This window comes from Thunnus maccoyii, chromosome 13, assembly GCF_910596095.1.
Source record: "Thunnus maccoyii chromosome 13, fThuMac1.1, whole genome shotgun sequence".
NCBI lineage: Eukaryota > Metazoa > Chordata > Actinopteri > Scombriformes > Scombridae > Thunnus > Thunnus maccoyii.
The window spans coordinates 1,885,389-1,956,898 of NC_056545.1; the positions used below are offsets into that span (position 1 = coordinate 1,885,389).

Genomic DNA, 71,510 nt, shown 5'->3' on the forward strand with positions numbered 1-71,510 from the left:
CCAGCTGTTACAGCACTTACAGTCCGTGTGGTGTGAAAACTCATGTTTAACTCTCAACATTAAACAAACTGTCGCTTTTTTTCCCTGTCAGAACTTAGTATGCTAAATTCAAAAGTAAAATATCAAAAGAGTTGTTAAAGAGTTGTTTGTTGTTCAGTTTGTTGGTTGAATGAGGAGCTTCTGGATGTCATAATCAGTGACAAAAGATCACTAGTAGTCTTTGATAGAACTCTGTTTACATGTAAGTGATCTACCCATAGACTGTATAAAAATATGGACGTAGTTACCGTGACGTCAGCCGTTGGTTTCTGAAGAGCGGTTTTGAAGCTCAAAGTGAGCCGCTCCGGCCGTCGCCATCTTGGCAGTATGTGACGCTATGTAACTCCCAGCCAATCAAAAATGAGTAAAGAGGCGGGCTGAATGGCCGAAACAAGCCACCTAGCGGCTGGCGGACCTGTCACTCAAAGCAGCCATGTCCTTCATTATGCATAACTTTACTGTTTAATAAAATTTAAACGGGTGAGTTATAAAAAAATTCACCCCCCGTACAGTTGTCATGAAAGACGAAATTAGCTACAGAGACCAAAACCGTTGTTTGTACCAGGCTGTAAACATGTTTATTTCTGCTGTAAAGTTGGACATTTTAACATGGGGGTCTATGGGGATTGACTCGCTTTTGGAGCCTCAAGTGGCCGTTCAAGGCACTGCAGTTTTTGGCACTTCCACATTGGCTTCGTTTTACAGCCCCGGAGGTTGCTGCTTGGATCTACCAGAAACATGTTGTAGAGCAGGTTTGTGTACAATATAGTTATATACTGTATGTATACGGTGGAGCTATTTAATCAGTTTTTAACCAGCTGTTGCAGCACTTACAGTCCGTGTGGTTTGAAAACTCATGTTTAACTCTCAACATTAAACAAACTGTTGCTTTTTTTCCTTGTCAGAACATAATACGCTAAATTCAGAAGTAAAATATCTCGACCCTCGGTTAGAGTTCCACCTAAAATTTGAGAAACATAAATTGTTGAGCAAGTTTGCAAAAGCAAACTTAAAGTTGTAATCATTTCAATAAATTTGCTAATATTAAACTCATCTATAAATGCCAAAGTGCTTTACTCTCAGGTTTTCTGGATCAATGACCATGCCAGTGGTAGGCAAACAGCGGCCCGTGGGCCAAATCTGGCCCTCCAGCAAACATTTTGAGCCGTCTTATGAAAGCTGAAGTTTTTACTTTCATAATTTACATCAAAACTTTTACTCTACTGGAGATGACAAAACAAACTAAAGGTTTGTGTGCAACCCAATGAATATAACCTGAATATACAGCTAATATCGCCCCCACACCAGGAGAGACATTAAAACCATGATGTTTGAACAGTGCATGGTGAGGAAATTAAGTCTAATAAACTGACCAGAAATGACATTTTAATGTGTGAATTCTTTATTCCTTCAGCCTATTGAACCAGAACAGATGTTCTTCACAAACACAAATAGATGGCGATCTAATAGAAATGGTGTGTTGATGCCATTTCCTTCTAACTATAAAACTTTTAATCCACCATAAATTAATCAGTCTGCTGTAGTCATGAGTGATCTGGGTTGAGTTTTATGGTCATTTTATTGCATCAATCTTTGTGTTTGGTCATTTTTTGTATGTATTTTCTTGTTTGGTTCTGTGTTTTGTGAGTTGTGTGTAATTGAAGGTAGGGCTGGGCAATATGGATAAAATCTAATATCACAATATTTTTTGACAAAATACCTCAATATTGCGACAATATTGTAGGGATGACTGTTGGTGCTTTCACAAAATATTTACACAATGAGATTTTTTATAAATAATCATCAGTAATGTGGATATAATGACTAGGTGGGTAAAGGCAAATAATAAAACAGCTGGAACAGTCTGGTCAGTTCACTTTACTGTAATGCATCCATTAAAACCACGAAAATACAACACTTATGCCGTATCACGATATTACGATATCTAAAATCTAAGACAATATCTTAACTTATATCACAATATTGATATAATATTGATGTGTTGCCCAGCCCTAATTGAAAAGCCCTTCTAGGGACGGGTGGTACAAACTATCTTAGGCTATAAATGCTGTGGTTTGTGCTATTAGTATGCTGTAAGAAATTAAACTTGATGCCCTCCTCCCTGCTTAGCTGTAAACTACTGAGTGATTCTCAGTGTATTTCTCAACATGTCCTGACTCTTGACTGTAAATGTTTATCTGTGTTTGCAGATTCAAAGTGCGCCCATCCAGAATGTGACAATTGAGATTATAGGAATCATAAAAGCCAATATGATGGAGACTCAACTGGAAGCAAGCTTCAACGACCAGGTGGAAACGCTTGTTGTGTCTTCTAAACATCTGGCAAAGGCGTTTGGTGTCAGACTGGACGGTGATTTTAAAAATAGGCTAATTGAAAAAAACTCTCTCTATGCAAAAGTAGAAATACAAGGAAGTACAATCATAAGAATCACTGCAGCTGAAGAGATGTGAAGTAAGGAAAAGGTCATCTAAATACCTTCACATTAAGCTGGTTTAAGTCCTATTTATCAGACCGATTTCAGTTTGTACATGTTAATGATGAATCCTCCGTGAAGGCAAAAGTTAGACACAGAGTTCCACAAGGTTTAAGTACTTGGACCAAATCTATTTACCTTGTATATGCTTCCTTTAGGTAATATTATTAGGAAACACTCCATAAATTTTCATTGTTATGCAGATGATACCCAATTATATTTATCAATGAAGCCTAATGAAACCAATCAGTTACACAAACTCCAAGCATGCCTTAAGGACATAAAGACCTGGATGACCTGCAATTTTCTACTACTAACCTCAGATAAAACTGAAGTTATTGTGTTTGGCCCTAAACACCTTAGAAACACATTATCTAATGATATAGCTATTCTGGATGGCATTACCCTGGCCTCCCTCTTTCTTTCTCTCTCTCAACCCAACTGGTCAAAGCAGATGACCGCCCACCTAGAGCCGGGTTCTGCTTGAAGTTTCTTCCCATTAAAGGGGAGTTTTTCCTTACCGCTGTCGCCAAGTGCTGCTCATGGGGGAATTGTTGGGTCTCTGTAAATTAAAGAGTATGGTCTTGACCTGCTCTATGTGAAAAGTGCCCTGAGATGACTTTTGTTGTGATAAAACTTGATAAAAATTGATAACTGATTGATTGACATAAATTCCTTGCATTGTAATTGTTTGACTTTTATACATGTTTTTTTTTAATGTATTGTTGGGCCTCAAACCATGAGGTCACACAGAGAAGGCCTACATGTGACCTGTGAGGCCTGACCACGAGTTGCTTTTTCCTGTGTTTCCTCCGAGACAAAGGAATAACACCAAAATGCTGCATACAGACAATGGGAGTCCATTGCAAACTCCATTTCCAAAGATGCTTTGCGATTTTCACACCTCAGCAGGGAACAGTCAACATACAGTCTCATTGGCAGAGACGCTCCTGCACAGCGGAGCGTCCTGATGACGCAGCCATGACATCACCACCCCTTTAAAAACTGAACGTGCCCTGAAGCACATGCCTTTCCCATGTCACTGAGCTAGGGGTAACTTGTGTTCCTCTGTGAGTCAGCTTGACTAAGGGGGTACCCCACGCACGTGTTTTCCCCTCATTGAAGACTCCCCTTGCCGGACGAGACGAGACTTCGCCCGTGTTCATCTGAACACATTCCTGGATCTGAGCGAGACTGCTGCTGCAACCAGCGTCCTCAAATTCCCTCGAGAAGGAAGAAACAAAGTTTCTTCAGGAAGACGTGGAACTTCTCCGCCCCACTCTTCTTCACCGAGTCGACTCTGCTGTTCTCTCCGCCATGCCGCTGAGAGCCAGCTGCCATACTTTTCACCAACCGTGCGAGAACGGCCACCGTCTGCATCCGAGCCGAGAACAGCCGGACAGAAAGACGGACTACACACACACCCTGCTCGCTCTGGGTAGAGGCAGTGTTAGTTGTGTGTTCTTATCAGCATCAGTTGCTGTTGTTTAGCATTTAGCTCTTAGCTTTTGCTATTGTTTGTTGGGTTGTTGACGGACCGCCGAGTCCATTTTTCTCTGCTTTACTCTGAGGAGTATTTTAAGTTTGCTGCCTGTGTAGTTGTGTTCACCACGCTAGACTGTTTTGTGTTTGTCCTGCTCGGGACTACTGCTGTGTTTGTGCCATCGTGAGTGAGAAAGTAAGTTGCTTTGTCGATCAGAAACCAGAAAACGTGCGTTACAGACTGCTGTCCGTACGCACGCTGTCTGTGGACAAAGGAACCGCTTCTCTTCCTCTCACGATCGCTTTCTTTCCTTCTTTCCTCTCTTGCAACTAACACACACGCGCACGCACCAACATCTTTTTGCACATCTGATGGTCAGATAACGTCGGACAAAGCCTCGCTTTGTCTTTCCTTATCCGCCATTAGACACGTGTGTTTTTCACAGAATTGGGTGAGTGCAAGACGCCGACCACCATGCAGCGCCATCTTGCTTTTGTCTAACCAAGACACCGCCATACACCGGTTTCTGGGTGGCGCCCCGCATTTGTTAATTCATATTAATAATTCTATTAATTGTTATAATTAGTTAATTATCTTTGATAATTGATAATTATTGCAAATAATCAATGTGTTCTTCACAGATCCAACAGTTGGTGCCCGAATTATTGATTAAGGTTAACAATATCTTGATTTCATAATTCATAATTATCTATGATAATTATGAATTATTGGTAATAACTAAACACACTACTGCCCGTCCCAACAGTATTTTATGTTTGTTGTTGTCTTCGTTTCCTGATTTTGAATCTTGAATCTTTTTTTATTGTAAAAAATTCAGTTACAAACCTTTCTGGTATATTTAAATAATGAAAAGTGTACATTTTCGTTGAAATAGTATTTAAGGCAAGTGTGAAATTTTAAGAAGTTAACTAAGAGTGAGGGTCCTTTTCAAGCAGCATAAACAAGTCCAATAAAGAAAAATGTTTCAGGGTGTTTCTGTCCGTCATGCATTGAAGAGATCTTGTAACTAACTTGAGTTTATTCTTCCATCTATTGATTTGGGACTTTACCTTTAAATATTCAAATCTATGAATAAAGCGTTTAACCAATAAAATCCAGCTGTTTACCAGAAAATCCAATTTTTTCTCCTTCATAAGAACTCCAGTTTTAATCAACATCACATTTGAAGGCTGCAGCAATATATTCTGAAGCTAATGTGCTTCAGTGTTTCCACTAAATACTTTCAACAGCAGCAACTTTGAATGCTGTATTTTTACAAACAGCAAGACAGACAGACAAATCCTGCATAGTAAGCCTTAAAAAAAGAGCCATAAACAGCAAAAACAGTGAGTGATTTTCTGGGTAAAAATTTACCCATCAACTTATTTAAATGATGCAAACTGATTAATTATTTTTCCTTCATGAGATATAGAACATTTTCCAAACATCAGTTTTGTAATTTGTGCAGGATATTGCACACAAATAACTCCTCATGTTGTCATGTCCATAACTCTTGTGCCTCGCTTTAAAATACTATCAATTCAGCATATTAGGAACATAAAGGTAAAAAGTTACTTATCAAAAACTGCCATAAAAATATTATATATAATATTTTTTCACTGATTTGAATTTTGTTAACAAACTTCAATTCATAACTACCAAATATAAATTTATTTTCAGAATTTTAACCCTTTAAATGCCAGTTTTTGTGATGATACCACAAATTTTTATAAAAGAAAACACAAAAATTGAAATATTTTCAATATACTAAAGGCTGGGTTAAAAAGTTTTTTGATTATCATAGTCACATCAACAACTCAAGTAAAACATGATCTTAGCTGGAAAATAGTAAAAACTACCATTTTGAAGCCAGGGCTTCAGTTTGAAAGTCTTATAAAGTAGAATGCATGACTTTATGCTATGATGGCCATGGGATCAAACTATACAGTTTTTATGGCTTTACATTTGGCCGTTTTTTTCCGTAAGGATTTGAGTGTCTGTATTTTGGCTACATACACACATATACTACATTTAGACATCCCTAGCTAAACATACAACTCATTTAAGCTGTAATATACTTGGCTGCAATATTCGTAATAGAGGATTTGTTCCATGCATTTGGAACAAAGGGTTAAAAAAGACAAAATGGCTCAATCAGCTGGAAAACAGTAAAAACTACAGTTTTGAAGACAGGGCTTCAGTTTGAAAGTCTTATAAAACAGAGTGCATGAATGTATGCTGTAGCAAAAAAAATAAAATGTTAAAGGTCCTTTCAGGTCCCTTGTGAGGCATAGGATAAGCTCTAATTCATATTTTGTTGTTGTTGTTGTTTGCCCAGTGTCTGTGAGCTGATCTCATGATGAAGTCACTCATAGTTATTGACTTTGAATAGAAACATGATCTAAATATCATATATCTATAGCTGTTAAGTTATTCCTACTTGAAGTATAGTTTTTAATGTGTTTTTGATGTGTTTGGGGTAAGGGTGGGGCTGGGTGATATGCTGCCCCCTGTTTGTTTGCATTAGATCGCCAATTGTTACACATTGAACCTTTAAATTTGCTGACATAACTTTGATTTGCTCAGGAAAATGTTTATTAAGATGTCTGGGACCAGGTTGATAAGTGGATCAAGAGTGATTTATGTCCTGACTCTCACTGTGTTTATTCATACCTCTGCTACCTGACCGCCAATTGTGTTTCTGTAATTGATACTCACACCATCACATGTTCAAACACACACACAGTGCTTTGTCATGCAGCTCTTTGCCTGTGTGTGTGTGTGTGTGTGTGTGTTCAAACCCAGTATTTACTGTATGAACCTGAGGTGATGATGTTGAAGATGGAGGGAAGAGAACAGGAGGGTTCGTAGAGGAGGAAGGAGGAGCTGCTGTGTTTAAAGGATTCACTTTGCTTTAATTAGAGCCTCAGATAACGAGAGGCAGAGAGAGGAGGAGAAAGTGAGACATTTAAAGCTTCAGCAGCTTCTCTGGAGGAAAAGGTGAGTGATCTAATACCTCTGCTGCTCTAACAAAAACAGCTTTATTTAGCTTTTCGTCTCAATTACCCTGATCTATATCATACAGCAGCTATTGATTAAAGGCATCTACATATCAGAATATTGTTGATTCAGAAAGTAAATGATATATAACGTTAATTCCAGTACTGTATTTACAAAAATGTTTTCTACCATGTTTCACAAACTGTGACTTACCGTGGTTTGTCATTTGTTCTCAGCTGATTCAGAATTCATTCAGTTTTGTTGTTTGTTGTTTGATTTTTCTTTTTAAATATAAGGAAAATACTGTAAACCTTTGATGTTTTGGTTTCTCATTGAAAATCATTTGTATTTTTGTACCTATTCTGTTTTGAATATAGAAAGCTTACGTGATTATTTTGTCAAAACAGATGAGAGCTTTTATTAATCTATTGTCTTTAGCAGGGACCATGTATAGGACAATCCAACGCAACTGGAGCAGAGTTAGCTTGAAGCTAATTTGCATCTACAGTTACCAATCAGGATACACAAACAATATTGAAATATTACAGTATTTAAATTCCAATTAACTAAAAGTTTGTTTGAGAAATATTTAGCTGCAGTGAAATTTAAATATAAAAGACAACGTTGTGGTATTTAGAATGTGTTAGCATTTATAAGCAAAGGCTTTACCTCTCTAAGATGAAGTGTGTTTTTACATTTTTAAAACCTCAGTTGCTAAAAAGTTGCCAGTGTGCCCTACTAAAAGCCAGCAGTTCAGAGCTGCACTGTGAGCGCCTCCTCCTCCTCCTCTGCAGTCCCTGTATTGAGTTTCATTCCTGCACTTCTGACTGAATGAACACTGATCAATTATTTACAGAGATGCTGAAGGTCAGGGGAGAAACCCCGAGAGACCCTTCGGCCCTGAAACAGACACTTCTGAGCCACAACGCTGCCCAAGAAACCGGATGAGACGAGGACAGCTGAAGGTAAGACGAACTCCTTACAACTTTTACATCCTCCTCTGATCCAGATCACACTGGTGTTTGTGACATAAGTTCAGATTTCGTTATAACGGTCGGCTCCAGTTTTTAATGCTGCAAACTGGTCTGATTGAATAGATTGATCATATTTCATACAAGTGATGAGAACCAATCCAGCAGTTCATGTCTTCTTTGGTGTAACAAAAATAGTAGCGTTGAAACAATCCAATGATTGATTAATTACTTAACAATAATTTTGATAATGAAGTAATAGTTCAAGTCATTTTTCAAGCAGAAGTGCCAATCATTCTCTGGTTTCCAATTTCTCCAATGTGAGGATTTGTTGCTTTTCTCCATTTTCTGTGATGTAATATCTTTGGGTTTTAGAGCCAAAGATATTGGTTGTTGTTGGTTGGACAAAACAAGACATTTGAAGATGTCAACTTGGGAACTATTGGAAACTGTAATGAACTATTTTCTGATATTTTAAAGACCAAATGATTAATAAAGAAACTACAGAGGCCCAAAGTCAAGTTTCTAATTGCTAAGTACATTTTAGTAATTCACATTTTTATGTAAATTTGATTGTAAAACATTTTATTTCTCAGGTTTTACACACATTGGTGAAAAGGCACTTTTAATCTTAATTGTATGGTAGAGGCTTGTAAATTAGAAAAACTGGTTAGCTGAAAAGAGATTCCGTTTTTTGTTGTAAGTGCCCAAAGGAACTATCCATTGCTTTTTAAGGAATTATTGGTTGATGGGTTAAATTATAACATGTAAACTACACTTCAGGCCTCCGAAATCCCAGAAAAAAAACATAGAAAAACATGACCTGTGTGACTCTAAGGGAACGACTATATTCTCTGATAAAACCCAAAAACGTGAAGTAAAGCTCACGCTGGACAATCTGCAGCACTGTTTTCTACTCTACATTAATGTGTGACAGCAAGACAGTTTTGTTCAGGCCACTTTCTAACTCCAATTCTGAAGCCATAAATGAATCTCAACTCAAGTTGAACCAGTTGTTATGACATTATTTGAAACTGTTGTTCCAAAACACAGGCTTGAATTTAAACCCTAACCCGAACACTTCAACAGCTGGAACAGACCACCTAACCTGATGTACAGAGAGGCTACATGAATGGAGAGAGGTTTCCAGAAAGCTTTGTTAATGATTGACGGGCTAATTGAGCGAAACATAGTCTTCATCAGCAAAACGCCGGTAGTACATTCTGAAAGAACATTTCCAAACTAATGACGGTGTGTTTTCTTCCCCCTCTCTCACAGAAACGCCTTCTACATACCAAAGACATGAGTCAGTTGATGATGAATAGACATTAGATAGATAAAGCAGAGGAAGGACAAATGAAGGAAAACTCAGTGAACGAGAAGACTTGATAATATTGAAGGAGCTGAGATGATGACAGAGGAACCTGAACTGATCCAGCTCTGCCAGAAATAACCTGCAGAGGTTCATTATGGGATTGAGCCAAGCCTCTAACGTCACTCCAGACATCAGTTTGGCAGTGGCAGCGGTGGCGAACAACCATGCCAACACCACTGGCACCTTGCCCACCTCGTCCCTCCCTCCTTCATCCTGCAGCATTGATGAATCCTACAAGTACGTCTTCCTGCCTGTCTGCTACTCGCTCACCTTCCTCTTCAGCCTCACCCTTAACTCCGTGGTGCTGCTGCGTTCCTGTTGCCACCATGGAGGTTGCTGCGGTGGTGGCGGCAGCAGGCGACGCTGGAACACCTCACTGATCTACATGGTGAACCTGGCCACCACCGACCTGATGTACGGCCTGTCGTTGCCCTTCCTGGTGGCGAGCTACATGCTGAGAGACCACTGGGTGTTCGGAGACTTCATGTGCCGCCTCGTCCGGTTCCTCTTCTACTTCAACCTCTACTGTTCCATCTTCTTCCTCACCTGCATCTCTGTGCACAGGTAAGACGTTTTGGAAAGATGTACACCTTTTGGAATATACTGTTACCCAGCACTCTGGTCTTGGTTTACCTGGTCATAACCTATGCAACCAGTGACGATGACTCAAAAATAGACATCACTTTATTTTAAAGGGTCTGGATGTATAAAAAAGTTGAGAGGCACTATCCTACATTTTTGTACTTTGGACATTCATTCATGTGAATATACAGAGCTACAAATAATTCTATAAATCCTTAAAGCCGTAGAATCTGAGAGTCTATTTATTTCATCCAGTGTTTTGATAAACAAACAGATCAATGTGATGGATTATAAAATAAAATGTCTGCCTACAGGTACCTGGGTATCTGCCATCCGATGAGGACCATCACTCTGGAGAGCAAGCGGGTAGTGAAGGGGACCTGTGCGTTGGTATGGGTGGTTGTCTTCATCCTGACCTGCCCCATCTTCAGGTTTGCGCAGACAGGTTATGTCCAGCGAGGAGGCGCCAGGGTTGGTGGGCCTGGAGGTGCGAGGGACGGTGGGAACAGGACTGGATTTCAGGGGGAGGACGGGGAGGGGTACATGAACTGCTGGGACGACGCCATTGATAATGAGTTTGCTGTCTACGTCCCATACGGCATCGTCCTCCACCTGCTGGGCTTCTTTGTGCCGTTTGTCATCATAGCCTGGTGCTACTCGCAGGTGGTCAGGACAATATTTCAGACCCTGCGCTCCCCGCCTAGTTCGATAGAGGGCGGTGAGGATGGTCCAGTGGGAGATGGGACGCCAGAAGGAGTTAGAGGGCGAGAGAGAACCTCGGTCTCCATCTCTGGCTCGCAGTACTCACACTACATCCGGCGGCGGCGGAAATCCATCAAAACCATTGTAACCATCACGCTGCTGTTTGCGCTCTGCTTCCTGCCCTTCCACGTGACCCGGACAGTGTTCCTGCTCCTGCGGCGAGGGCAGCTTGGCGGCTGCAATGCCATGAAGACTGTCTCCATCTGCTACAAGGTCACCCGGCCGCTGGCCTCCTGCAACGCTTGGCTCAATGCCCTCCTCTACTTCCTGACAGGGGATAAGGGCGCCCCCTGCTGCTGGCAGGTAGAGCCCACCGTCCGCAGAGACCGCCGGAGTGGCTCCCTCTGGTGGCCGCTGAAGATCCTGAAGAAGGACGGAGTCGGAGAGGACGACCAAGAGGCAGCCGAGAAGATTGAAAGGGAGGTGCACATGGAGAACGAGTCCAAGTCTTCAAGGGTCATCTTCTAAGGACGCTTCAGTGCTGATTTCTTTATAAAAGACTTAAAACAGCACAAAATGCACCTGGAAAAAATCCAGTAGCAGTAGTGTCGGGTATTGTTTGGTTTTCTCAATACTTGTGCCGATACGATGCCTGACTTTTGTTACTGATACCAAAACAATACTTGATAAATGTCTAAACACAAGCTGCCGTACAAGAACTTCTCCCTGTCTAAATAAAATTAATCTTAACTCTAAAATTGGCAAAACTATCTGATCGCAGAAAAGTGAACATTTTGAATCTGAGTGGACATTCAAGGCCAGATTTTGGTCCTTGATCAGTACTGAAAAAAGGATTGAATACTCAGCACTACTGTTTAGATGTTTGACTCAAGTCAAGTAATGTCAGTATGAATCATCTCTTTGTCTTAATTTAGTAATTTGTACCCTTAAATTACTCCCTTTGTGTCATCTGAATACTAAATTGTGCCCTCGACTGAATTAATTTCTTGAAATTAAACTTAATTTGTCCTCTCAACACTCACATTATGGACCACTTGGATTTAATGCAATTTAATTTTGATCTTGGCCCAAGGGCCATGGATATACTTTTAGTTTTGGCTTTTAAAGAGACAAACTGTGTGCCAAATCCAGACTACTACACACTAATTCTAGGCAAGTTTTGACTGTGTTCACACAGAAAAACGACTAAATGACCAAGTTGAAAGTGACTGAGTCTGAGAATATGAAAAGTAGCTGGAGAATTTTAAATAAGCTGTGTGGTGGTGAAACAAAGCTTCACAAACATAAAAACATAAAAATAAGTATTAAATCTTACATTTAAAGTAACATTTTGTTTTCTCTCTGAGAAGTTAAATTGGCTGTGACATTTCAAAGTTTGACGTCACACGTATTGTATCATATCCTGTCAGTATACAATGGTAAAGTATGATGATTTTTTAATATATACTAACTGCTTAAAAACACAATGACGGCTAATATGTAGTACATACTAGAGCGCAATGATTAGTCGATTATTTGATAAGTCAGTCCACAGATGTTTAATCTGCAACCATTTTGATACTCGATTAATTGTTTTAATTACTCTTCAAGCAAACGCCAAATATTTTACTGGTCGCAGCTTCTCACATGTGATGATTTGCTGCTGTTTTCCGTCACATCTGATAGTAAACTGAATATCTTTGGACTGTTGATCCGGTACAACAAGCAATTTGAAGACATCACATTGAGCTGTGGGAAGTGATAACGGACATTTTTCACTGTTATCTGACATTTATTCAAAGGATTCATCGCTTAGTTAAGAAAATCTGCAGATTAACCAATAATGAAAAGAATACATGCTGTTATAAATTAGTATGTAGTATGGATTTGGGACAAGTTGAATGTTGGTTGAAAAACAATTCTTTATCTTAATCTTTATGATCAATTAATCTGTCAATTTTTTTTTTGATTATATGCTTAATCTGTCAGTGTATAAAATGCCAAAAAACTAGTGGAAAATGTTTCAAAATGTCTTATTTTGTCCAAACCAACAGTCCAAAACCCAAAGACATTCATTCTGTAATGATATAAAACTGGGAAAAGCAGAAAATACTCACATTGGAGAGTGACTGGCATTTTTATTTGATAAATGACTTAAACGATTGTCCCATTAACCCAACAAATTGTTGCTCAACTCATCGATTCATCCATTTATCTCGTCAGCACTAGTTTTCTTTATCCTCCCGAGGTGACGGTGTGTTTCTGCGCTCCTGTTGACAGAAGGAAAGGGGCAGATAACGCATGTTTTAGGGCACAAGTTATTATTTTGAGGGAAGAATTTTGAGGATTTCTACCTGTGAGGCTCTGTAGCAAAAAATGAAATAACAACTCACTTCTTCCAACGTGAAATTAGGGGATTACACCCATTTTAAAGACTCCTTTCAGTCAGGACTTGTGAACACACTAGAGCTGCAACAACTAATTGATCAGCTGATTGATACAAAATTATTCACTTATGTAAATTTTCAGGTAAAAAATCCAAATGTAGTCTTGTTTAAATTTGAAGAATTGCTTTTGGATCGTTGGTCGGGCAAAACAACATATGTGATGACTTCGCCTTGGGCTCTAGGAAATCATGATAAGCATTTAACAGCTTCTGGTGTTTAATCAAAAAAATAATTGGCAAAAAAATCAGTTATGAAAATAACTGTTAGCTGCAGATCCTGTCGTTTGCCAGGAACTAGCACTGACCTTTGACCCTGTGACATAAAATCTGACCCTGTTCTGTTAAGGATCAACAGGTTGCTGACTTTGTTGTTTTTATGTCACATTAGTAAAGACAAACATTCACCGAATCAGTCCTGGAACATGTAATCAATATATTTGATTCTTAAAATAGGTGGAATTCCCCTTTAAATGTCCTATAAAACACTGTATGGCAGCCAAGTTACTGACCTGCGCTGGTGTCTGAATGTATTTTCTTCAAAGATCAACACTGCATGATGGACGTTCCTGCTTCATGTGATGTTGTTATTGTTTTTTTGAGCTCAGGTCAGTCTGTGATCAGACTTCTTTTTTTGTGTGTGTGTATTTTGATGTTTTGTGGCGCAATATCTGGATTAAAGTCTGTTGTTGACATCAGCTCTCTGTGTCTCCGACCTCGTTCATGGTTAACTGGTGGATCCGTTCGGTCACGGCGGAGGTCTCGGGAATCATTAGCCAGCTGAACGCTCATCTCCGACACATCCGCTGAGCCTCTGACACTGCAGATTAAACTAAAACACAAAGAAGCAAGTATTGCAGTAAAAGTACATAAGTATTATGAGCTTGATGTAGTTTAAGTATTGCAGTAAAAGTACATAAGTATTATGAGCTTGATGTAGTTTAAGTATTGCAGTAAAAGTACATAAGTATTATGAGCTTGATGTAGTTTAAGTATTGCAGTAAAAGTACATAAGTATTATGAGCTTGATGTAGTTAAAGTATTGCAGTAAAAGTTGTCAGGGCTCAGGAGATGCAGGAGTGGACCCAAACGCAGAGACCGGAATGCAGATATGATGACAAACTCTTTAATAGTGGACGGTCACGGACAGGTAAATAGGGCTGAACAGAACTCGCAGAAGGAACGGCACAAAACGATCCAACAAAGACTGAACAGAAAACCAGAACTTAAAGAAACTGAACTAACAAGGAGATGAGGTGCAGGTGGGGAGATGGGTGGAGAACTCGAGAGGGGAATGAACATACAGGGAGCTGATTGGCTGAGGACAGAGCGGGGCAGGGCTGACGAGGCTAACACAGGGCAGGTGTGGGGAAGACAGCAGGGCAGGGCTAACGAGTCCAAATGCAGGGCAGGTGTGGAGGAGTACATGAACACACAAATGAAACAGAACAAAAACCCAGAAAACAAACTGAATGCCATCTACACTAACCCATCCAAAACCACCCACAAACACAAACCCAAGCACACAACCCAACAAACCAATGATGCAGTGATGAACCGAGGGACTAAACAAACGTGCAAAACCAGGAGACCATACAGAACACAACATAACACCAAAAAAACACCTTAAGTCCAGGCAAGATGTGACAAAAAGTAGTGGTTTGGTCCCTCTGACTGATATATTATTATATATGACATCATTAGATTATTAATAGTGAAGCATCAGTGTTAGAGCAGCATGTTACTGTTGTAGCTGCTGGAGGTGGAGCTAGTTTACACTACTTTATATACAGTTAGCTAGTTTAGTCCAGTGGTTCCCAACCTAGGGGTGGGGCCCCTCCAAAGGGTCAGCAGATAAATCTGAGGGGTGGTGAGATGATTAATGGGAGAGGAAAGAAGAAAAAACAAAGTTCTGATACACAAATCTGTTTTCAGTTTTTGGACTTTTTCTCTAATCTTTGATTTTTGCTGAAATATTGGATCATTTGAACATTTATTGAAATGAAAGCATGTGAGAAGTTTAGAGGGAAAAATCACTATTTGGTGGAGCTGTTAACAACTCATAGACATGTGAAATGTGACCCCGACTACACACTGCTTTTTGTAAGACGTCAAAAGCCAAAAAGGTTGGAAACCACTGGTTTCATCTTTAACAATGTGTTGTATTTTAAAAGCTTGTTATATTATCCATTGTGTCAAATCTTCATCTGAAAAGTAACTAAAGCTGTCAAATAAATGTAGTGGAGTAGAAAGTACAATATTTCCCTCTGAAATGTAGAAAGTAGCATCACATGGAAATACAAACGCGGTGCCATCGATGGAGTCATGGAAAAAAGTATTATCAGCTTTTCAAAACCCGCGATTGTGTAACTTTAAATTGTAGAAAGTAAACTGCACCTCAGGTCACTAAAGTACAATAAAAAAGTTAAGAGGACATGTCCTCAGTGGACTGTGTGTGAAAATGAAAACATTTTTAAGAGAAAGTCAGAAAGTTTATGTAATCTCATGTCGTTCTACATAAATATGTGATACAAAAAGGTAAATAACTGATTGGATGACCACAGTCGCTACAACATACCTGTACGACTGATGGTGACGACTGATTGGCTCTTGGTTTGATGGTAGTAAGTTCACAATGTTGCACAACTGGTCAGTAAATAATTTGTAATAAAGAAACTTTATTGAAATTAATGAGGTAGTTTTGAATGTACAACGTTAATTGGAGGCTGCAGTGTTCATCATAAACATGTAAAGTTTGTCCTGACGGTGGCGCTAAAGGAAAAGAAGGTTCATCTAAAGCAGTGGTTCTCAATGTTTTTGGTGTCAAGGACCCCCAAACTGATACACATCAGAACGTATTTGATAAAATGTATTCTCAGGGATCCCCATCAGATAATATTTAGTTATTAAACTGTCTATACTGTAGATTAGCAGATTAACAGTGAAGAGTGTGAAACATATGAACAGAATAGTCATTCATATACATTCTCTCATTGGGCTAACTTATAGTCAATGAAATAATGGTGAATTTAAAATACAATATATATAATATATATTAAAATATTTTCTGGGGACCCCTGGATCCCACTCAGGGACCCCTGGACGTCCCCGGATCCCTGGTTGAGAACCACTGAAGGATTGATCGTCTGGGAAGCAGGAAAGTGATCAGAACCTCCTCTGGAGATCATGAATACGATTATTATCTCTGATCCAAGAAAGTCATGATGGGTTTAAAGTCAAAAGTTTAAAGCAGTGGTTGTGACATTAAAAAAAAAAAAATCCACCGTTTTACAGCCGCTCCTTTTCCCATGATTGTGTCATGTGGTCAGCAGAGCGTCTTGCATGGCTGCCATCGCTTTGGGTAAAAAGCTATTTACAATTTTTACAGTCTCCATGTGGTATCTCTGTTGCTGCTGTAGTGTTGTTTTGTTTTTTTTTTGCAGATGAGCATGGCAGCTACATGCTACGCTACACATTCTACAGCCATGCTAGCAGCTCTGAACCTCTGCACTTTGGCCCAGCGCTGGTTTGAGCTACATGCTAACATCAGCATCAGAAATTCACCACCTTAGTTTAGCATGGTAATTAGCACGAAACACAAACAGCTGAGTCAAACGGGAATGTCATTAGTTTTGCAGGTTTTTGGTCATAAAACAAAGTACTGGACCAAATAAAATGGCAATACTTTAACTCCCCATATTTATCATTTATAATCAGTATATAAACAGTTAATAAAAGGCTTAAAGCTCAATATAATGCAGCTTTCAGCAGATATAAGTGTTTATTAATGTATTAGACAACAATTATTACTCCTCTTGTGGATATAAAAACAGATAATGAATGAAAATATAGTAAAACACAGTTGTAATACTATAAAATATGTCTTCATATGAGAAGTTATGATTGTTGACAAATACTGTCTTGGAATGTCCTTATATCTGCTTATAACTGCATTATGGTGTATTATAAACCATTTATTAAATGTTTGTTTGTAAAAAGCTTTTTAATGCTAATATGGTGAAACATTTTGACCTGAAGATGGCGCTGGATGAAACATTAAGGGATCACATAATTTTCAGAAATTCATCCTAAAGAGAACTTGAATATGTGAACCAAAGTTCACGGCAACTCATCTGATAGTTGATGAGATATTTCAGTTTGAATCAAAACATTTGAGCTTCACAGTCAGCAGGATTCATCCTCTGAGGGACATGAATGTCTGTTCCGGTTGTTGATGTATTTCTGGACCGACCGACTATCCGCCAACATACGACACATGACGTATAAACTGTGGTGTTTTTGTGCAGCGGCTGTAAAACGTTCCATCAGTCCATCAGCTCCCACTGTGTGTCGCTGATCAGTCTGTATTTGTTGTTCCGGTAGTTTTCGGGGTGAATCCGTCGCTGTCGCCACACCTCCTCGTACAGGCTGCGTACGACCGGACGCAGCGGAGGGAAGCCGGCGGAGCGAGCGAGCGCCTGGCAGTACTCCCACTGATCCCGGTCCATTATCAGCAGGTGGCGCTGCAGGACTCCTCGCGCCACTTTTTCCTGCAGCTCTCGCCGGACGTCGTCCTCCATTTGAGCCCGAGACGGTAACGTGACCGAGCCGTCCAACACGGCCAGAGAGAACTGGACCTGCAGAGACAAGACCAGATTATAAACCTCTGAGATCTCGTCAGTCTGACGCTCTACAGTCCAGCAGCTGTTTCACCACCTGTTGACACCTGCTGCTCACCTGGCAGTCGAAGTTTGGGAAGGGGCAGATGATCTTGCAGATGCCGATGAAGAAGAGCGAGGGGAAGGCGGGGGGCATTATGAAGCGGTACAGAGGAGCCACCATGTGGTCCTGGATCTCCAGACCCAGCTGAGCCGCATCCAGGAACGGATACCTGAAGTTGTATCCGGTGCAGAACAGCAGGACGTCAGCGCTGCCCACCGAGCCGTCCTGCAACACATCACAGTTTCACAGCGTCCAACACGAGTCAGTACGTTAGATCTGAACCACAGACTGTACAAAATATGGACGTGGTCACTGTGACGTCACTCATTGGTTTGCAAACTGCTGTTTTGAAGCGATTTGATCATCGCCATCTTGGATTTGGCCGTCGCCATGTTTGATTTTTGGAGCCAGAAGTGACCATATTTGGACGAGAGGGTTGAGCTGATCATAGCGCTAGCTGCTAGCTTGGTTAGCACAGTGCATTTACAATCTATGGTTAACAGTGATAATGCTAATGCTAATTTTTGCTAGCAAAAAACAGGCCTAAAACTGTTAAAACAAAATGTACTCACCGAAAAAAATGATCATCCGACTCATGTGTTTTATTACAACTAAATGCTGAACAAGACTAACTTTAGTGAACACATTGAAATGGCAGCAGCTACGCCCATACACCATGGTTATGTAACGTAAGCAACATTGTCGCTGTGGTAGCGACTTGACAGTCACAACGTAGCCACATCTTAAAGCATACGCTGCTTTATCATCTATTTTACTCTAAATGGGACCATCATTTACAAAATGAACATCATGCTGTATTGAAGAAGACTTGAAACTAGCGATTGAGACCACAAACTCATTAGGAAACAGTTTACTGAAGTAATATATCAAGAGAGAAGTAGGGTCATTTTCTCATAGACTTCCATACAGTCAGACTTCTTTTTGCAGCCAGTAGAGTCGCCCCCTGGTGGCCGTTAGAGAGAATGCAGGTTTTTGGCACTTCCGCATTGGGAGGTTGCCGCCTGATCTGAACAGCAGGTGTGAAGAGTCAACAGGTGGACTTAACTGCTGCTCTGAACCTCTGAAGCCTCATTTATACTCCAGCAGGTGTTGCAGGTTATAAATTAATAATCTGATAATTATTTTTAACATCCTGATGATTTTACAGATTGTTAGGAAACCATTTGTTTCATATTACTGACATTTCTGAGTGTTCTTCTACAGAGGTGCATCTCATCATTACAAGAAAAGATCTCGTTATTATGAGAAAAGTTAAAGGTGATTATAAATCATCATTTGAGAAGGAGGCATGATGACGCTGCCTGACTTGAGACACTGGGATATATTCATGTCACTGAATAATATGGATGATGGGATTATTATGAGTTTAATCAGATGTCCTGAGGTTGATATGCAGACGGATGTGAAATACAGCGGCAGGAGAGAGCGAGTCTGTGTGTATTTAAAAGCAGAATTAGACAGAAATCTGAACTTTTCATTATAGAAAAACATCCTACAGGTAAAATCGGTGTAAAAAAGCAGTATGGAAGTATATGTGGAGGGCAGAAGACGGCTGCGGGACACCGACGAAGACTAAAACCAGAATGTGGCAGCAATGCAACACCAAGGATGCCAACTCCTGGAGAACACCACAGAAGAAGAAGAAAGCAGTAGTAGATACCTGCATGTCATTACCGGAGGGATAAACAGTGACACAAAGAAGGACAATAAACACTAAATATAGTAAATCAAAGTCGCATCTTCGTCCAGGAGCTGCTGCGAGATGAACATCAGCGACGCCTCCAAGCTACTGTGGAAACATTCGGTAGAGTTTGATAAAACAATCTCGTAATTATGAGATACTCGCATCATAATGACGAGATGATGAGGTATAAACACACGACAGAAACAAAGCAGTGTCGAGCGTCAGCGTGAAGTTTATTCACCTGAAAGCGAAAGCTGCCGTCGTCCTCGACCGCGACCACCGGACTGGACTGTTGAATCCCAGGAGGAAGAGGAAAGGTGAAACGAGGACGACCGTGACTCAGAGTCACCTGCAGAGAGAGAGAGAGAGAGAGAGAGAGAGAGAGAGAGAGAGAGAGAGAGAGAGAGAGAGAGAGAGAGACATAAATGACCAACATTCACCAACAAATTTAAATCACATGTCATCTCTCAGAAAGTCTGCAGATCGATGCAACTGAAACTCAGTGGTTCAAACTTTGACTCACTTGAAACGTACAATACAAACAACTTTATTAATCCTTGTTTGGAAGCAGCTTGTTGTTCACACAACACAATCACATACAAACAAATAAATAATATATATACACAACACATGAAAGGAACAGAAGCTGTGCATGGAGTAAAAAAAAAAATCCATAAATAAGATAAATAAGCTTGATAAATACAATAAAAAAGATCAGATAAAAACAACAGTGACGATGCTGACAGAGTATTCAGCAGCTAATTTAATTCCAACTGTAATTATAACTTAATAGTGATGTAATAATTACAGCATTAATCGATTAGTAAATCGACTAAAATTAATAGAAAACAATTTTGATAATTGATAAATAAAAAAATGGGGATGTTCCTGCTTTTCAAATGTGAGAATTGGCTGATTTTCCCTGATGTTTTATATTATAATTGATTAAATATCTTTGGTTTTTGGACTGTTTGTTGCGATTTATTCACAATTGTAGGATGTTTTACAGACAAAATGTTTAATCCAAAAAAATAATTAAAATAATAAAAAAACTCACTTGATAAGTCATAATTATGAGGAAGTCATGTATTTTTATCTTCTATTTTTTCATATACTTATTCATTTATTTCCTGGGCAGGAATGAGCTTCCATAAAGACAAAGACGTAATTTTCCCGTATTTAAAAAGCTGATGATTGTGGAGTCAGTCTCTGACTCAGGTGAAGAAGTGATGACGTGTTTGTTACCTGAACTCCAGCTTTAGCCAGTTCCATGCTGATGTCCAGTCCTGAAGCTTTGGCTCCCAGAACCACCACCGACTGACCCGAGAACGTCTCCGCACACCTGTACGCGTGACTGTGAAGCACTTTTCCTACAGACAGACACACACAACAGCGTCTCAGTGAGTCCAGTACGGAGCTGCAAACATTAATCCATCAGCTGTCAACTGTTCAATTAATCACCAACTATTCTGATAATCCATTAATTGTCCTTTTAAAGACCAAATTTGAAAGATTCCAGCTTCTTAAATGTGAATATGTTCTGGTTTCTTTAGTCTCTGTGACAGTAAATCAGTGATCAACAACAACTAATCAAGAAAATAAACGACAGATTAATCGATAATGAAAATAATGGTTTAGTCCAGTAGTGGAACACGTGTGGAGGACTGGAAGCAGCTCTGTGAGGCTGCACTTTGACTCAGACGACGTTAACATGTTGATGTTTAATGTTTCATGTTTAATGTTCACCATCTACGTCTCAAACATTTGCTAATTAGCAGTAAACAGGAAGTACAGCTGTGAGGCTGACGGGAACGTCTTCGGTTTGGCAGATTTTTGGTCATAAATCAAAGTATCGAGTCAAACTCAGCAGGATTCATAAAGGAAACTTTCATAATAATCCATCTTATAGTTGTTGAGATATTTCAGTCTGATTTACATTTTTAATCCTTTATGTTGACAAATAAACTGCTGCTGCTCAGCACTTCAGTCAAATTTTATCTCCATTTTTCTTTTTTTTGTTTTAGAAAAAACTTCATAAAAAAGATCTGACAGTTAAATCAACTCCTTTTTTCATTCATGGTAAAATATTATTGATTAATCTGCTGATTATATCCTCGATTAATCAATTATTGTCAGAAAATAATCATTTATGGTTCCTATAATGTCTTCAAATGTCTTGTTGTGTCAAGAAATATTCAGGTGACACTGATAGAAAACAGAGAAAAGCAGCAAATTCTCACAACTTAGAGGCTGAAACTAGATAATATCTGGTATTTCAAACGATTAATCAATTATTAAGACGGTTTTCTGTCTTCTGTTTCATTTTATCGACATCTCATGTTCATTATGAACTATTTTTTCTGTCTTAAACCAACAGTCAGGAGCTCAAATAAACATTAAAGCTGTTTTTTCTTGCTGTAATCATTCCTCCTGTTCATACTGACCATTAGAAGATCTCTTCATAATGACCTTACAATGGAAGTGATGGAGGACAAAATCCACAGTCCAAAAGTTGATCTGAAGCTAATATGAAGCTTCAGCGTCCAAATGAGTCAAATCAAGTAGATATCTTTCAACGTTACAGTCTTTTTAGTGCCAAAGTTCCTCTTTTTGTTACTATACTTCCACCTTCTTCTAACACAGTCTTACAGTCGTGGGTGTAAAGACGTAAACATTAACTTTGACTGTACCTTTAAAGTTCTTTATCCCTGGTATGTCTGGGATGTGAGGGTCAGAGTAATGCCTTCAAGAGAAGCAAAAAAACAAACATATTTAAACCCTGAAAATGCAGCATCGTAGTTGAAGTTAAAGTACTGCGTTACTGCGCAGTAATACTGCAGTACTCATCTCACCCCGAGCAGACGAAGACCGAGTCGAACGTCTCCGTTTTCTGACAACCCGACGAATCAGATGACGTCACTTCCCATGTTGTTTTCTTCTCCTTGTCGCCTGTTGTCACGACGACGGGCTTCACGTTTTCCACCACGGTGTTGAACTGAAGCACAAAGAGTCACATTGAGGAATAATAACGGCTGAAACTAACCATGATTTTCATTACGGATTCACAGTTTGGTCCTTAAAATATCAGAAAATAGCGTAAAAACACTTCCTGTTGTTTATTAAAGCCAAAGTGACGACTGATAAACACAACAAAACTCAAAGATATTCAGTTCATTATCAAAGAAAACAAAGAAAAACAGAAAATAAGTGATATTTTTATTTGTAAAATGACATTTCATTAAATCTCAAGATTGTTGCCAGTTAATTATCTGTTGATTGACTAATCAATTAATCAATTAATTCTCTTCATTCTTTTTCACTGATTAGTTTGAAGTAATTACAGATTTTATTTCTTGCTAAATATAAATTAAATTATTTTATTCAATGTAATTATGTTTGTGTTGTGTCCCGCTTCTCCTGCACAACAGTTTGTTTATTTTAAATTGATGCACAGCCGAGTGTACGGAGGTTAAAGTGTGCAGATATTACAACACCTTGTTCATATTTTATCTATTTATTTAACTTTATTTATTTAACTGCTGCCAACACAACAGCTTCTCTTCTTGAAAAAAGAGAAAAAGATGGAAAAAACATCAAATCTTTCAAACTTTTATCATTATTTTATTTTTAAAGTACAAACACATAATTTAAAACAGTGAATGTGACGACAGCGTGACGTCAGAGTCAGCTGACTCACCCGGATGTGGGGCCCGATGTCGTGGCTCTGACAGTATCTCTCCAGGTATCTCTGAACCTCTTGATGAGGCAGGAAGCTGCTGAGCTGCGGGTCGAAGGGGAAGTCGGGAAACATCATCACCTCTTTGGGCAGGTTGGTCCTGGAGAGAGTCGACAGGTCGACGTCAGCGAGTCTCATGAAACCGTTAAGACGATGTGACATTTCATTACAGGTGATGATGTCACGCTGTCAGCTGTTATAACGCAGGAAGTTCACCTGGACAGAAACACCTGGAGGCAGCTGTTAGACAATTAAAGTGTTTTCCTTAATTTCAGTAAAATATTTAAACTCCACATCTGTTCAGGTGAAGGATTTCAAATTAAGAGGGAATAAGAGGTTTCAGTCACTCGTATGTTTGTAGTTAATATTTTGGAAATATTTGACATTATTCTTCAGTTTTTCGTTGTTTTTCGGAGCTACGGTAGAAAATCAGTGTAACAGTTATCCTCATTATCGATTCATCTGCAGATTATTTTCTCAATTAATCGATCTAGTCTATAAAATGTCAGATAATCGTTATAATTTCCTAAAGCTCAAAGCGACGTCTCTAAATGTTTTGTTTGACCAACAATAAAAAAAAAAAACCCTCAAAGATATTCAGTGTACAATTATATAGAACAGAGAAAAGCAGCAATTCTTTACATTTAAGAAGCTTAAAAATGTTTAAATATGATTAATTGATTATCAAAATAGTTGCTCGTTAATATTCTGCCGTTGACTAATCTTTGCAGCTCTTTAGTTTATAAACGAGGTTCAGTTTCTCACAGGACAAAAACACACTTATAATCTGAAAGGTAGAGACTCTGAAACTGATTAAAAAACACAGAATGAACCTTTAAAAAAAGGACATATTCTGCTTTATGAGGTTTTCTGTTATTAATTATATATTATATTTATATCCTGTTCTGATGTCAGAATGCTGCCTGCAAGTCAAAACTCAGGGCTTCAACCTGCGCTGAACGCTTCGTTTGCGCCATTTTTTTCTACCTTGCTGACGAGCCGACGTCAGCTCGGCGCACATGCTCATTAACAGCCGTCCGTTCTGTAGCCTTGGTTGCCAAGGTCGTTGCTAAGGTGGTTGCTAAGGTGTTTCCATGTGTTGTTCAGCTCCAACATGTACGGATGGATTTGAGAAGTTGACATTTGGAGTAAAGAAGGAGAAAAAGAAGTGAAATCCTGCTACTATAGTTTGTTTACGTAGCCTCCGGAGCCGCAGGAAGCTTCCTGAAAGCTGACCAATCAGAACAGAGTGGGCTCATCAGGAGGCGGGGCCTTAAAGAGACAGGAGCTAAAACGGCCTGTTTCAGACAGAGGCTGAACTGAGGGGCTGCATAAAGGACCAGTAGAAGATCAATAAGGAGTTTTTATTCCAGTAGAGCCCCAGAATATAAATATAGAGGCTGGAAATGTGCAGGTTATGTCCTCTTTAACGTGCTGGTTAACTTACCTGAGGTTTCTGTACATGCTGCTGTGAATCGGCCGTCCGTTGTCGTACGTGCCGACGCGTTCCTCGTAGCACCAGGTGCCGCCGATGTTGTCGCTCTGCTCGAACACCACCGGAGGTTCGAAGCTGTTGGGACGGGACAGGATGTGTCTGGCTGCACAGAGTCCCGCCGCCCCGGCACCGACCACCGCCACCCGCTGCAACGCCATCCTCATCCTGACACAGAGAGAGAGAGAGAGAGAGCGAACTGAGGTCTTCACTCTTCATCACTACTGATGAATAATAAACAGCTGTCCTCTGCATGAAAACTACAGTTACGACAGGAAGTTAGTTTATCTGTCCCGCCTCCTGCCACAGGCCTCAACTGTCAATCAAAACAGACTCAGAGGATTGGAGGCTAAAGGAGCATTTCTCTAATTTCCCCAAATTTCCTTTCAATAATCAGACTCAGTCAAACTAACAGGACTTTAAATGAATCTACATTCACTGAACACTTTATTAAAAACTCCTGTAAAATCTCATACAGTCCAATAAAACAGCTCTGCTTTTATGAAGCTTATACAGTTTCAGTTTTTGTTGTCAGGAAGGTGATAATTCTACTTTATATTTATTACTGAGGTCGTAGTGGCTGCTGGTGGTGTACTGGAGTGTTACTAATAATTTGTACACCCCATTAACATACATGCACCACAGTCTGATCTGCTGGAGCAGCTCCTCTGTTCTGTTAATATTAATTAGTTGCAGCCCTGATAAACATCAAGACTTCAAAGCCTTTTTTATCTGCAGCTGAACAGAACTTAATATAGTTTATGAGTTAGTTTACCAGGCTGAGTGGAGCCTTCTAGACTTTGACCTGCTGAGAGGAACCATGAAGGAAAAGCTTGTTAATTTAATGTGCATGTTTCAGTTAAATTATTAACTTTTCAGCGTTGAATAATCAGTGGTGGAAGAAACATTCAGATCCTTTACTGCAGTAAAAAATACCAATACGGCAAAGTAAAAATACTCCATTACAAGTAAAAGTACATAAGTATTATGAGCTTGATGTAGTTAAAGTATTGCAGTAAAAGTAGTGGTTTGGTCCCTCTGACTGATATATTATTATATATGACATCATTAGATTATTAATAGTGAAGCATCAGTGTTAGAGCAGCATGTTACTGTTGTAGCTGCTGGAGGTGATGCTAGTTTACACTACTTTATATACAGTTAGCTAGTTTAGTCCAGTGGTTCCCAACCTAGGGGTGGGGCCCCTCCAAAGGGTCAGCAGATAAATCTGAGGGGTGGTGAGATGATTAATGGGAGAGGAAAGAAGAAAAAACAAAGTTCTGATACACAAATCTGTTTTCAGTTTTTGGACTTTTTCTCTAATCTTTGATTTTTGCTGAAATATTGGATCATTTGAACATTTATTGAAATGAAAGCATGTGAGACGTTTAGAGGGAAAAATCACTATTTGGTGGAGCTGTTAACAACTCATAGACATGTGAAATGTGACCCCGACTACACACTGCTTTTTGTAAGACGTCAAAAGACAAAAAGGTTGGAAACCACTGGTTTCATCCAGTGGAAATACTCAAGTAAAGTACAAGTACCTCAGAATTGTACTCCAGTACAGTACTTGACTAAAAGTTTAGTTACTTTCTACCTCTGTATTTAGCACGTTGAAGCATATTGAAACAGCAGGTTTGGCACATTAACGGGTTTGATTCAAACTAACTGTACTCACATTCTGGGTCAAGAGTTAAACTTCGGTTATTATGAAATTCACTACAGTTTCAAACAAACTGCGCATGCTCAGAGAGAGCGACCACTAACTTCTTTACTGTAGCTAACTTAGCTACTCCGGTTTCTAGCTCAACAGAGACAGTTTTATACGGACTACTCAGAAAAATTAGCAATAATCAATAAACTAAGTGTTACCGTAGTCACCGTCAGCCTTTCTCCGTTCCGGTGTCCGACTGTTTGCTGAGGAAATCGAGGAAATACCGCTAAATTATTACGAGTCGCTGAGCATCAATCTGCTAGTGGGACGATTCACGGTACAACACCTGCGCGTTGTATCACAACCACACAGGTGTAATGAGAAGAAATGTTCGTGGTCCAGACTGTAACACACGTCACGTAACAAAAACAACTTCCGACCCGGGGCCTTCAGAATAAAAGCGATATCGCGTCACATTTAAAATGAGTAAAATTAAATTTAAAGTCTCACAAACCTTCAGTTTGTTTGTAAAAGAACTCCTAAAGGTCTGCACTTTATCCTCACAATTATATTCAATTATTTATGGTTGAAAAGAAAAATTATACTGGAATTAGAATTATTACTACAGCATTTCAGAATAAAATATATGGAGGACTAAAGATGACTCATTTAACGATAAAATAATTACAGAATTAATACCATAAATGTTAATAAAAAAAAGCACACATTAATAATGAATTTATATAATAAATATTAATAAATATGTACTACATAATAAATGCATGAATTGAAATTAATACAGAAATAAATAGATGATATGAATTAATCTGTCATATATTTGTATGTCCTGTAAAAAAAGAAAATAGAAAACATGAATCACTGTTTGCTAGATATCCAACTATCAAAAACATTATTCTACAAAGTAATGATGTACGTAGAACTGTGAATAACTGCTGTCAACACAAATCATGAGGACACTGACATTTAACTTGTTTTACACACAAATCAAAGGGAATTCAAACATTTCTTATTTCAAATATTTTATTATAAAGAAAAGGAAAGCAGAATTGGACAAGAGCAAGAAATATAAACAAATATGAATCTGCTCAGATGAATCTTGTCTGAGTAACATGTTCACTGTGTTTTTGTTGATATTGTGTGTTTTGTTGTTGTTGTGATTATGACTTTGGAAATAGTTTTTTTCTACAAAGTTTAAATAATTTTACTCTAACAGAAGTCAAAAGGGTCATATGTCATTGTTCACACACATATTTAGTTATTAACCAAGATTTCTTGTTTATTACTATTCAGTCAAATTTAAACATTTAAACATAAACATATAAGTTGGACATTTCAGTCACAAAATGCTAAAAAAAATGTGTCACACAGATATTGTTGAAAACATGAACTCACTGGAAGGCAGAAATCTGATTTATTCTGACAGAAAAGTATCTCTTCAGAAGATAAAGTAAATTTGCTGTCTGTTTATTTTGACTTTAAAATGTTTGCAACATTTCTGTATCAGAATAAATCGCCGTGCGGTTCTGGATCAAACTGCCCGACAGTTGAAACATGACAAGACTGTAAAGAGCAGATGTTCTCACTGAGTTCATAAACAAAATCTTGTTCTGGAAACTTCAGAATCCCGACAGGAAAGCGCCACTGCCGCCCTATTAAAGATGAACTGAGGGGGGGCTGATGATGTCACTGATGATGTCACAGCGTCAGCTTGGGGCTGAAGAGTTTGAGAAGTAAAAATAATCCGGAGGTGTGGAGGTAGAAAGGAGAGAGGTTAGCAGACCTCTGTAGCTCCTCATCTCTGCTGAAGCTAAGCAGCTCCAGGCTACATTAGCTGCTACTAGCATAACACACCACAATCTCCAGTTGCATTGTGGGTAACGTAGGCGCCTGGTTTTGACTGGGAAGAAGAAAGTGTGGAATAAAAAAGACGATATCTCTCTTTTTTTGTACATCATGAGTCCGACTGTGTTATTATAAAGACGCTAAATCATTAGAGCAGCCATACTTCGACAATCCCTCACGTTCATTTATATTCAGTCCGCCTCCCGCCTCCAGTGACATCATCACTTGGCGGCGGCGTTCCCGTGCGGCGGCGGCTGCTGCTGCGGCTGCTGCTGCTCGGCCAGCGCCTGCTGCAGCCGGGTGCGTTTCCTGGAGTAGTGCTGCCAGTGAAGCAGCTGCTGCTCGTCGATGAACTTGGCGCACTGAGCGTTGACCAGCTCCTTCCTGAAGTGTTCGTACTGCAGCAGCTCCAGCATGTGCAGGCAGTGAGGATACCTGCAGGGGGACAGCAGACAGGTGAGGACCGCTTTCTACACGCTCCCAGTTCCTACTGGTGAACGTAGGAAAGACCATCAGCTCGATGTTGTTCTTTATTAGATAAATGTTTGGAAAGACCTTTTCAGATTCTTTATAAACAATAAAATAAAACAGATTCACTTAAACGATCAAGATAATAAAGCCTACACGTCCAAACCCTTCATAACAAACTGCATCATCACCTGATTAAACTCAATATGCAGTGACAGAGTCTGTTTTCTATATATCTGGAAATGGAGATACTCTGTTTTACTGGAGGTGAACAAGCAGCGACATCTAATGTGCAGACTCGAACCAACAAGCTGTCAGTCCGTCTCTACTCTGTCTGTGTGTCTCAGCTCTACACTCATCGGTTCTTCTTTAAAATCTTTCCTACAACACCTGCTCACTGTGCAGTAGTCCCCAACAAATAGTGCATTTGTTGGGGACTACTTTCAGCGGCGGATGAATCCATATTTGTTGTTCTAGTGAGCTGTGTGGCTCACTGATGTGTTTTTAATAGTTTATGGACAACAACAGAGGAATCACAGAGTACTTGTTAGTAGATGAGTTCATTCTTGTTTTAAATGAAGAAACATTCATCAGCAGACTCTTCATGTTTCAGGTTTGTCTTACTTGAGGAACTTGGCGTATTCTGGCTCCTTCCAGTACAGCAGGTACTTGAGGTAGTTAATGAAGGGTCTCTCCCTCAGGAAACCTCTCTGAGCCAAAACTAGAACACACACAAAAAAATATACAAATCATCAGTCAGGACGTCTGTATGTAGACACACATCACAGCAGCAGGAGGCGCCGTGTCCTCTTAAATGAACATTACATGTATGTCAAAGCCAGGAAGTGTGTTGTGTTACTGTCAGCTGCTGCGTATTAAAGATCATTTTAATATGGTGATTTTGATGTTTATTGTGTGTTCTGTGTTGATGTAGTTAATGTAAATGTAACAGATTTTCTTTATGTAGTGAAACATTATTGGAAACATAATCAGTACAATGCTTAATCACTCAGAAGTTCTGCACTGCAGGTTTAGTAAAAATATGAAATATTTGTGATGTAGGACAGTAAAGGAACACAGAGAAACTCCAGACTGTCACATGTTTCTGATGAATACAGCTGTTGTTTAGCTGCTGGTCTGTAAGTTATAAATATAAAAGTTAGAATAAAACATCTGCTGTGACTCACAGTTCAGGTAGTTGGGGTTCGCCAAACACTGGACGAACTCCAGCTCAGACTGGAAACGGTTCCTGGCCTGCTCGTCTGCGCACAAACACAACAACAACAACAACAACAGTTTAATGGTGAAATAACATCCAACAACATCACCAGGTGACTCTGTGTGAAGAGATGACAGGAAGATCATTTAGGAAATGCAGATTTATGCCAAAATCTTTACAATAATTATTTGTGAGGACAACGAATCAAATCCAACTGTGACTCTCAACTTTTATTTGAGGTTTAAATCAGCTGGAATAATTACTAAATGTTAGAAAACACAGTTATTTCACATTTAACCACTCACACTAAATACAAACTTCACAGTATCTTCATTAACATGTTGGATCATGTATGCATATTAGTGCTGCTAATTATTAACAATTATTTTCACTATCAATTAATATGTAAATCATTCTTTGGATTTGGATTAATCTAATCATTTAGTCTGAAAATAATGAAAAATATATTAGATATAATTAAAAGATGTTCAATTTACGATGATGTAAAACAGAAAGAAGCAGCAAATCCTCCCAGTGGAGAAGCTGCAAGCAGATAAATTTCAGCATTTTTGCTCATTACATGATTTAAACTGTTATATTAACTATAAAACATGTTTCTGATGATCCAATAATCAGATAATCGATCTTTGTTTTTAAAACTAGCACTTGAATCACATCCTTATTATCTAATGAAACGACCGTGTGGTTCACCAAGCATTGCTTCAATATTCACACCTTCACATGGTGTAAAACGTTTATATTATATTGACAAAATGTAATATTTCAATGGATAAAACAGAGATGCAGGATATTTAGTCTAACGTTATATTTACGGACACCTTAAATCGACTAATTTCTTAATGGAGTTCCACATATGAAGCTCAAAGGAAATAAACTTTTAGTCCGTCTTTATTCTGGATTATTTAACTCTATTCTATGACTGTTTGACTGCAGTTTTGTGTTTATTATCTTTATTAAAGTAAAAAAAAACGCCACTTGCTAGCTAGCTCGAGGTTGCTAACATTAACGAGCTACAATAACGGCCACAAACCTGTTTCCATGACGTCAGCTGCGGACCGGCGCGGCCGATAAAACAACAGTCCGTCAGTAACTGGATGAAAATATTCACTGCGAAATTAAAAAACGAATAAAAACTTTAATTATGTGACGCTTTGTTGTTCGCTGCCATCAACAACACAGAACCATATTTGCCGGAAATCAATTCAGTTTTCCGACAGTCTAAACCGGTTTACGGTTTAGACTGTCTGACCGCTAGAGGGAGACATCTGACAACAAACTCCACTACATGTCAGAGGGCAATATTGTACTTTCTACTCCACTACATTTATTTGACAGCTTTAGTTACTTTTCAGATGAAGATTTGACACAATGGATAATATAACAAGCTTTTAAAATACAACACATTGTTAAAGATGAAACCAGTGGTTTCCAACCTTTTTGGCTTTTGACGTCTTACAAAAAGCAGTGTGTAGTTGGGGTCACATTTCACATGTCTATGAGTTGTTAACAGCTCCACCAAATAGTGATTTTTCCCTCTAAACTCCTCACATGCTTTCATTTCAATAAACATTCAAATGATCCAATATTTCAGCAAAAATCAAAGATTAGAGAAAAAGTCCAAAAACTGAAAACAGATTTGTGTATCAGAACTTTGTTTTTTCTTCTTTCTTAATCATCTCACGACCCCTCAGATTTATCTGCTGACCCTTTGGAGGGGCCCCGACCCCTAGGTTGGGAACCACTGGACTAAACTAGCTAACTGTATATAAAGTAGTGTAAACTAGCTCCACCTCCAGCAGCTACAACAGTAACATGCTGCTCTAACACTGATGCTTCACTATTAATAATCTAATGATGTCATATATAATAATATATCAGTCAGAGGGACCAAACCACTACTTTTACTGCAATACTTTAACTACATCAAGCTCATAATACTTATGTACTTTTACTGCAATACTTTAACTACATCAAGCTCATAATACTTATGTACTTTTACTGCAATACTTTAACTACATCAAGCTCATAATACTTATGTACTTTTACTGTAGTTTTTCATGCAGGACTTTTACTTGTAATGGAGTATTTTTACTTTGCTGTAGTGGTACTTTTACTGAAGTAAAGGTAAAGGAATCGTATCACTTCCTTTCATCTCTAAATCTTATGGAGAGATAAATTACAAAAAATACAATGACATCAAAATACTGCAGAATCTGACAACTAACTTTGGTCTGAAAACCACTAACACACACTGCTGTCAACCCTTTTTTGTCTTCTTGTTTATCTTTTTGTCTTTTTTTCAATCATTATTATTTTACTGAACTTTTATTAAGCTCTCTCTGGTGCTGCCAGTCAAAAGTTTGGACACACTTTCAATAATAGTTTACAATAATAGTATGGTTATAAATTGTTATATTCACATTGTTAATTAAGTTATTCTGTTCTGCTCTCAGGAAATGTGTTAATAACTAAATTCCAAAAAATGTAGCTTTTACTGTAAAATTGATCAACATAAGTTATAAATATCAGGTGTATTAACTATAATTTCTTATCAAAATCCAGTGACAGTATTATTCTTTTCTGTGAACAGCCTTGCAGTACTTACAATATGATTGCTTTTAACTACACAATCAAAGATTTGTTGTCACACATTTCTTTAAAGATCAACTTTTATTAATACTAAATAAAACTGTTAGCAACAAGATGGTACAAAACTGTGGAAGTTACGTATATACAATATACATTAACTCTCATACATAAAAACTATGTTACTAAATACAAACTCAGGCATTTAAATAGAAAACAATACAAAACACACCGTATATGTTCTCATTACATGAAAATAATTCCAATTCACAGGGATACGAGTTGTTGTAGAAAAGTTTCTCATCTTGCTGCACTTTCCCAAATAACAAACACCAAAGATTAATAACAATAATAGAGAAAATACTAAAACAGTCACAACTGTCTAGTCAGTTGTAGCGACTATGACTATTTATACCTTTTCAAGCTTTAAATAAAATTTAAAGGGAAGAAAGTTTCTGGTTTTTAAGGTGCAGTGTGTAGAATTTAGTGGCATTTAGCGGAATAAACTTGGCAGAAATGGAATAAAATATTCATAAGTATGTTTTAATTAGTGTATAATCACCTGAAAATAAGAATTGTTGTGTTTTTGTTACTTTAGAATGAGCCTTTATATCCACAGTATTCAGTATTCAGTTGGTTGTAATGTGCAACTTCACCACTAGATGCCACTAAATCCTACACACTGGTCCTTTAAGGAGAAACTATATTATTAGATGTTAGACTTTATTTGTCCCAACTGAAGTAAAGCTTCTTGGTTGAAACAGACTTTTATTTCTAGTTTTCTGTGTTTTAGCCTCTGTATATCCTGATTTGCTCCTGTTTTAATTTGCTGTTGATGCAAACTAACCCTAACGTTCCCAATGTTTATATTCTGTCCTGTTAAATTTAGTATAAATTGAGATTAATGTACATTTTCACAGCACTAATTCCATCAGTACAACAACAGATACTCACAACTCTGCTAAAAATACTTTCTCTTTTTTTTGTAACCTCAAAACTGTTTTATTCGCTAACTATTTACAGCTGATTCTACTTTGCTGTCTTTTTTAAAATGATTGTTGAACTACCGCCAATGATACTCTTGATACACTTCTTGGACAGATGTTTTGCAGCTCCTGGTGAACTTTTAATGTGATCATCAGAAGGCACAAACATCCTGGGAAATAATCAACTAAATTAATGAGAAAAAAAATACTCGCACACTGATATTCTACATGGACATGACAGATAAAATATCAGAACTACTTTTCACTCTTGAAGAAGACTATTTTTAGTCAAAACATTTTTATTCACATGTAGAATAAAAGAACTGGGAACAAAGTCGCAGTGTGCAGGTTTCAGTGTGAAATATCTTAGCAATTAGCAATTTTGTTTGACACATGAGTAAAACACGTAAATCGACTATAAAATTGAAGATAACAAAGATTGTTAAAATGGCAAAGTGGACGAAGTTGTAATTAATTAATTAGCACTGAAAGCAGAGTAAGTGTTAAAAAGTGAAACTGAGATTTGAGCAATTTTGATAATCGATTGCCAAACGTTTGCTGGTTTCATCTGCAGAAATATGAGTATCTGCAGCTTTTGCTCACAAGTTATTGATAATATTTAAGAGCGATGTTCGCAGGTTGTTCTGCTGCCCCAAAGTGGCCAAAAAAAAAAAAAAATTAAAGCAAGTTTAAACTTAATAAACAAATGTTAAAACTGTGGAAATTAATATTATAAAACACCTGCAGGAAATGATGAGTTTCACTGACAAAAGCTTAAAATCCATCAAAAAAACAGCAAAGTAGAAACGATTGGGAGTAATTAGAGAATTAAATCAGTATTAGTGTTAAACAGGAAGTGGTTTCAGCAGTGCCCCCCCTTTTTTGTGTTTTCATACCTGGACTTTGTGAGGGACCATCCCTTGTTTGTACTTGTTCGGGTTATTATTTGGGACTTTTTTATTTAAGCATGTCAGCCTCTAACTGCAGCTGGAGATTTAAGTTACCACAAATCCTCTGAGCAGTTGACGCTGCAAACATTTGTTCTGTCAGGATTTTAAAAAAACAAAGTTTCTGCTAAAGACAAGTAAAGTTTTGACAACAAAACTTCTGGGAAACACGTTCTTGATGCTTCTGGTGGCTCAGAACCAGCCGTCACATTCTGCAGGATGTACAGTATACAAACATAAAAAAACATATTCCATGCTGGGAAATTTCACCATCCAGAGTCAAGTGATGAAGCCTGAAAATGCAGACAAAAAAAATAAGATCTGGCAGCAGGTTGTAGAAAACAGAAATGCTTCTACACAGGTGCGGTGGTGTTTGCCCATGAAGGGAAGGAATCCAGACTGAACATGACGCGACCCCAACTGTTGATGGCCAGACTGATGCAGCCAATCCCGATGATGTTCATCACCACGCCTGTTTTAGCCTGCAGGGGGTGCAGAGGAGGAGGAGAGACAGCAGAGGTTACTGTGATTTCCTGGGTGGGTCTGAAGAATCCCAAAAGTGATGACCATACATATGTACTGTATAAAAGTGCGTATATACACTAAAATACTAAAAAGACATTTTCTAAGTTTGTAGCACAGCAGAGTTTACTACCACTATGAAAACATAATATTTGCTTCCCGCTATAGCAATATACTTTCCACTTTATATATAAAATATATATATATTTTATATGTTTATGTTGTTACCAAATAGCCATATGAACCAGTCATTTTCACTGATGTAGGCTACAGTATTGTCTGTTATGGTGATCTTGTTCTTGTCGTTTTAATGACAGACAGATGATGATAGTTTCTTATTATAACAACTTACTAACTTAAGTTACAATGAGAAAAAGTTTTATAAAATATATGTTGTGATGTGATGTACAATGTGACATTAAGAAGATAAAATGATGATAAAATGATGCGTTGTTATGACAAGAACGAAATGTTTCTTGTAAAAACTGAATAATTTGGCATTTAGTAATAACAAGAAAAATCCTGTTATAGCATGAAAAGTTTCTTGTTAAAATGACAAATGTTTCTCCTTTTAACAAGAAACTGAGCAAATATAAAGACTAAGAGTCAACAGCCATGCTAGCAGCTCTGTGAGGCTAAGCCAAATGCTAACATCAGCATGCTAACATGCTCTCAGTGATAATGCTAGCATGTTGATGTTCAGCAGGTATATTCACCATGTTGGTTTAGCGTGTTAGCATGCTACCATTTGCTAATTAGCACTAAACACAAAGTACAGCTGAGGCTGATGAGAATGTCATTAGTTTTGCAGATATTTGGTCATAAACCAAAGTTTTGAACAAATTTAAATTTTGACCAGATGATGGCGCTAGATGAAAAGTCAGCAGGATTCATCCCCTGAAGAACATGAATGTCTTAACAAAATTTAATTGCAATCTATCGAATAGTTGTTGAGATATTACAGTCTGAACTAAACTGATGGACCAACAGACCAACATCACTGTCCATAAAGCCGTGCTGCTAACAGAGGCTAAAAAAACAAACAATTGTTGCAGTTGATTTGGAACTGCTACGAAAACCAACACATGAAGCCACAAATAAAATAGTATATAGCTACAGTTCAATAAGTTGCAATATTTCCCAATGGGTTTAAGTCAGTAAAATATCATTTAACCTTATCAATACTTTTTGAGAAAACACTGATTGTAGCTTCTTTTAGCGGTTGAGACTTCCAGTTTAAGGATGTCTAAATATCCTGATAGCCTCTCGTAAACAGAGATGAAATGTTGGGGTTTATTCCCAAACATTTCCCATCCTAACGGAAGCGGGACTCACCATGTCGGACACTTTGAGATAACCGGAGGAGAAGACGATGGCGTTGGGGGGCGTGGCCACCGGCAGCATAAAGGCGAAGGAGGCGCTGAGGGTGCACGGGATCATCACGTACAGAGGGTTCAAGCTTATAGACTGGGACTGGATAGAGACACACAGAAAAATAACACACTGATTTTGAGGTGCGATACAGCATAGCATGACTTTTAATCATTTCCCATAAAGAAAAAGTTGTAAATTTTAATTTAATCAAATTGAACTGAATTGTGGGAAAAATGTGAGATTTGATGAAGTGTTTAATCTTTACTGAAAGAATGAAAATGAAAACGTTAATTTCAGTTGACTCCAGGATAACCAGGGATATTTGAAAATGAAGACATGTTTAATGTTAATAGTAATATTCAGTAATAATGATGGTTCATATATTATAAAAGCAGAATTTGGGTCAATTGTAGTTTGAAAATCCAGTTTCTAAATTAGGATTATTAAAATCCTGAAGGTGTCGAATATGATCGCTTATTACAGGAGATTATTATTATTATTATTAACAGGAGAGAGGGACAAAACCAAACTTGAGATTTGAGATTACTAAAAATGAAAGCTCATTTCGTTCATAAGGAACATGAGTATTGATTTGTTGATTGGCGGCGAGATACACCAATCAGATTCTGCAGAGGAAGACATGAAAACTTCTGATCACATGACTCATTTATTGTGTTTTAAGACTGTTTGTTTGTGTGTGTTTTGTTACCATGGAGGCCAGGATGGGCAGGAAGAGTGTTGCTGTGGCAACGTTGCTGGCACACTCGGTGAAGGTGGCGATGAGGAGGCAGAGGATGACGGCGATGGCCCACGGAGGGATGGAGTGCAGCGGCGTCATCTGAGCGCCAAGCCAGCGGGACAGACCAGACTCCTGACAACACGCACACACACGAAACAATATCCTCAACTAATGTCCTTTCTTACTAAAAATGATATTGTTACATACCAGAGATATTCTCTACTAGACAACGATGTCCCCACTTCCCAAAAATGTCCTCATTTTCAAAGATGTTATTTCTTACTAAAAATGTTCTTACTCACGAAAAGGTTAACTTTCCAAAATGTTCAATCTTCTTTCTTTCCAAATTATTCTTAATGTCCGAAAAAATTACTTTACAAAAAGTTCTTAATTACTAAAGATATTCTTACTGTACTAAGTAAAAATGTCCTTACAGTCCAAAAATGCTCTTTCTTTCCAAAAAGTTCTTAGTTTCAAAAAATGTTCCTACTGCCTAAAAATTTCCAAAACAAACAAATATTTCCCAAAAAATATTTTCAACAAAAGTTCTCGTTTGCCAAAATGTCATCTCTCCCTGAAGATTTAAAACTCACACACCTCGCTGCCCTTGGCCAGCGCGAAGCCTCCTCCCAGCAGCAGGACGATGTTCCAGGGCATCTTCTTCTGAGTCACCTGCCAGGTGAGGAGGGGCGGGGCGGGGCTTCGTGACACCTGGGAGTCTGATTGGACAAAGACCCCCCCAAAATTTAAATCACACACACAAATCCACGTCATCCTACTGCTCTGTGTGTGTGTTACCTGTATGTATGTGTGTTACCTGTATGTATGTGTTACCTGTATGTATATGTTACCTGTATGTATGTGTTACCTGTATGTATATGTTACCTGTATGTATGTGTTACCTGTATGTATGTGTGTTACCTGTATGTATGTGTTACCTGTATGTATGTTACCTGTATGTATGTGTGTTACCTGTATGTATGTGTTACCTGTATGTATGTGTTACCTGTATGTATATGTTACCTGTATGTATGTGTTACCTGTATGTATGTGTTACCTGTATGTATATGTTACCTGTATGTATGTGTTACCTGTATGTATGTGTTACCTGTATGTATATGTTACCTGTATGTATGTGTTACCTGTATGTATGTGTGTTACCTGTATGTATGTGTGTTACCTGTATGTATGTGTTACCTGTATGTATGTGTGTTACCTGAGTATGTTACCTGTATGTATGTGTGTTACCTGAGTATGTTACCTGTATATATGTGTGTTACCTGTATGTATGTGTTACCTGTATGTACGTGTGTTACCTGTATGTATGTGTGTTATCTGAGTATGTTGCCTGTATGTATGTGTGTTACCTGTATGTATGTGTTACCTGTATGTATGTGTGTTACCTGTATGTATGTGTTACCTGTATGTATGTGTGTTACCTGTATGTATGTGTTACCTGTATGTATGTGTGTTACCTGTATGTATGTGTGTTACCTGTATGTATGTGTTACCTGTATGTATGTGTGTTACCTGTATGTATGTGTGTTACCTGTATGTATGTGTTACCTGTATGTATGTGTGTTACCTGAGTATGTTACCTGTATGTATGTATGTGTTACCTGTATGTATGTGTGTTACCTGAGTGTCTTACCTGTATGTATGTGTGTTACCTGAGTGTGTTACCTGAGTGTGTTACCTGAGTGTGTTACCTGTATGTATGTGTTACCTGTATGTATGTGTGTTACCTGTATGTATGTGTGTTACCTGTATGTATGTGTGTTACCTGTATGTATGTGTTACCTGTATGTATGTGTGTTACCTGTATGTATGTGTGTTACCTGTATGTATGTGTTACCTGTATGTATGTGTGTTACCTGAGTGTGTTACCTGAGTGTGTTACCTGTATGTATGTGTGTTACCTGTATGTATGTGTTACCTGTATGTATGTGTGTTACCTGTATGTATGTGTTACCTGTATGTATGTGTGTTACCTGAGTGTGTTACCTGAGTGTGTTACCTGTATGTATGTGTTACCTGTATGTATGTGTGTTACCTGAGTGTGTTACCTGAGTGTGTTACCTGTATGTATATGTTACCTGTATGTATGTATTACCTGTATGTACGTGTGTTACCTGAGTGTGTTACCTGTATGTATGTGTGTTACCTGAGTGTGTTACCTGAGTGTGTTACCTGAGTGTGTTACCTGTATGTATATGTTACCTGTATGTATGTATTACCTGTATGTATGTGTGTTACCTGAGTGTGTTACCTGTATGTATGTGTGTTACCTGAGTGTGTTACCTGTATGTATGTGTGTTACCTGAGTGTGTTACCTGTATGTATGTGTGTTACCTGAGTGTGTTACCTGTATGTATGTGTGTTACCTGAGTGTGTTACCTGTATGTATGTGTGTTACCTGTATGTATGTGTGTTACCTGTATGTATGTGTTACCTGTATGTATGTGTGTTACCTGTATGTATGTGTGTTACCTGTATGTATGTGTGTTACCTGTATGTATATGTGTTACCTGAGTGTGTTACCTGTATGTATGTGTTACCTGTATGTATGTGTGTTACCTGTATGTATGTGTGTTACCTGTATGTATGTGTGTTACCTGTATGTATGTGTTACCTGTATGTATGTGTGTTACCTGTATCAGAGCTCCTCCAGCAGCAGAGGTATCGCGGCGGCTCAGAGGGAAGAACAAACAACAACACAGCAACAAACAGAGAGACGGTCGCATCAGTGACGAACCTGCAGAGAGGAAAACAGAACAGATTAAGGTCTGAAGGTGAATAAAGTTACCTGAACTATAATGTGTCACATGATACATTCAGTATAATGGTCATTTTCCACATGAGTGGAGCTGCAAAAAGCAGTCTGACAGAAAATTAGAAAAAACTACTATTTTGATAACTGGTTAATCGTTTAAAGTCCTCTTTCTCAAAATTTTTGTTTTTGCAATGAGGTGATTGAACTTTTTGGGGAAAAATCCTCGACAAAGTATTATTCCAAACAGTTTTTTATATGTCTAAAACCTGTCTGGAGGACTAGTAATTTTCCAAGCAACATTACCATATACAGTGTCTCACTTTCCAAAAATGTCCTTTTAATTGTTTTTTTTAATTTACCAAAGATATTCTTACTTTACTAATCAAAACGTCCCCTATTTTCCAAGTGTCCTCACTTTATAAAAAAGTTCTTTCTTTCCAAAGTTGTCCACACTTTCCAATCTTACTATCCAAAAATGCCCACATTGTCCAAAAAATTTCCTAATTTCCAAAAATTTCAAAAATTTTCTTAATGGTCTCTAGCTCCCAAAATGTCCTTACTGTCAAAAATTTCTTAATTTCAAAAATGTCCCCACATTGTTCAAACATGTTCTCACTCTCCAAAAAAGTTCTTAATCTCCAAAAATGTCAAAAACCTTCTTAATGGTCCCTACATTCCAAAATTTCCTTATTATCCAAAAGAGTTTTGACTTTCCAAAATGTTCTTATTATCCAAAAACATTCTTACTTTCCAAAAAATGTTCTTTGTGTCCAAAAACGTTTTTACTGTTCAAAGATGTTCTCACCTTCTGCTTACTGAAACATATCTTAAACATGCCTGGAGGTGATCTTTAAGTAATTTTTAAAGTAAAACATCACCTTACTATTCAACTTCACTTCCTGTTCCTCATCATGTTTAAACTTCTAGTATTTACACATTATTTACTGAGATCTGCGGCCAAAATCTCCACGGTCACATGGTGCAACACCAGCGGTTCAGTTCATGAATGGGGATTTCACCACAACATATTTGTATTTGCATACACAAATGGCCAAAGGTACTGGGACATTTCCAGATCCACCTTCTGTGCACTTTGTGTGTTTGTAACCTTTCGAGAGCTTTCATTCCAAAAAAGTTTTGGCTCTGTTCAGCAGAATTTTTACCTGCAGTCACCAAACTGATTTTCAAAATGTAAAAGAAATCAGATTTTAATCAACAATTATGCTTCACAAAGGATATGATGCCATGTGTAAGAGTTTCAGCATTGCAAATGAGTTTTTCCATTAAATAAAACTTCCTTCTGTTTTTCTTAATACACAAAAAAAATCTGAAAAATTCTGCTGTGAATTTACAATTATTCATTCAAAAGCTCATCAGAATGAACAGAGGAAGCTGAAATTTGAACTCAATTTGGCCTGAATGTCAAAAAAGTCAAGTCTAGAGCTAAAACAATAAGGTCATTAATCAATAAGTTCATTTACAGACATTTTGAAAGCAAAAACGCCAAACTATTCACTCTTAGTAGTTTCTCAAATGTGAGGATTTTCTGCTTTTCTCTGTTTTGTATCTCTATAAACTGATTATTTTCGGGGTTTTGGACTGTTGGTGGGTCAAAAAAAAGACCTTTGAAGAAGTCACTTCAGACTCATGGAAACTGTGATGGACACTTTCATTTTCTGACATTTTACAGACAAAACTATGAATCATTCAGTCAAAAAAATAATCAACAGATTAATTGATAATGGAACAACCCTAATCTGTCCTCATCCCCTGCATGAAGTAATTTTTAATGATGAAGGAGAAAGTATTAGATTTCATGTAAAGACTTTTAAATTTCATTTCTCTGCTGACGGTTCTTCCAGAACAGCTCTGTGTCCTCATTTTTCCGTGTGATTCCAGATGACGTGTCACTACCAACCTCTGTAATCAGGTCAACATGTCGAAATCATCTGTTTGCACAAACTGCAAGTCCAAGGTGACCCTCCCCTCCACCCAGCCTGCTGTTATTGAAGGAAACACTGTTAAACCCCTTTTCACACCCTGAAATGTTCAGGAACATTTCCTGCATGGGGTCATGTGTGAATGCGAGCAGGGATCAATATTCAGGGAAATCTGTACAACCATTTCCCAGCTAAAGGCCTAATAACATTTCAGGGAAAATGTCGGTACGGCCGTGTTGTGATTGAAAGCGGTAATGTTGCAGGGACAAGCAGGTGAAAGGTTACGTCTGTCTGACAGAAACAAAAACAGTGTTTTAAAAATGAGGCAGTGCAGTGTAGATGTACTCTCAAAAGGCGCCCGGCGACTCTAGAAAGGCTCAACTTAATGCAAAAAGTTTTCTCATACAACGATGCAACGTGAGCGACAATAAAGACGAGAGACAATCGTACATGTTTTGATTCCATTATGTGAAAAACTTTGACCGAAATGGAGAACGAGCTGATTGTCAAGGTTTTGGCATTTTTTGACAGTTGAGTTATGAAGCCTCTCAGGTGGTCTGGATCAGGTCTGCTTTCTGTCCACAGAGTCAAAAACAAACATGGAGGAGCAGCGTTCAGTTTTTATGCTCCACATATCTGAACAAACTGCTGGTCTGCTGCAACTCTCAAGACTTTTATTAATTACATTTTGGACTATTTATTCATATCTCACACTACTCTGTAATTTTTATTCTCCCATTTTTATCAGTCTTACTCTATTTTACCTCTTTTTTATGGGTCTTTTATACCATTATGTTATGTTTTATGTAAAGCACTTTGAGTAACTGTCATATCTGCCTGTTTTACATATTTCTACCCAGTTAAACTTCTCAACAGTTTAAAAGTGTCATAAAAGTCATAATTACTATGAAAAACTCCATATACTACATACCAGCTGAAATCAGATAATAGATTATTACAATGATCTTTTTTTTTTGATCTTATTATTCTCTTTTATTGTGTTTGATTTGATTTTAATCTTACAACAAGCAGCTGGTTACTGTTATTTTAATCCAGACTGAAACACGTGGAGACCACATTTATAATCTGAATATTAATGCGCACGTAAACACTTTCCACATGAATTCACTCTCCTGGTTGACTGCAGAGAGAAACTAAACAAACCTGATTATCTGATCAGAGTCAGAGGTCGTTTCTGTAATTTTATTTTAACATTCACAAGAAAACAGAACCTGTTCATTAATCCAGGTAGAAAGGAAAATAAAATAAATTAAAAATGTTTGTCAGGTGGGTTTTAGCCTCTATCTACCACTTAAAAACACTTTTATAACAGAAATTTAATCCACTAAATTCAGCCTATTTCTAGAAAAGTTTGAAAAAGTTTTTTTTGGTTAAATAATAATAATAAAAAGCACAAAAACCTGATTTTCACTGAAACTGCTCTTGTGTAAAGACTTATATATAAGGTTTTGGTACAGTATATCTTCATGTTATGCGCTATCATGTCTTAATAGGTGAAAAGTCAGAGCGATGGCCGTCTCTGTGACCTGCAGCCAGATGAAGCGTGCAGGTGACGTCGCTTCATGCAGCCACAATGTGCAGCAGAGTACCACAGGTCAGAGCAGCAGCTGTTGACGTGACACTAAAGTTTAATGTTTGTACCCAGAACACGCTTCCTGTGTTTGTTCTTCATTCGTTCAGGGATTTTGCCCCGAGGCAAGGTCTGCATTAAAGAACAGTTTGGGCTCGTTCACTCCTCTGAACTTTTTCTTTTTCCACTTTACATTAATGCAGGACCAGTGCTGAAAACACACACACACACAGACTGAGAAATGTGAAGAATGTATTCACAGCAGCGTTTCTGTTAAAGGTGAGTTTCAGGATCATTTGCTTCACTGACTGAAGCTACACTGCAGTCCAGAGTGTAGATATGAAAAAACACAGAGGAAACATATTCATATCAGGTGTTACCAATATGTGCGTTTCCATCCACATGTTTTTATTTGTATTTTCAATTTGTGCATAAAAAAACCTGAGTGGAAATGCTGAAAATGTGAAGAAATCTCGGGGTATTAGTCTGTGGTGTAATAGTAGCTGTGTGGATAAGAGAGCAAATGCAAACAGACTTACTGAATAAATGATGACGTACATGCAGCATGTGACTTTAAGGGAAATTCTGGGATTTCCTTAGTAGAAATGCTGAAAATGTGAAGAAACCTCAGAATATTTGTCTGAGGTGTAAAAATAGTTGTGTAGATAAAAAGCAAATGTAAACAGACTTTACTGCATAAATGATGACGTGCATGCAGCATGTGACTTAAAGGGAAATTCTGGTATTTTTCAACCTGTTGGACCATGTCCTCACTTGATCTGGTCCAACATTTCTGACCCACGACAGAAAAAAGCAGGAATGCTAAATGATTTCTGATTTCAACTTCTCTGTTTCTCCGAGGTGTTTTTCTGACATTTACATAAGCCAGGTTTCCATCCTAATTTAGTGAAAAAATTAACCAGATTTTCAAGAATATTGCATCAATGTTTGTTTCCATCCACTCTTGTCGTGTGAATATTAGCAGGTAAACCAGCAGATGGCGCTAATTCTCCAGTTGGTGCCATTAAACTTTTGCGAGAAGAAGAGGACACAACGAGATGACATCATTAAAAGAGCGGCAGTCAAAGCTCAAACAATGGAAAACCATGTGGAAAACATGATGGAAATATGACATTTCGGTTTCATGTATTCATGTGAGGAAGGTTACGGTCTCCTCATCGCTCCACACAGATCTGATGTTTTCAGTGACGTTTAAAGGGAGATTCCAGTATTGGTCAAACTGGACCCTGTTTTCCATTCATTCTGGGAAACTAAGAAACTAATGGGGACCAACATTTTTGAAACTGGTCCAGTATTGAGCGAGATCGCTTCAGCTGGCAGCCGCGAAACGGGCTGCAATGTAATCCTTAGGAGCAATTGTACCCATCAAAATACATCCACTAAAAGTTATTGTTTTTGCTACTGACGGGCTCAGATTATTCTAAGTGTCTGACAATGAAAATAAACACAGGAACTAGCCGCCTGTAGCAGCATTATAGCTAACTTTTTAGTTTCCTTACAGTCTAACCACGGTGAAAGTCAACTTCATACATGTAAACAAACCGATGTGTGCAGATGAATGTGTGGGTGGTTCCGTTAGCTGCCAAATTACCCTGGATACAGATCCCTGTGTAGTTAGCCATAATGCTGCTACAGAGTGTGTTTACTTTTGTTGTCAGACAGTTAGAATAATCTGAGCCTGTCAGTGGCAAAAACAAGCACTTTTAGTGGATGTGTTGTACTTTGACAGGCACGATTGCCCTCAAGGATTACATTGCAGCCCGTTGTGTGGCTGACGGCTGACGCGCTCTCGCTCAATACCTGGATCCTTATTTCAGATGTCTATGAGTTGTTAGCAGTTCCTCAAAAGAGACATTACATCTCTAAACTTCTCACATGGTTTAATTTAAGCGGTTTGTTGGTACTCACTCGGCCTTGGCATTGAAGACGTGTGTGGCCCATCCGTCCATGAAGCGCGGGTCTCGTGTGAACCACAGCGCCACCATGAGGATGAAGAGTGCCAGGACGCTGAACTCTCCGTAACTCATGGGTCCCAGACGGCGGTGCTCATCCCTGATCACTTCGTACGCTGCGCGCTCCTTCTCCGACTGAGCCGTCCCGCAACCCCACGTCCGCCGCAGACTGCAACCAAACAGTAAATAAAAGACAAACATTTAATGTACAAGTACTTCACTTCTAATGCACAGTTTTTTGTCTTTAATGTGTTTTCTGGATAAACATTGTGGCTTCTTCTACACATCACAGAGTAATGAGTGACTTGTGAGAATGCGTAAGTTCACCTTGACTCAAACATGGGAAGGTCAAAGTGAAATCAGGTGTTTTGATGAAGTGACTAGTACAGCAAGGACTCTGCAGAGTATTTTCCTGATTGATTGATCGATAAAATGTCAGAAAAGTCAGAAGATAGGGAGAAAAGTCACAAAAATTCCAATTTCCTAGAATCCACGGAGATGTCTTCAAATATCTTATTTTGTTCGACCAACAGTCTTGAACAGAAAGATATTCAGTTTGCCATCATACAAGACTTAAAGATCGTCTCTAGACATATTTTAAGATGTATATAAAACACTGATAATTTGTGTTTAATGTTATTTTCCACAAAAACATGACATTACCTCATTCTCTGCTGGGCAGTTTGAAAAGCTGGAACCAGTGAGTCTTGGTAACTTTGCTCAAAAAACGCCTTAAATGATTAATCGATAAACAAAAATATTTTGACTCACTTGCAGCCGATGTAGAGGAACTGCAGCCAGAACCAGGCCAGCATCAGCATCAGCACCATGGTGGGGAAGGCGAACGCAAACCAGGACGCAAAGTTGATCACATCGCCGTTCTGAGGGAAGAGTCTGCGAGACGAGAAGACGCCAAGGATGAGTTTAATTTCCTAAGAAGAGATCCATCTTTTGTAAAACTAAGACACACTGCTGTGATGATCAAGACTGATTCAAGCAACTATTCACTGAACTCTTCACAGAACAAGAAACAACCAAATGTTGATGCGCTTGTGTTTGAAAGGACTGTAGCTATTGATCAGTTGATTGGCAGCGAGATTGTAGGTTGATGTATATAATAATAATAATAATAAACAAACAAACAATGAACAGAGTAAAATAAGTATGGACTGGTGAAAGAATAAAAACAAAATACACTATAGAACAAAGTAAAGACACACTTAAAGATTACAATAAAACAAAAACACAAGCGTAGGAAGATATTGGAAAAGAACACAAGGAGGACAGTCTGTAAAAAATGAAAAAAATGGCTTGAACCAACCAATAATATCATAACATCCACCCATCAATCAATCTTCAACTTTTAGCAGCACAGAGCTGAGATTCATTATGATGTGCCCTCTTTTCAATGTTCAAATCAAATTCCTCCCAACATCATGTCCCACTAATTGGAGTTTTATTTATTTTTTCTTTTTTGTTGCTATAATTGGGTTACAATAATCAAGTCGCCATGAAATGAAGACATGAATAACAGTTTCCATGTTTATGGCAGATAGGAATAGTGTAATCTTTGAGATTCTCCTAAGCTGATAGAAACAGGACTACACAGTTAAACTGATATGACTAATAAAACTGAGGTTGCTGTCAAATAAAACCCCAAGATTTCTGCATTGCCGAGTGATTCGGTGGGAATAAGAACCAAGTTTATCTGTGATTTTAGGGTTAGCAACATCAGTACCAATTAAAAGGATCTCAGTTTGTTGAGGGTTTAACTGTAAAAAAAAAAGAGCAGCTATCAATTTTTGGATGACCTCCAGGAAGTTTAAATTCTTATTAAATTAGTTGGGGTTGCAGCTGAGATAAATTCGGGTATCATCTGCATAAAGGTGGAAACTGATGTTGTGCGCTCTTAAAAGATGTCCTAGAGGTACCGTATCAATTGAAAAGAGGACTGGGCCGAGCAATGAGCTCTGAGGAACCCCACAATGCAGCTTTGAACTAGAGGACCTGTACTCGCCACAACCAACATAAAAAGTCTTATCTTTGAGGTAAGACTTAAACCAATCCAGACCTCTGCCACTAACACCTACCTACTCCTCAAGGTGAATTCACAGAATGGAGTGATCAACTAATAAAACTGTACATGACTTGGATGTTGTTACTGTGTCAGTCTGAGGAGAACGTCTGTGCTTACTGGCTCATCTGTCCGATCAGAACCAGGTTTGGTCCGGTTCCTGTCAGAGTAGCGATGCCGCCGATGCTGGCTGCGTAGCACACACACAGCAGGAGGCCTTTGCTCATCTTCATCCTGTCCTCCTCCACGTCACTCAGCTCCTCCAACTCCAGCGGACAGCAGACGCTCTCCACGACCACTGAAACAGTTTAGAGCTTAAAAATCAAATTCTCAACATTTTCCTCATGGTTAGATTATTAATAGTGAAGCATCAGTGTTAGAGCAGCATGTTACTGTTGTAGCTGCTGGAGGTGGAGCTAGTTTACACTACTTTATATACAGTTAGCTAGTTTAGTCCAGTGGTTCCCAACCTAGGGGTCGGGCCCCTCCAAAGGGTCAGCAGATAAATCTGAGGGGTGGTGAGATGATTAATGGGAGAGGAAAGAAGAAAAAACAAAGTTCTGATACACAAATCTGTTTTCAGTTTTTGGACTTTTTTTCTAATCTTTGATTTTTGCTGAAATATTGGATCATTTGAACATTTATTGAAATGAAAGCATGTGAGAAGTTTAGAGGGAAAAATCACTATTTGGTGGAGCTGTTAACAACTCATAGACATGTGAAATGTGACCCCGACTACACACTGCTTTTTGTAAGACGTCAAAAGCCAAAAAGGTTGGAAACCACTGGTTTCATCTTTAACAATGTGTTGTATTTTAAAAGCTTGTTATATTATCCATTGTGTCAAATCTTCATCTGAAAAGTAACTAAAGCTGTCAAATAAATGTAATGAAGTGGAAGTATAAAGTAGCATCACATGGAAATACTCAAGTAAAGGCAAGTATCAGGCTGAAATGCAAGGGTACGGGTAAGACATTAGGTAAAAGAAAGCAGGCAAACATAAAATGGGAAGAACAAAAGCATGGCTTGTTGATAATTTGCGAAGTTGAAGCAGTAGTAAACTAATGTTTTTTCCTGACTTATCATTAAATATGGATTTGGGCCATGGCTGCTTACAGCACAAGGACAACATTAACATTCCTGTTGCCTGTTTGCTGTTACTCAGCTGCAGAAGTGTTACTATCCTGTAAACTAGTAGTTTTGGGTTGTATCTAATCTCACAAGCACTAGTTAGCTGCTTTGTGTTTGGAATTATACCGCCACCCTGTGGTGCAAGCATGCTATAGTTACTCTGCAAAAGTTTAGTGAGGTCTACCGCTACACACACTAACACACACACTGTCTGGCAATTCTGAAATGAATCCGGCGCCCCTGCTTAAATGTAACTGTGGATGAGAATCAACAGTCGTGTTTTTGTGATATTCAAATAAATCCTATAATTCCCTCCTCTGTGGACTTTTTCTATGGGTTTTCACAAGAAAGTTGGATCTAATTCAGTGGAACTCGAGTCAAAACTAAGATGAACTCAAACCAGTGGCTGCTTGGAAGGAAAGAAATCAATCTGAGAGTTGATTTGTTGGTCTGTAAAGATGTAGATTATTATCTCTGCTGGTGGCTCACCTGTCCTGCTGTCGGCGCGGTCTGATGGAGGTTTGTCTTGTGGTGTTGGTTTGATGTTCTCCTGCCTGTCCATGCGATCCTCTGATGCCTCTTTCTGTTCAGACGACATGTTGTCTTGTAGGTTGTTGCTGGTTTTCTCTGAGCCACCTTGTGTCAAAGTTTCCCTGTTCACAGCTGGGAGCAAACACACAGCAAACAAAATGGAAAATCAGCCCCATTTAGACTTTTAAACCTATTATTTACGGCCTCGGTGTGCTTCAAACAAAGTGCTTGTCAGATCATTAAACACCTTCCAAACATCAGAGCGTGGGAGATGAAACTTTCTGAAACAATTAGACAATAACACCAACTTTACTTTCAGCCAGGCGTGTAGAGGTTTGAAAGCTCTCTTTTGTCTTTCTTCACTTTCTTCAATTTTTACCTTCAGCTCTGTGTCTGTATGACCTAGAGTGTTTATGAAGAGTGTTTATGAAGTTTCCTTTCTGGCAAGACCTTATTTATGCAGATAGTCACTGTGGTCCAGGAGCTGCAGCCATTTTAATTTGGTTATGTCATTTTAGGTGTTTGTGGAGAGGAAGAAGTTAAATATACTAAGGTATGGTTAAGGTTAGCGAAAGAATATGGCTATGGTTGATAAAAAACGTTATTTGCAAGTCTTCAGCAAGACCTCCACATACTTATGTTTCTCCTCTCTGATTAAAGCAACAAGTCTTCCAAATTAAATGAGCAAATACTTGGTTTGACCATGAAAACTCCAGAGCGACACATAGGAGTGTTTCCTAATCTCTCTATTGGCAGTAATCAGCAGATCATCAGTTGTCTATGCTTTCCAAAACCGTCACACATCACTGTTAAACAATAATGATGTTTTATGACATGACAACACGGTGGTTCAGGTCTGGCTAGGTTTCAAGACGATGGTTTGGGTTAAAATGATCACTTTGTTAAGATAAGAGAAACATGTGGTGTGGGTTAGTTACTACTTCCTTAAAATTAGGCCAACTTTGTCATCATGGCTACAATAATAACCACAGGGTTAAGGTTAGGAGACGATCGTAGTTACGCTTCGTGATTTGTCGATTGTCATACCAGGATTCTCCGGGATGTTGGAAGCAGCGGTTTGCAGGATGCTGATAGTTTTCTCCTGATGCTCCTTCTGTAAAACTTCACTCCTGCTGTGGTTCTTGGAGGAGTTATCGGGGTCTACTTTGCCTTGGATCTGATCCAGGACGGCCTGGACGATAGGAACCATCATGGCGGTGGTCGCCGTGTTGCTGATCCACATGGACAGGAAGGCCGTCACTCCCATGAACCCCAACATCAACCTGTTCAACAGAGGGGGAGGTGAAAACACGATGATGCTTTGATGGATTTTTCAGTGAGGCGGAGAGAGTAGATCTCATTTTAAGAAGTAACTGAACTTTTTTGTGGAAAAACTGTATCAGACACTTAATATTATTCAAAGCAGTATTTTTATATGTCTTAACATGTCTAGAGGGGATGTTAACATTGCTTGTACATGGAGACCTTACTCATTTAATTATTTTCATTTAATTTTACAATTTATTATTGAAGCTGGAGTGCAGGACTTTTGTCTCCCCCCTCTGGCAGTGACAGTAATTACAAAAACACTGTTGACACATGCTAACGTCATGGGCTCCGCTGTAGTTTTCTAAAACGGTGGATAAATTGTTTTGAGCATCACACAACCCCTGCAAAATGACTTGTTTCACTATCAGAATTTGATCCAATAACATTCAGAAAGTCTAGACCCCAATTACATTATTTTATCCCCATTCAGGTTAGCAGAGAGCTAACCGTAAGTTAGTTGGCTTGGGTGGCGGAAGTCTCTGGTGTGCATGCTCAGTATGCATTCATCCAGCCAGTGTGGGAATGTCAAACCTGACACCAGATTAAAATCTCTGTATACTGTGAAATACAGAGAGATTTATCTGGTGATGATAGACTTAATCAGCATTGTGTGAACTCGTTTTGCTTGAATAACGGACATTCATTCATATGTAAAAGTTCTGCACTGCAGCTTTAAAGTAAAATGAATGAAATCCATTATTATCTTGTCACTGCTGAAAACGAAGGCTGAGTTTTGTTTGTTTTTCTTTGACTTTACAGCGAAATAATTTCTCTCAAATTCTCAGAGAAGCCAAATCAGTGCACATCTTATAGAAAAGCATTCGCACATTTCTCTCCTTGTCACACACTGTAGCATCTCATCATTCTACACGTGTGAAATAACGCTTGCATCACACAGCGGACACGTCAAACCCAGGGTGTGTCGTCTGGGGAGCAAATGTGAAACTGTTTTAATCTTGTCAAAGAAAACTAAAATGAAAAATATGAGTTGATGACCTTTTCTGCTACGAAAACAAACTAAAAACGTAAAATATGAAAACAAGAACTATGACAAACAGTATAACAGTCTTCATCCAAGAACAAAAACAAAATGATTAAAGAGGTGAAAGATTGACAGAATTACTAATTACAATTACTATTTTTTTGCAAAGTTGCATTCAATGACCTGCATAAGTGTTTGATGAAAGACTGCTGCTGGTCAACACTAATGTCTTCCTCAAAGGTTAATTTAACTGCTTGACCTTTCACTCTAACGAGGGTTAGAGCATTAATTAGAGCAGGTTTATAGAGACCAGGTGACTCACAGGGCGGGTCGGACTCCGACCATCAGCAGCACTCGGAGCGCGATGCGTTTGTGCAGGTTCCAGTGCTCCACGGCCACGGCCACCATCAGCCCGCCTACAAACAGCATGTTAGTGTCCTTCAGGTACTGCATACACACCTGAACAACAACACACACACAAACAATTAAATAAAATAATGTGAAGACTTCATGGCTTAAATTATGTTTCAGCTTGTTTCTATTGTTCCACTTGACTTATTAAAGACACGTGTTCTGCATATTTCCAGCCTCTATATTTATATTCTGGGGCTCTACTGGAATAAAAACTCCTTATTTATCTTCTACTGGTCCTTTATGCAGCCCCTCAGTTCAGCCTCTGTCTGAAACAGGCCGTTTTAGCTCCTGTCTCTTTAAGGCCCCGCCTCCTGATGAGCCCACTCTGTTCTGATTGGCCAGTTGACTTTTTTTTTTTGAAGTCCTAACTTATTTTTGCCAAGTTTTTAAATTGGAAGAAGTTGTGGTACTAGTTGTACAGAGTGTTTGTGTGTATTTTTGAGTGTCTCACATCTTTGGACTCCATGATGCCGAGGACGGGGAACAGGATGGTCGGCAGCAGTGCCGTCACCGCCAGCGGCAACACCTCAGTGCACCAATACACCGCCATGAGGGCTATGACATAAGCACACGCTGCCTCCTATACACACACACACACACACACACACACACACACACACACACACACACACACACACACACACACACACAGAGAAACATTAACATTTCAGTTCATATTTGAACAATTTCTTAGATCCAAACTTACTCATGACACAGATAGAAATACAGATGAAGAAAACCTGTAAATCTTCACACCAAGTAGAGCTCTTATTGCTCCATTTTTTACTGAAAAGAAAAATAGAAATAATAATAATTGGGATCAAACTTCCCAAAATGCAGAAAACATTAATGACGTGGCAGCATGTCTGCATACATCAGTGCTAAAAATATTTTTTAAGGTGGTAAATAAATATCAACCAGGTTATTAACTTATAATAAAAGCTTTAAATTGTCTTAATTATTCCATAATATAAACTCTCTCTCTGCTAAATAAACTTATATTAAGTTTTTAATCATGAATGTGAAAGCAGATTGAGGAACATTTAGAGCTTCACTTTGGTCTGTTAAAGATTAAAATTCTGCTGTTTTGCCCTTTAAAGTTGGAGATTAAATGATGCTCATACTTTAATATGAATATAAACAGTTTAAGGAGCTTTTAAAGTGTAAAAGGGTTTTACCAACATTAAGTTCCTCCTTGGTGTCTGTCAGTCAAAATACTAGAAAAGATAAAGACCACAGCCCTGTAATATAATATCTAACACTGCAAAAACAAAAGCTGTTTTTGTAGAAAATGGGAGAGGTGTTGATGCAGACTCGTGCTGTGAGCTCTGACGGTTAAAATCTCACGTGTACGTCTGTCAGATGTGTTCAGATTGACAACACGTCTGATAATCTGAAGGTTTATGATCGTTCATTTCGCTGGACTCCAGATTCCAGCTGCTGATCACACAAGGATCTAAAATTTAAGCCAATTCAAGCTCTGATCAGATTTTTTTCAACGTTGGTGAAGTGTCTCTAACAAAGTCTGAAAGGAATCCAGTTAAAAACTCCTTATTTATCTTCTACTGGTCCTTTATGCAGCCCCTCAGTTCAGCCTCTGTCTGAAACAGGCCGTTTTAGCTCCTGTCTCTTTAAGGCCCCGCCTCCTGATGAGCCCACTCTGTTCTGATTGGTCAGCTTCAGGAAGCTTCCTCTGGCTCCGGAGGCTACGTAAACAAACTATAGTAGCAGGATTTCACTTCTTTTTCTCCTTCTTTACTCACAAATGTCAACTTCTCAAATCCATCCGTACATGTTGGACAACGTGAACAACACATGGAAACACCTTAGCAACCACCTTAGCAACCAAGGCTAAAGAACGGACACATGTTTATGAGTATGTGCGATGAGCCAACTTCAGCTCATCAGCAAGGCAGAAAAAACTGTCGCAAACGAAGCGTTCAGCGCAGGTTTAAGCCCTGACTTTTGACTTGCAGGCAGCATTTTTACATACGTTCACCTCAAGTTTTGGACCTCTGACCATGTTTAGCATCCGACATCAGTACAGGAAAGAAATAACAGAAAAACACAAAAATCATAATATGTTCCCTGTAACTGAGCGTCACTCAGTCATTTTAAAGGCAGAGGTTATCTCTCACCTTGACAATATGTACAGTAAAACCTCTGCAGATGCTTCAAAATGCAGCTGCACGTCTAGCTACAACCAGCCACAAATAACTCACGTCTCTCCACGTTTTGTAACTCTCCACTGGCTTCCTGCTCAGCACCCAGATACCTGAACTCCCATCGCTTCCTATGAATTTATCTGTTACTTCTTACACCTGTAACCTTGTCTTCAACCTTCGAATGTTCAGACGTTTACTATGAACAACAAAATGCATAAATCACTGATAAAAAAGAGTAAACATTAATTAAATAATCCATCTTCTTTTCCAGACTTTAGACATAAACTTGCACTGCACCAGAATATTTCAGTTTTTTGGTGCCATTTCATGGAAAATAAATTTCATCTGAATATTTTTGAACCTCAACAGCCAGAAGCAGAACAGCAGCTCTAAACTGTTCAACTACAACAACCTTTGCATAGTTTTCACACAGGAAGCGTTCAGTGACTACAGTCTTCAAATGTCCTCAATACTTTTCTCACTTCAAACACAAACAAGCAACAAAACATTTGACATGTTTACATCCTCACTTCCAAACTCTTCAGTTTATGTTCAAACACTAACATGTATTCATACGGATCATAACCACACTGAAATACATCTATATTCAACCAAAAAAACAAGATGCTGCTGCATTTCTATGACTCCTGTAGATACACTGTAGTACGTTCTATAGAGAGCTACACATCTGACTGTATTTACACTATATACACATGTATACACTATCAACCATTGAACATAAACACAATATAACAGTGATGTAACTTGACAGACGGCCATAAAAAGATCTGTATGTGCTGCCTGTTGTTAGTGTTTTTATCTCAGTGTGTCTGATTGACATGTGAGTTATTGTGTTCATGTCTGATGGAAGGATTTGCATTTGTGTGTAAAATGAACTGCTGTGTCCAGCTGTGTGTTGGTAAAGTTGACTGTGTGAAGAGTTTTGAACATGTGAACTCACTTGAACCGTGCAGGTAACAGATTATAAAAAGCTTAGATGAGATGTGACACATTTTCCATCTCAAACCATAAAGTCTTGTTTCCAGGTGTTGTACGTTTCTGCAGACATGCAGAGTCGTATGTGGAAACATGTAATTGTGAGAAAGTAGGGAGGACTGCATGACATTCAGGTGAAATTACCCGCTGAGCCCCAGAGGCTGCTGGGAGGCCGCTGACATCAGACTCTGTCCAAACACACCGTCTCTGTTTTTAATAACCTTCATTCACGTAAAGACAAAGATACTCTCAGTTAAACCTGTACAGAGTTACACACACACACACACCTGCTGAGATGTCTCCATGATGTCTGAATTTCTGGGAAACGTTACTAGAAACCATTTAGGAGCAGAATCTGAACCCTAAAATATTCATGAAATTCTTTTATACTTTTGAACTTTACTTTTTTAGTTGACATTGTGGCTGTCAGTGTAGCAGGAAGTGAAAAAGGACCCTAAAGTTGCTTTTAACACTGACGTGTTTAGTGTTGTGAATGAATATTAAAAGAAACAACATCTCAGTAACTTATGACAGTGAACTTTCATACAGTCTGGACTCTGTTTGTCAATCAGTGACAGAAAGCTGTGAATGTAACCTGCTGACTGTTCTGCACTGAGCTGCTAATGTCCAAACAACAAGCTGCTGCTGATCGATACACTGCACTAGTGCTGAAAGTCATTTATCACACACAAAAACACCAAACATTCACGTGACAACATCAGGATTTGCTGCTTTTCTCAGTTTTATATTATTGAAAACTGAATATTTTGGAGTTTTGGACTGTTGGTTGGACAAAACAACACTAGAAGGAGTCACGTTGGACTCTGGGGTACAATTTTCGGACAGTTTATAGACCAAATGAAAAAATAATAATTTTTCGATTGCTTACATACTACAACTGGACCTAATAACTAAACATCCCAAACCACAACGCCATCTACACCATAACTATCAACACTATTCCCCTGTTTTCACTCATGTGCTTGTTTAGAGAGTGATGGTGTTCATATCATTAACTCAAGTCATCACAGCTGGAACCCAATTAACAAAATTGTTCACCCACCAATCAGAAGCTCAGGATAGATAACGGGGATAACGGGGATCCACAAAGACCTGAGGCAGAAAAAAATGTGATTTCTTTCTTTAACCCTTTCATGCATGAATTATTAAAACCTCAGTCAGGATTTTTTTTAAACAGGCATTTTTCAAGGAGTTTTTCCAACTTAGTGGACAGATGATTAAATGTCATTTTCTCCCAACATAAAATCAATACCTGGAAATTTTAACAATTGTATTACTCCTTAATTGTTACTTGATGTTACAAAATTTTATTTACCTGCAAGGGTCTGTTACTATAGAAGGATTGGCAAGATGTTCCTGAGCCGATGGGCATTTCCGGCCGGCAGGCGGCCATCTTGGTTTTGAGAAATTTGTGTTGCACTTACAAAGGCTGGCCAATGGATGGCTGTATATGGGATGACACACTAGAGTCCAGTGTGTTGGCTGATGTGCAACTATACCATTAAAACCCCATGCATATATAAGAAAATGGCTTTTCATTGGTTTAATTAATAAATACATTTACTTTTTTCACTCAATTTCAGTTTATTTTACTACAATACATTGGGGAATTAAAATGTTTGAAACTTCATACATGTGTTGTGTCTTTATAAAGAGGTTGTTCTGGGCACCATTATTCATTACAGTAACAGGTTTTTACGGTAGTGTTTTGAATTGATCAATGGCTGTTTTGTAGTGTTTGTGTGTTTGATGGCTTTGGTGTGATGTCTGAAGGCAAAGTTTGGTTTAGATGTCACATTACATGGTTTTGAGTTTGGTTTTGACATGGAAGTTTGAAGTTTGTGAAGATGAGACATCTAATTGATTAATCAGCTAATTGTTTCAGCTCTAAAAAACACAACTTAGAGCTTTCAAATGAAAATCTGAATTCAGAATTATTTAACACATCAAACTGTTGAAAAAAAAACAGACTGATGCAGCAGAACCAGAGATATCGTCTTTTTTATTCCACACATTCATCTTCCTTGTCAAAACCTTGCGCCTACATTACCCACAATGCAACTCAACCTCTGACAGTTTGTTCTGACATTGGGGTGTGTTATGCTAGTAGCAGCTAATGTAGCCTGGAGCTGTTAGCCTCCAGCAGAGATAAGAAACTACAGAAGTCTGATAACCTCACTTCACCTCCAGATTTTATTACTTTTCAAATTTGTAGTCTTCAGCCTCAACTGACGCTGACTCAAGTGACATCATCAGTGACATCATCAGTTCCCTCTGGAGACACAAATGGCTTTATGCAACTTTTATACACCTTTATACACCTTTTTTGGTCTGATATGTAGCTTATAGTAGCTAAAGGCAGCTCAACGCCAGAATTATCAGGTTTTATTTGCACTCCGTGTGGTTTTGAGTTATTGAGGTTCAAACTTTTGACATCCTAGATATCACAACTGATTTACAGTCTCATCTCTTTTATTTGTAAAAATGTAAAGACACCCTTAATGTACTCTAAATATATAAAATCAAAATCCTATCACATTTTTAAACATGGTTTTTATGATCAGGTGAATTTCAGATTGAACCTTTTAACTCTGAGAACTCACTTTTTGCATAATAATTCGTCATTTTGGAAAACACACTTATTTGCCTTCTGGTGGAAAGTTAAAACTAAATGTGAAGCTAAATCCAGCAGCTGGTTAGCTTAGTTTAGCTAAGCACAAAGACTGGAAACAAGGGGAAGCAGCTAGCCTTGCTCTGTCCAAAAAAAGGCAGCAAAATCCACCTACCAGCACCTCTGAAGCTCACCGATTAGCATCTCATTTATTTAGTTGGTACAAAATATCAAGTGTAAAAATTATGTCAGACTATTCATGACTGGGGCATAATGTTGTTGTCTGTTTTTGTAAGATGAAATAAAATGTGTTAATTAGTTAACGTTAGAGGTGCTGGTAGGTGGATTGTGTTACCTTCCAGTCTAACCAGATGCTAGCTGTAGCTTCATAGTTAGCATGCTCATTTTGGTTTTACACCACCATAATCAGAAAATAACGGTCCTGCATTCAAACTTGAACCAAAATTGCATTTTAGTGGTAAAATGTACCCAAAGAAAAAGTATTGATTTGATGTGTTGTCAATCATCATCAATCAATAGTCGCATGAGTGATTCCTCTGAGCAGTTTTAACCAGTAATCAAACCAATCAAAGCATCGTATTTTAGAGGATGAAGGTCAAATCTGTATTCAAGTTAACGTCAGCTGTCTGAAAAATGTTGAGGAGGGAAACCAGAACCAGAAGAGTTCTCAGTAAACTGGTTAATTTAACTGGTCAGTCAAATTTCCATTGCTAAGTTTTACTGGTTAGTTTAATTTGCAAAATGATTCAGTTATTCAGGCTGGTTCATTTCACTGGTTAAATATCAATAAACTGGTTTAGTTAACTGGAATTTTCTTTAAGAAGGGTGTTTAATTTAACTGGTCAAGTGTGTAATTTAACTGGTTATGCATTAGTAAACTGGTAAGTTTAACTGACAATTTACAGAAAAGTGGTTGTCTAACTGGTAAGTCACTGGTAAACTGGACACAAATTAATTAATGAAGCTAATTTAGGACATTGGTGTGTAAACTGGTAACTTTTAACTAACTGGTCATTTAAACGGGTTAGTGCTCAGTAAACGTGTAACCTAAACTGGTAAATGTTTGGTACCCTTGTTATTTAGGTTAGTTTTCATAAACCAGTAACTTGAACTGGTCAGTGATCATGAAATTGGTTAAATAGACTGGTTATCACTCTGTAAACTGGTAAGCTAAACTGGTCAGAGTTCAGTAAACCATTAACTTGAAACATTTAGTGATCAGTAAACTGGTTAGTTAGACTGGTTATCACTCTGTAAACCAGTAAGTTGACCCGCTCATGCCCAGTAAAGTGCTTAAACTTAATCTGGTTTGTTCTCAGTAAACTGGTCACTTGAACTTGTTGTCAGTTGTTCATTCAAACTGGTTAGTGCTCAGTAAAGTGCTATCTTGAACTTCTCATTAGACTGGTTATTTAAACTGGTCAGGCACATTAAAATGCTAACTTAAAGCAGTAACCAGTAAACAGGCAAATTGAACTTGTCAGTAAACTGGTAAGTCTTTTAAAAAAATGTTGAACTGGTCAAGCTCAGTAAAGCTCTAACTTGAAATGTTAAAATGGTCCAATTCTCAGTAAACTGGAAAATTGAACTGGACGGTAAACTGGTCTCACCGAGGTGCTGATTGCGAGCGGCAGCAGGATGAACGGGCTGCAGACGAGGACGAAGATGCCCTTCAACCTCCAGACCTGCCGCAACATTTTCACCCGCAGAGGAAGAACTGACATGGATGAAGATGGTGATGGTGGTGGTGATGATGATGATGATGATGATGATGATGAAAAAGTCTTAATGACTCTCGGTCAGAGAACAACTGTATCGATGAGACTCTCCTCTCTCTTTACTGCTCACACTCTGCCTGCCAGCCTATTTCTCTCTTCTCTCCAACACATTTGTGATGCATTTCACGGTCTACACTAAATATTAACTTAATGTGAGTTACCACACACACACACACACACACACACACACACACACACACACACACACACACACACACACACACACACACACACACACACACACACACAGTGCCCCTGCAGACTTTATGTAAACTTTCACCAGAGTAAACACAGAAGAGGAAATCAGATCTGCTGTTTACGTCAGGCTGAACTCACCTTTTATCTTCCTGCACCGAATCTGCTGAAATTCAACATGTCAGGTGATTTACTGCAGTTTATCTTCACACACACACATTATATAACATACGTAATATAATATACTCAGGCAGCAACTTCTACTGCAAGATACTGCAAGAATATTCAAGGCTGCAACTGTCAACTTTTACAAAGAATTACTACATGATCGTTCAAAACAGTAGAAACCAATTTAAGCATTGTAGGGGATAAATTAGGTTTTCTAATCAGAGGGACTGAAAGATTCTCTACTAACTTTTGATAAATTGTCCCAAATCAGGAGACTTTTAAAGACATCATAATGTTCTTATGTTCGTAATGTTCTTTACCAAATATAAGGACATTTGTAACAACAGAGCGATAGTAATAATAATTAACAACTATAATAAACTTTATTTAGTCTATGTTAGCTATTTACAGAAGAGCACATGATCCATGATAAACCCCAGTTCCACTTAACATTTAATTATTTTGTTTTATTAAATAATATGCACTTCTGCTGTGTAATAGTACTGTATTTTATCGGTTCCATATTTTCCTAATAATAATAATAATAATGATAATAATAATAATAATAATAATAATAATTTTCTATCCGTGTTATTCCTAACCTCATGATACCTTGTGATTTCCACTTATTCCTTTCACTGTACCTGTGTCTGTAAGAGTTAGCGGTATGCTACAGTTGTTGATAAAATAACTGATGTAGGAACACATCCTGTCACACCTTAAACAGTGAAATGTGATCACACCTTTGCCTTTTACTACAGAGAAACGGGAGGATGAGCTGAGGAAGTGGCCTCAGACACATATAATTAGCATATTTAGCTACTTTATTGATTCTGTTGCTAGCTGTGGTTTCTGTTTTTGCTCTCTACCAACTCCTGAGGGAAATATCTGGCTCTTTAGCTGCTAAATGCACTAGTCACTTTAAGTCACCCTTGAGAGTTCAAATTTGAACCTGCTCTCACCTCTCATTAACAAACAAATACAAAAATGATGGATTTAGCAAATTCTTTCTTTAGTTGACTTTTCATTTATCTGATGTGGAGTTTTACATTAAAATGTCTAACAAAATGTTTGAGTCTGCAGCATGTGTTCAGACTTTGTGACATGTTAAGTGACAGATGTGCTTGTTCATTTTCTGATGAGTGAAGTGAGACTTTAATCAGCAGACAACATTTCTCTGTTTTATCCTTTGCTGCCACCCAGTGGACACATATGGACCTGCATGATGAAACACTTCAACTCGTAGTCTGGTTTTGCTGTGTATTACATATTTAAATATATTTGAATTTTGTTATTTTTTAAATTTTTAAAAAAAAATTTGATTTAGGGCTGTAAGAGAATGATGCTTCACCTCCACTAAATCAAACAGTTCTAAGTTCTTACTCTAAAAAACACTGAAAAGATACAAAAATAAATGCAACAGAAGAATAATCCAGTGATAAAAAATTTAACGGTTAAAATAAAATTTAAAGCAATAATAAGTGCATGTATATTTCTCAGTCGGAACAATAAAAAAATGACATTTTCGTTATTAAAGTTGTTTTGTAACGAAGTCCTTCAAATGCAAATAGCCGTGCTGGGAAAATTGTGACATCTGCTGGCCAACACTTGATACTGCATTGGAGGGATTAAAAATGCAGGACCTCATGATGAACAGTGAGCTGAAAAAAAAAAATACATATATATGCTGATGTTTACCATGTTCACCTGTTTGTGAACATGGTAAAAAGACAGAACCCAACTAGGACGGCAGTTGCACATGCCAGAGTTGTTTTGTGGTTCATCTTCAAAAAAAAGCAGGGGTTGCAAGCATTTTTTTTCATGATTTAATGACTAAATAATTACCTTTGCGAGACGAACGTGAAGTATATTGTGAATTTTCTACATCGTCAGTCAGAGACTAATATTAGCGGAGCAGCAAACTCTAGCCGTAAGAAATGAGACCAGCTGACCAACACACACTGCAGCATTAAACAACTTAAACCAACTCTGAGGTGAAGAAAATAACTCGGTGCTCAGTCTGTTTCACCTCAAAAACCTTTCGGCCGCTCAGCGTGTTGGACAACAATGTTTTTACGTGGAGTTAACGCTGCAGCAGAGAGGCTGCTCTCCACTGCTGGAGACATGACGTTAATAACATCACAGCAGACTGCTCCTCCTCCTCCTCAGTTTGTTATTCTCATAAAGGCAGGAGACTGTAAGATGCTTTCAAATGAATTAATTAATGTAATTAACTTTATAAAATAAAAAGGCTGCAGATCATCTTGAGATCATAGTTGAAGGCTCTGCCTCCCATTCTACTTTTGGAGACTGTAGGAACCACCAGTAAGCTGCATTCTGGGAGCGCAGTTTTCTAGTGGGGTAATAGGGTACTATGAGCTCTCAATAATTACAGAGATCAGTGGCACAGAACCAACAGCAAGCATGCCAAAAGTAGTTACAAAAAATGACCAGCAGGTGTCGCACTGAGTGAACCTCCTCATCAATAGGTTTGTACACTCAATGTCTCAAAAAATAAATAGATATGTGGATATGTTGACAGCTAGACAAAAAACAGGCATCTATAGATAGGCATTTATGCAGTGACTAATCTACACAGACAGTGAACATCATATGAAGCATCAACTATTGTGCAGTAAATCAGTTTGGGACATCTCATCCAGGTAGCATCAGTTAGAATCAAGCTCTCACTGGACAGTGGCCTCCATCAGCTGTGATCATGTGGAGCCACTTGGTAACTGGCAAAACATACTCAATGTAATTCTGCAGACCGGTTAGAGACTCATCCTACCTGATAGGAAGGGACTGCTTTACGGCTATTATGGAGATAGGACAAATAATTTCCGCCCACTATTAACTTTGTCGTTATACATTTGACATTTGAATATTGTATTGAGATAGACTTGAAAAAGTCCAAACTTATCCTTGAGTCTACTTAAATTTTGAGAATGCTACAGGAGGCGTTCAAGTTTGTTTCCCATACAATATGTTATGTCAACACTGTACTGATAGATGTTGACATTTCTGTGAGTGTACTGAGAAGTTACACTGCTGGTCTTGAAGAACTCCTAGACTGAAAATGAAAAAGTAATAATTATTACACAAATAATTATACATCACACAAACATCAAGCACAAAACAGTGTAACAGTTCGACTAATGTAATTTCTAAAAAATAATATAATTATGATGGTTCTATTTTTTTAAACAACCATCGTTGCCCAAGCCAGTGTTTGAGAATTATATATATAAAAATGTTTGCGGTCATGTTTCCAGATTTTACAAACTTGCCAGGGTTGTAAAATACTGACTTGCAGTATTATAAAGTGCTATGTAGTGTTTTGCCATTTGAATAGTCTCAACACGCATGGATCTATCCCTCAAACTGGACTTCTTGAATCATATTTCATCATCTCACTGCTACCTGAAGTAACATGCCAACGCTAATACAGACCATTTTTGGTCTGAACAGGGTTCAGACAGATATTCAGTCTGGTAATAGCTCAGTACATAAAAAGCACTGAGTCTACATATTCTTGAATAATTCAATACAGATATACAAATATACTGCTCCTGATGCAGAGAAAATCAAATTTAAAACATACCTCTGATTGCTGTACAAGGGGCAATGTCACTCAGTTAATTAGATCCCGTGGGAACAGATTTATCAAAAAATATGAAATAATTTGTGTTACAGTCCTAATTGCTAATTATTCCAGTTAACAAGGACTTCACAATGAAATGCTTAAGTGACTTTTTAAATACAAAATGTAAATATTTATCTGACTTACCAATACAATAGCCGCTTTCTGGTGAGTGAGTGATTTAGTCCTAGATGTGCACAAAACACATGAATATGAACTTTTGATTAGTTTACAAAATAACAGTCAAGTAAAAACTTCAAATGTAATATGAGCAGGGTTTGAAGTGGAGCTACAATGTTAAATTGATAAAATTGATCAATAGAAAATTAATCAGCAATAATATCTTAATTTTATATAATTGTTTCACAAGAAAAAATGCCGAAAATGTGTTGGTTCCTGTTTCTCAAATATGTGGATTTGCTGCTTTTCTTTATGTTACATCACTGTGAATTGAATATCTCGGGGTTTGGGACTGTTGGTTGGACGAAACAAGACATCTGAAGAAGTTCCCTTGGGCTTCTGCAAATTACACTAAAATTGGTGTATTTTCTTACTTTGACAGTTTATAGACAACACAATTAATTGATGAGTCAAGAAATAATCATTGGAATAATTCGAGCAATACCAACAGTATTTCAGCAGACATCATACCGAGATTTCTTTGAAGCTCAAGAACCTCAGCACTCATGTTTCACTTGAGCCTAAGAGGAAAGATAAATGACAACGGATGTTAACTTAAAATATATGAAGGACTTAGCATACAAACATACAGTATGTTCAATAGTAACACAGTTCAGTTTTCACTGGTTGAGTCAAGCTATTTATATCCAAAACCAAATTATTTAGCTTAACTTTTCATGGTTAAAAAAAGAGTTTTGACTATTTCAGTATCAAATATATCAAATCTTAAGATCAGAGGAGGAAAGTAGTTCTGGGATTGTTTTGTCTGAATAGTTTTTAGAGGCTGTGAAAAAGTGGGTGAGACCTCCATTTTGTCTCCATTAAACTTTGTATTTCCTGCCATACTTGTCATTTGTTTGTTTAGCCAGTCACATTGCTGTCATTTATGGTTCAATCAAGACAGAAAAGTATTGAAGTTCATTATTTATTGTTTCTTGAGTTATAGATTAGCTTCTAACCTACCATACTCACCCACCATGCAGCCAGGAGACAAAATGGAGGCACTGAACCACTTCCTGATTTTAAGATCTTGCTGACATCACCAGTGATGTCATGGGTTAGACCAAGTGTGAGGGAATTTATTTTATTTAGTTAAATGTTTGGTTTTGTATTTATGTTATTTGTACTTATTTTGGTTTACGATAAGGAACAATGCTGTTGTTGATGTGTGTGTAAACAATGTTAACTGATACAAGTGACATTGTCATACACCAGTTGTTGGTCTAAGGGAAAGGACACCCCTGATAGAAATATGGTTCTGCCTAGACAGATTTCAGGGCCTATTTAAAGGGAGAGATGTTAGTTTGGGACAGAGTAGAAACCAAAGAGGATGTCAGCGTAGCTGTCTGAAGGTAAGTTTGATTTTGCTTGTTTTCATTTGTTAGTCTCTGAGTCTGTCCTTTATCACCTTCCTTGACACTCTGGCAAAGCTTCCTCACAGGCAAAACTTTATGAAGGACTTAGCATACAAACATACATCATGTTCAATAGTAACACAGTTCAGTATTCAATGGTTGAGTCAAGCTATTTATATCCAAAACCAAACTATTTAGTTTAATTTTTCCTGGTTAAAAAAAACTGAGTTTTGACTATTTCACTATCAAATATATCAAATCTTAAGATCAGAGGAGCAAAGCTTCCTCACAGGTAAAACTTTATTTCACAGTAAAACAGCAAATGATTGTACAAAGCCACAAAGGGTTGCAGAAATGTTTCATTTTTCTTGTTTCCTATCTTGGCAATTGTCTTTTTGATCCAAAATCCTTTAGGATTTAATTTAACTTTTAAATTGTATTATATGCAAATGAAGAGATTTGCTTTTTGCCCATTATCTATTCATATAAGAAAATAAACAGAACATTAGTGGGTCAAAAAATGAGGGAGGGGAAGGGAGAGGAGGGGTGAGAGACAGACGGTGATCAGTAGATGCTGAGTGAGAGGGAATAGGCAGCTTTACATTACGGTGCTGTAATATCTCTTAACTACAGTCCTTTCATCCCCACGTCCAAACTGTGTGAGTGTCAGCATGTGTGTATGTAATACTGTAGGTCAAGGCTGATAATTAGTGTGATTACTGCAAGCGATCACACTATTGTAGCAGCAGCTCTCAACAGTAGAGTCGGCACATGTGCACCTGGACAGCGGCGTATGACTTTTAATTTTTTTTTTTTTTCTCACCCATCTTCATCCAGCAAATCACTAGTTGAGTTCCTTTTTGCTTTGCTTGGTAGCATTGTCAAAATACATTACATTTCCAATCAGTTTGAATTGTGCTATATGCCCTTGCTTTTGTCATGATAACAATTTGGTACCATGTCATCCCATCAAAACATCAAACAAAAAGCTATTTTACCATGTATATATATATATTTTTTCCTTAAGCCTGTGATCTATTCTTTGAGATTCTTTCCGACTTACTAACCAATCTTGACAATTTGGAGTTTTTGCTCAAATTGTTTTCCTGAAGTGAATTTAATTCCGTTGAAATGTAAAAGGCATAGGACTGAGGATGCAAGAATTAAGGTTTGAAATCAGTCTTGCTAACTACTACATCTGTACTGTTGCTAAAATAATGTCTTGTTTCAGCGGCAAGTCAACATTTCTGAGAGCGGAGCTGGACTTGTGATTCTGATGCTCCAAATTACACAGTGAGTTTCATTTTACTTTGTTTTATATGACAACATGCCCAAATAACTTAATTTTATGTTGATAATATCCCATCGCTGTATGTGTAGTGTTGTGTACTTGTAGATTTATTACTCTAGTGGCCTATATGAAACACAGCAGCAATTTGCAGCAATATCCCAGTCCTTCAGTGTTGCATTCCTGGATGGATGCAATACTGAAGTGTGCTATTTATACTACTACAGTTTATGATACACATTGTTTTTGTTTTTCAGGTGGTTCACAGGGATAAACACTGAGAGGCACCCCGTCCTTTCACTGAAGATGGAGAAAGATGAGATCAGTCAATCCTTGTGTGTTCAGTCTCCTAAAGAAACTAATGGACTTTTGAATGGGACAGTGAACCCTCTCACCCACCCACACAATCAGTCTCTATGCCACACTCTTCAGTTACTCACTGAGTTAGTCTTGGTTACTCATAGTGACTCAGTCACTTTCTCAATCAGTCACTCATTACAAACTTTTATAAACACACACTTGGACAGTCTGGTTACAACTTGCATTAGAGGGACATTAATTAGGGTTTTTTAACATTATCAGACATTATCAGATGAAGAGAAATATCCTCCCCTCCTCCTAGTAACGTCTCTGTACTCAGGCAATCACAGCCAACCGCCCCCCTTTACTCTCATTGCCACAAGGGGGAGACAAAAGTCTTGAACTCCAGCTTAAAAAGAAAGACAGAATTATACACATGTATCCTGTTAAGGATACACAGCCACAATTTTATGAAAAACATGTTTTTGTATAACATTGATTGAGATTGACAACATTTTAGATAATGAGCAATATTTTGTGTTCATATTAAGCAGCAACTACCACTACTTGAGGCTGAAGTCCTTTTAAGTGTCACTGACGGCCACTAGATCCTCCAACTGACTCCCATTCAAGAAATATATTTTTTCATTGAGTCATTATGGTCTCAATCTCTAAATTCAGGTTCCTCTAATAAGTGTGCTGGTGGTCATTTTGGAAATTATTGCACCGTTAATAAGATTTGAAGACTTATAGTAGCTCTGATGTCAGCTGTGTGGGAGTTGATGGCTCACCTGCTGCTCCGGGACTCACTTCTGAACTTCTGTTTAAAGAATAAACAGTGATTTTTCTGCTGACACCCAGTACTACTGTGTCTGTGGTTCAGGAGTAACTAACAAGACCCTCACAGGATGCTGTCATGGTTTAAATGTACATAAACACCCACTTTTACTAACACTGACTATTTTTGCTCATAAAGCAACGTCTAATCAACATCAGGTGATCTTGATAATTCAGTCGCACTAGGTTTCAACTGTCAGAATTTACACTGAACGACATTTTGTTTTGTCACCTTCAGCCAATGAGGCATCTTCTGCCTCTACCAGTCACAGGGAATGTTTACAGGGTCAGTTGTGTGTGTCAGACTGTGTGTGTGTGTGCAGTTGGCAAAATGTCTGTTATTACTGGAAGTCAGGCAGCAGAGGGTGTAGGAGGAGCTGGATGTTGTTAAATCACGTTTTTCTTTTATTAACAGTGTGGAGAGTACAAGTCGCCTCACTTTTACTTTTACCCTTCCCCTCTGTGAGGATCCTCAGTAATATAATATACTAGATGTCCAGAAGTATGCTGAACATGTGATTCAGACACTAACGTCTGTATCATCATCTGGTGTGACACGATTTCCAACCTGAAGTTGAGCAAACATGTTCGTCAGAAACTCTGAACCCTCTTTTTTGAAAGTGTGCTATTATGTTGATTTGAACGAGGACATTACCCTCGTGAATAGACATATTCTTGAAATACACTGCGGGTTTGTTTACCTCCTAATCTGGAGAGTAGCTAGATTTCAGATAATTCACAGTGTGTTTCAGTGAGTGTTCTGTGGTGAAAACAGGAGGATCAAGGTGAACGAAGGACCCTGTTTGTCACAGAGCTGCATTGTGGGGGCGTTCAGCTGCAACCCGGCGGTCAGAACAAGACAAATACACGCCCACTCCCTCTGCTGAATGTATGTACAGAGCGCCACGGAGGCACGAAACTGGAGGACGATTCAGTGCACAAAGCAGTTTAAATACACCGTGAAACCACTGCTAGTGACAGATTAGCTTAGCTTTGTTTTTCAGTTTAGATACTTTAGCTTAGCTGTGTATTTTTATCAGATTAGCTTAAACAACACAACAAATTTGTACCTTAGTTTAGCTTTATTGTATAGTTTAGTTTAGATTTGTTGTGTAGTTTAGTTTCAATTTGGTGTTGTCTTTAGCATTATTTATTTCATTTTAGCTTACTTAAACTTACTTGTTGTTTAGTTTGCTATAGTTTTGCTTTGTTTAATCTAGCTTCCACAGTCTCCTTCCACAGAGCCCGCCATATTGCACCGCCATGTTTCTACAGTAGCCCAGAACAGACAAACCAAACGCTGGCTCTAGAGAGGGCCTTTCACGGTTTTTGAGTTTCACGGCTGCCGTAGCGTCTCCTACATACTTGGAAGAGGAGGATGAGGGGAGGGGTTATCAGTTGCAGTCTGCAACCTCACTGCTAGATACCACTAAATCTTACACACTAGACCTTTAAGTTATATGCTTGACTATGTCACGTTTGAAATACTTTAAGTCATTTGTAAAGAGTTGAGAAACAAGCATTTTCCAAAAAGACAGAGTATTCCTTTAAGTGAGCTGTATAAACACAGAGTATTATGGTGTAAAGAGTAGTATCTAACTTCTGGAAATAAATTAGTTCACTTTGAGAATGCTAATGAATGACCTTGATTGGCTCTAATCCTCTCAGATAGATTCACAGACACATTTTATAGTGTTTGTTAACTCTACAAAGAGCCTTATGATAGTCAGTCTGTCTCTTTATTTTTACATTCTGTAGTAACTGCAGCCACGAGCCGTCTAGGGTTGATTATTAACTGGCCAACAGGGGGGCGGCAGTTGTTGAGTCCAGGCACTACGCTGTCCAGCCTAGAGAGCGCTGACCATATCTGTCTTTTCTCTTATTTTATCCATCTCATCTGTTAATTCCCTTTTGTTCCTCCGCCTCAGACACAGGCCAGGTGAGTTCTGAACATCTCCGATTTCACCCAAAAGCTTTTTCAACTGCATTCTCCGCTGCAAATCAGTTTCAGGGCTGCTAAAATAATTTGTAGTTTACAAACTGTTTTGAATTGCTCTCAGATAGGGAAGATGCAACGTGATCCACTGATGCAGTTTGTTTATAGGAGCCTGAAGATGAGTCTTATCTCATATACAGTGGTGGTAGATTCATATAGTTCATGGAGTTCAGTGTGTTATGTGTTCTGTGTATTCAGTGTATTGCAGCTCAGCCAAAAAAAGGTTCTGAAACAGTAACCTTTAGCCCCCCGGTAAACACAGCCGCCATATCTGAAACCTCAAGTGACTTTAAACCTACTAGACGGACAGATACATAGATAGATACCATTATAATGACAACTTTTAACCATAGCAGCAGATGATAGTGTTGGTCAATCAGACTCTTTGGCTCAGAATAAAATATCTTGACAACTATTTGATCAATTGTCATAAAATTGGGTGCAGACACTGTTGGCCCCCAGAGGATGAAACTGTAGCAATCCCCTGACTTTTCCTCTAGCATCACCAGGTGGACAAAAGTCCAGTTGTTCAAGAATTCAGCAGCCTAGCAGATGATGTGACATCCTCAGAATCTACTACAATTTTCAAAAGACGTGTAAAAAGTTTTTTCTATCTAACAAAATGGAAAGATGACAGAAGAGTGGAAGTATTTAGTATTTTAGTAAAAAAAATACCACTTGTATAATGAGTATCTACATAATTAAATCTGTATGTCACAACTGTCAGTCAGTAATGTAGCAGAGGAGCTGCAGTCTTTGTCACCAGGACAACTATGGAAATAAGTTATTTTAACTTTTAGTGTTTTATCCTGCTTTAATTGTATGAATAACACTTTGTTTTTTATGTGCTGTTTACAGTTTGCTTTATTTTGTTTGTTTTGTGTCTCTGCATGTCCATGTTTTTATGCTTATTGTCTGAATCTGTTTGTTTGTTTTCCTGGTGAATGTGTGGAAAAGTATGTTATGTGCAGGTTGTTTTATGACAGAATAAACGCAGACCACAGCTAATATTAGCACGCTAACATGCTAGGATGTCCTTGTGAGCATGTCAGAGTAGAAATGTGGAATTTGGAAAATACTTCTTGGCGACATCATATTTACTGAATATTTGTGTTCATGTGGTCATCAGTTCTTTAAAAAGAACCAATTTCAAACTTTTTCAATTTAAGGATAAGCACTTTCAGATGTGCCATCTTGTTTTCAGGGCGGCCTTCAGATGAAACCAATGAAAAAGCCATTACAGGATGTAAACAATAGAAGCCTTGATTCAATTTTTTCCTCAAAATTTTTCCTTTGTTTCCCTACGAGCCTGAATATATTTCATCAATGGGCCATCAGAGGAATTATTGTCTGATGCATATTTATTTGATACTAGTGCAGTGCCCATTCAAAACATGCCTGTTAGGAACGGGCTGATTTCTCAATATCTATAGAGAACAGTGCCTGTCCCCAAAAAGCCTCTCATGCAGACTATCGGTAGACTCTACAATTTACCAATGCTCCCTAAATGCCTCACATGCAGACTACAATTTTGAGCTGAGCTGAAGTTGATTTGATGAACTTCAGTGCCTGTTCAAAACATGCCTGAGACATCCTGCACTGTCTTGAATATACATACTAAGTTTCCGACTTTTTCAATTAATTCTCTATGGTAGTTTTTATCACTACGGATAGTGATAAAATGGCAATGGCAGAGTGGCGCTGTACATATTCCCACTTGTTGACTCCATGGGCAGAAGAAGAAGCAGAAGCAATGTTGTTTATGAGGTATTTTTTTATACATTTCTTGAGAACCCAAACAACTCAACACTCAACACTGCACTTCCCCGGGTCCTCAGCAATACACCTGCCAAGTGTGAAGTCGACCGGATGAACGGTTGTCGAGATACATGAAGGACACACATACAGATAGACAGACATATATACAGAGATTCCTTCCTTTATAGTTAGATGTACTGTATGATTTGCACTTTGGCTGCCAATTCCCAGAGTCAAATTTTCATTACAGTTTCCATGTAGCCTACTAGAGGTTGATCTAATTGATCTGTAGTCATTTTGATGAAACTGTGCACAGACATGATGCTGTAAAACA

General features: G+C 38.2%; 5 protein-coding genes across 13 annotated transcripts in view; 2 read left to right on the forward strand and 3 right to left on the reverse strand.

The window, feature by feature from the left end:
* LOC121910104 overlaps positions 1-2,742 on the forward strand; it is a 5,936-nt gene extending 3,194 nt beyond the window's left edge. The window contains exon 7 of the mRNA XM_042431135.1: positions 2,250-2,742. Within this exon, the coding sequence (XP_042287069.1) occupies positions 2,250-2,510 (261 nt within the window). The 3' untranslated portion in view covers positions 2,511-2,742. The remainder of the gene's footprint in view (positions 1-2,249) is intronic.
* Positions 2,743-9,386: 6,644 nt separating this feature from the next.
* Positions 9,387-12,697, forward strand: LOC121910371 (P2Y purinoceptor 6-like). Its single transcript, XM_042431578.1, has 2 exons — positions 9,387-9,926; positions 10,259-12,697. Exons 1-2 carry the CDS (start codon positions 9,457-9,459, stop codon positions 11,172-11,174), a joined length of 1,386 nt encoding a protein of 461 aa, XP_042287512.1. The 5' UTR covers positions 9,387-9,456; the 3' UTR covers positions 11,175-12,697.
* Positions 12,698-17,015: 4,318 nt separating this feature from the next.
* Positions 17,016-26,779, reverse strand: LOC121910750 (flavin-containing monooxygenase FMO GS-OX5). 3 transcript variants are annotated; one of them, XM_042432056.1, is made up of 9 exons: positions 26,620-26,779; positions 24,700-24,912; positions 23,214-23,352; positions 22,369-22,511; positions 22,207-22,259; positions 20,762-20,886; positions 19,758-19,865; positions 17,827-18,036; positions 17,016-17,726 (listed from the first exon to the last, which is right to left on the reverse strand). In XM_042432056.1, exons 2-9 carry the CDS (start codon positions 24,909-24,911, stop codon positions 17,415-17,417), a joined length of 1,302 nt encoding a protein of 433 aa, XP_042287990.1. In that variant the 5' UTR covers position 24,912; positions 26,620-26,779; the 3' UTR covers positions 17,016-17,414. The 3 variants fall into 3 exon arrangements, with proteins under 3 accessions (XP_042287990.1, XP_042287989.1, XP_042287988.1); XM_042432055.1 differs by lacking the exon at positions 26,620-26,779 and adding an exon at positions 26,426-26,451; XM_042432054.1 differs by lacking the exon at positions 26,620-26,779 and adding an exon at positions 25,520-25,688.
* Positions 26,780-27,424: 645 nt separating this feature from the next.
* Positions 27,425-31,186, reverse strand: med31 (mediator complex subunit 31). Its single transcript, XM_042432057.1, has 4 exons — positions 31,003-31,186; positions 29,920-29,994; positions 29,357-29,453; positions 27,425-28,699 (listed from the first exon to the last, which is right to left on the reverse strand). The coding sequence occupies exons 1-4, from the start codon at positions 31,010-31,012 to the stop codon at positions 28,486-28,488; spliced, it is 396 nt and encodes a 131-aa protein (XP_042287991.1). The 5' UTR covers positions 31,013-31,186; the 3' UTR covers positions 27,425-28,485.
* Positions 31,187-33,177: 1,991 nt separating this feature from the next.
* Positions 33,178-59,942, reverse strand: slc13a5a (solute carrier family 13 member 5a). 7 transcript variants are annotated; one of them, XM_042432263.1, is made up of 14 exons: positions 59,793-59,942; positions 59,289-59,395; positions 52,316-52,444; positions 51,773-51,909; positions 50,187-50,422; positions 49,098-49,271; positions 47,598-47,775; positions 46,175-46,297; positions 45,360-45,572; positions 39,778-39,881; positions 37,724-37,845; positions 37,097-37,258; positions 36,349-36,486; positions 33,178-34,973 (listed from the first exon to the last, which is right to left on the reverse strand). In XM_042432263.1, exons 2-14 carry the CDS (start codon positions 59,373-59,375, stop codon positions 34,845-34,847), a joined length of 1,932 nt encoding a protein of 643 aa, XP_042288197.1. In that variant the 5' UTR covers positions 59,376-59,395; positions 59,793-59,942; the 3' UTR covers positions 33,178-34,844. The 7 variants fall into 7 exon arrangements, with proteins under 7 accessions (XP_042288197.1, XP_042288195.1, XP_042288196.1 ...); XM_042432261.1 differs by having other exon boundaries at positions 59,289-59,591; XM_042432262.1 differs by lacking the exon at positions 59,793-59,942 and having other exon boundaries at positions 59,289-59,603.
* Between the last annotated feature and the right edge of the window lie 11,568 nt (positions 59,943-71,510).

Coding starts and splice junctions, on each gene's coding strand:
- LOC121910371 (XM_042431578.1), top strand. CDS start 9,457: ATGGGATTGAGCCAAGCCTCTAACGTCACTCCAGACATCAGTTTGGCA. Junction 9,927..10,258: donor ACCTGCATCTCTGTGCACAG/GTAAGACGTTTT, acceptor GTCTGCCTACAG/GTACCTGGGTATCTGCCATC.
- LOC121910750 (XM_042432054.1), bottom strand. CDS start 25,596: ATGCACATTAAATTAACAAGCTTTTCCTTCATGGTTCCTCTCAGCAGG. Junction 22,260..22,368: donor TCGGTCTTCGTCTGCTCGGG/GTGAGATGAGTA, acceptor CTTCTCTTGAAG/GCATTACTCTGACCCTCACA. Junction 20,887..22,206: donor AGGGATAAAGAACTTTAAAG/GTACAGTCAAAG, acceptor GTCTGTCTGTAG/GAAAAGTGCTTCACAGTCAC.
- med31 (XM_042432057.1), bottom strand. Junction 29,454..29,919: donor GAACCCCAACTACCTGAACT/GTGAGTCACAGC, acceptor TGTGTGTTCTAG/TTTTGGCTCAGAGAGGTTTC. Junction 28,700..29,356: donor GAATACGCCAAGTTCCTCAA/GTAAGACAAACC, acceptor GTCCCCCTGCAG/GTATCCTCACTGCCTGCACA.
- slc13a5a (XM_042432261.1), bottom strand. CDS start 59,402: ATGTCAGTTCTTCCTCTGCGGGTGAAAATGTTGCGGCAGGTCTGGAGG. Junction 49,272..50,186: donor CAACATCCCGGAGAATCCTG/GTATGACAATCG, acceptor GTTTGCTCCCAG/CTGTGAACAGGGAAACTTTG. Junction 37,846..39,777: donor CTGGAGGAGCTCTGATACAG/GTAACACACATA, acceptor TTGTCCAATCAG/ACTCCCAGGTGTCACGAAGC.